General features: G+C 35.5%; 1 protein-coding gene and 1 pseudogene across 1 annotated transcript in view; both read right to left on the bottom strand.

Annotated features, from left to right (window-relative positions):
- Positions 1-1,758, bottom strand: part of LOC145572160 (uncharacterized) — a 6,541-nt gene extending 4,783 nt beyond the window's left edge. Inside the window, exon 1 of the mRNA XM_081631180.1 lies at positions 1,262-1,758. Coding sequence (XP_081487306.1) covers positions 1,264-1,605 — 342 coding nt within the window. The 5' untranslated portion in view covers positions 1,606-1,758 and the 3' untranslated portion in view covers positions 1,262-1,263. The remainder of the gene's footprint in view (positions 1-1,261) is intronic.
- A 53,499-nt stretch (positions 1,759-55,257) lies between these two features.
- LOC145573447 (small nucleolar RNA R71) lies at positions 55,258-55,350 on the bottom strand (annotated as a pseudogene).
- Between the last annotated feature and the right edge of the window lie 16,739 nt (positions 55,351-72,089).

Below are 72,089 nucleotides of genomic sequence, written 5' to 3'. Positions count from 1 at the left end.
TTTTCATAAACTTTGTCATTGATCCTTTTGTGAAATTCTAATCAAAGAGTATAATGAGGGATCTTTGAGGCCTAAGAAGCAGGGTTGGTGCTAAGAGAAAAAAAAAAGTATTTTATGAAGACAGATTTGGTGCGTAGCAAGGAGGTAAGGGTTATAGCAGATTGGTGTCAAAACACATTACTCGTAGTATTATATCAAAATAGTGCTAATGACATTTTCTTCTTCCGCCTGAGGCCCATACAGCATATTGTTACTGAGAGCAAAGATAAATTGTGTTAAACTGGATGTCTGGATGAAGGCAAGGGCTTTCAGGTCAATAGCAGACTCTACTCACACCTCTTTCAACACTATCATATGGCATTCTATCTATTGAGGCTGTATTCTGTGCAAGTTGGAGCAAAAGGTTGGAGGGTCAAACACTGGACCCTTCAATTTTTTGGCTCAAGATCTGCCACTGAGTTGGAGATTTTGGTTGATCACATTGTCAAGAGAATCAAACACATTATCAAGATATCAAGATTTACTTCTGGTGTCAAAATACCCTAAATTTCATGACTATCCATACAGTTAAAGTATCCGAATAAAAGGCTCAATGACACACAGCAAAACTTGGAAACACCTTTGAACATACCTAGAACAATTAATAGCAAAAATGGTGGATTAAGTGACAATATGAGTGAAGACCCAAGCTATTTGTTCATGGTGGAAAATATTTAAACAATAAAATAATCGTGTACAAGTAACCCCGAGAGTTCTCTTCACCCACTGCAATCGCTTCATATACTAGCCAGACTCCCAACATAATCCTTATATCATCAAGATGTGTTGTTTAACTCAAATCTCTCAATTTAAGCCTACTTTTGCTTTAGGTTAATCATAGTTTCCCCGAATAGACGAACAATATAATACTTCATATTAGAATATTCCAATCCTCAAGACACCAACATAAGAATTTCAGTTCAATTTCTCACTCAAATTCATCCTTGAACAAATTTTACACACTATCACAATAATCAATCAAACTAATATCAACCAATAGTCACAAATTTCAATTCAAAACCCAATAATTCAATTTCAAACCCACCATCATTTCAATTCAATTCCAAATCAAATCATTCTTCAAAAAATGTCACAGCAATAAAACAATACAAACACAACTTAATCCAAAACCCTAAAACTCAAACCACGCATTAAAATCAAACAAAACTCAGCAAAATCAAGTAAACCCAAAAAACAAAATAAGGGTTTCAATTCCAATTACCTCTATTTACAATAACGATCAGCCTTCTTCTTAACACGATCTTCAAGAGCTTCTTCAACAGACTTAGATTTAGCAGCTTTAGGATCATACCCAAATTTCTTAGCCTCAACAGGAAAAAGGTCGTCGTATTTCATCTTTTTGGCAGCATCAATGGTGTAAATACCATCTCCAGAAGCAGTAGTATCAATGGAGGATTGCTGTTCATCTAGAATATCAGATGGTTGAATTTCTTTGTTTTTCTTCTTCTTTTTCTTCTTGTCAATGGTTTTTGCGCGAGTTGCTAGTTCTCCACCTTTGAAACTTAAGCGACCTCCTTTAACTCTCTCGTATGGATTGTCTGACATCTGCAATGGCTGTAGAGAGGTACAGTAATGGCGGTGGTAGAGGAAGCTGCACTATGTATGGTTGAGGAAGGAGCGAGAGGGTGGAAGATTGAATTGGGGATTCTATTACCCAATTTTTTTTTTTTTTTTTTTTTTGTTTTTTGAATTTGCCTCACCTGCTTTAGTAGAGCGTAACTCCAATTATATTCGAATCTGATTCGTATAGTGTCATGGAGGATGAGTCTCCCAACAAGAGTTTTCTGTATTTGGTGAAACTCGAACTTGATATCTCTCTTAAAAGGATATCAAGTTGTTTACTATTTTCCTTTTAAAAATTTTTAAAAAAAAGGTATGTCTTACTCCCTTCATTTTTAAATATCTTCTCTGTTTCGGGGTTTTTTGTATTCCTTGGGAGAGTTACATCACCAAGACCGGATTCTTGCGCCTGTACCTGCAAAATAACAGAGACTCCGAGTGGTAGGAGCTCCGCCTCCGACGATCAAGTTAGAACCTGTCGAAAAATAATAAAAAGTGCGAAAAAGATAAATTGAGATTTTCTCGGATTCCTCGACCAGATTTTTTCTCTGATGTGAGAGAATTGATTGTTGTAATAAATGAACGTATCCAAAATTGGGGGAAATCTTCCTATTTATAGAGTCATTAGAAAACATGCCCTCTCTTAGGTCACTCTGACCTAGATTTGGTGGGCTGCGTCGTTTTACGGCTTTTTCGGGAATTGGGCCCTAAAGGCCGCCTTTTTCTTTGCTGATTGGGAATGCCACGTGTCAACTGGTAAGTGGTCCTTGTGGGACATGTCCTGTGGTGACACGTGTCCCATTCTAATTGGGCCACGTAGCATGGGTATTTTTAACCAAATCATGTCCGCTTTTCTTTTTCGGCCGTTTTTAAATAGTATACTTCCTTATTTGGAAAGCTTTTACAATATTTAATTCCTTTCTCTCAATTAGTGGACCTAACATAAATCATATTTTATTAATTTTATATTTTATCTCCTCCAATTCTTTCAACTACTTTTACTTTTTACAATTTCTTATTCTTCCACTTACGCCACTACCTTCATATTTTATTACTTTCTCAAATTTCTCCTAAAACTCCGCCTATTGAGAAATGGAGCAAGTATTTAATAACGGAGGGAGTAGTAATTTAGTACCGCTAAATAATCAATGTTTATGCTATATTAGAGGTGATAAAAATTTGGGTCGGGTCACACTAGGTCGGCACATAGCATCAAATTTCATGTCTAAACTCGTAAAATAAAGACGTCAGGCTTATATGATACTCCCTATGTCCCATTATTTTGCCCCATTATCATTTTTTGGGTCAAATTTTGAAAACTTTGTCCATAAATTACCGTTAATCTATAAAAGATAATATAATCATGAGTGGTTTTGTTAGATTCGTCTCATTATATAATTTATTAATATCACGTTTTTATAATTTTTACGTTTTTGGAAATAAAGATACAGAGATTTTAACTTTTAAGACGCGTCTTGGAGACTAAATAGATCACTTTAAATAAATAATATTTCCTCCGTTTCTTTTTAGTTTCCACATTTCTTTATTCACGTGTGATTGCCAATGAACAAATTTAACCGTTAATATCTTTAATTACCGATAAACAAAAATTATGAAAAGTTGATATTTTGAAAATATATATCGTGACGAATTTGACAAGACCTCACATGACTATATTTTTCATCACATATAAATCACAAAATACGGTCAAAGAGAGGGTGTGAATAGTGCTAAAATCAAAATGTGTCAGCTAAAAAAACGGAGGTAGTACAAAAAAGGGAGAATGTAAAGGTTGATTTATGATATTAGTTTAGTTAGCTCCCGACACTAGTAGAAAAATAGAGATTGGCATCGAGAAATGGCCACCGATTTTTGAAACCGGTGGGGAATAAATGGGGGAAAATGGGAGGGATTTTAAGGGAAGCGTATTACCACCGGTTCAAATTAATCCCAACTGTGGGGAAAAAATGTGGGGAAAATATTAATCCCACTGGTTTTGAACCGGTGGCTTTGTTAAAAAAAAAAAAAAAAAAAACCGCCCCCCTTTATAAACCCCTAACCCTAACTCTCTCCTCTCCTCAGCCTCTCTCCTATCTCCCCTCTCCTCCTTCTCTTTCTCTCTCCTGCTCTCCCCTCTCCTCCTTCTCTTTCTCTCTCCTGCGATCCCTCCTTCTCTCGTCTCACCCCTCTCTCTCCTTCTCTCTCGTCGCCCTCCTCTTCTTTCCCTTCAAAGGCCACTACCACCACCGCCACTAACCACCGTCGCCGCCACCAAGACCGTCGATCTCCTTCGCTTATTTTCGCACTTTCCCTCTCCTCGTGATGAAACCATAGGTTATCAGGTCAAACTCTAGATCTAGAGTTTTCATGGTCGAATTTGGCCTCGTAAACCCAATTTCAAGGTATGGAGTGTCGTCGAATGAAGATTTGTGTATGTGTGTTTTTTTTTTCTTCAGTTTTTCTATTTTTGTTAATTTTTGGGTGGTGGGTGATTGGGTGGTTTTTTGTGGCTGATTGGGTGGTTTTTGGTGGGTGATTGGGTGGTTTTTCGTGCTTCGGTCATGGGTCGTGGGTGGTGGGTCGTGGGTAATGGGTTGTGGGTCGTAGGTTGTGGGTGGGGCGTGGGTTGTGAGTGGTTTTTTTTTTTTAATTTTGCAGATTTAATTTATGTATGTAATTTTGCAGATTTAATTTATGTATGTAATTTTGCAGATTTAATTTATGTATATTACGTAATTTATGTATATTATGATTATATTTAAGTGTATCCTGATTTTTAAGTGAAAAAAATGAAAAAAAAAACAGTATTGCCATCGGTTAACCGGTGGCTAATTGCACTTTTCCCACCGGTGGGAAAAAAACCCGAAATTGCCATTGCTCAAATAGCCACCGGTTCAAAACCGGTGGGATAAGCCGGTTTTGAACCGGTGGCTAATTGCATTATTCTACTAGTGCGAACTATGAGTTTTTTGGAGCATAAAGTGTTGTTTGACCATTATTAAAAAAAAAAAAAAAAAAAAAAACTATTCGGTGGAGCTTAATTTGGGTTTGTTTGGTAAAGAGCATTTTGAAAAGCTTAGGTTATTGAGTCATATTAGAGGTTTGACTATCTTAAAAGCTAATTTGTGTGTTTGATTAATAGCCTATTGAAAGAGCCTTTTGGGCTAAAAAAACCTCTTTTAGAAAGAGCTCATTATAAGAGCTATTTGAAATTAGCTTATTGAACAATTAATTTTTTGGATATTAAATTCATTAAAATAGTTAACAATTAACAGCAATGTACCAAATATTTTTACACCAGTAGCTAGCTATTTACAATAGCTAATTACCTATTTACAACAACCTAGTCAAAACAGCTAATATAACCAGCTAGTCAAACCATACAGTAGTACAATTAGTTATGTCAATCAGCTACCAACTAATTACCAGATAGGACCAGAATAATAAAAAAGAGCATACTGGGTCCAAAAGGCTCATTTTCTCAAATAGTCATATGAGGCAGGGGTGAGCATGGGACGAGTACCCGTACCGTTAGTACTAACGGTTCGGGTACCCGATAACCAAAATCCCTAAAAGTGATATCCATAACCCGAACCGATAAGTTTGGGTACCCGGACTTCGGGTACCCGGATTTTCTGATCAGTTATCGGGTACCCAATAAGATATCCAATAATGATAATTAAACTTAATTATGTAGTTATTATGATATAATTTACCACTAATCAACAACAATATTATATGATTTTGACCAAATTATTAATAATATTACTAATCATTGATATTATAGAGTAATTATGAAGTAAAGTAAGAGTTTAGATTTAAAAAAAAATAGATTTAAGTAGGAAAAAAAGCAAAAAAATGCTTATTGGATCGGATCGGGTAACCGTTAATTTTAAAATGATTACCCAATAACCATAACCGATAACAAATTATCGGAACGGGTACCCGAACTGTTATGATTATCGGATCGGGTACCGTAATTTTCTGAACGGTTACGGTCGGTTTTTTGGGTAGTTTTGCTCAGCCCTAATATGAGGAGCTTTTTTTTTTTAATTACTGTGTTTGGTGTAAAACTAAAAGTTAAAAGCTAATATTAATTATCAGCTTGAATTAACAGATTTGACTATTCGCATAATACTAATCGAGTAACCCTTATAATACTAATCGAGTAACTTCTGGTATTAAAAGCTGGTGTTATAAGGTTTAATTTTTTACAAGTAGCCACATGATATGACTATCCGCACATAAGAAAGACTACTTGTACATTAGCATGGAAACACTGTAATACTACAAATACCCAAGATATTCTTATCAGTAAATGTTTATTGTTTTAGTTAATGGTCATAATCAAAAAAAAAAAAAAAAGGACAAATTTACTTCTCTCCTCCCTCCCGTTCCGATCCACTATTGAAAATCTTATGCGGTTAGGTACGTCCATACAAGTGGCACAAATTAAAGATACCTTAGAAATTGGAATCCAATAGATTATACAACTATATACAAAATACAAGTGGCTTCTTAATTAGTTTTAAGTTTATATTAGCTACGTACTACAATTATTAGAAATATAAACTTGATTATGCATACAGTTGAATTATTCAAAATCTACGGTGGTTGAGGAGTTACTAATCAACCCTCATGCACTTTACTTTCATTTAAATTATTTTACTTCGATCTTCTAGGCTAGCTACTTGTTTTGACTTTGCAATCGACAAATCAGAAAAATACAAAATTATTTTAGTACGTTTTACCAAGAAAAGAATAGACCAAGTCTTTCTTTTTTAGGAAAGGAAAAAGATATGAATATTCCTATCTTTCTTATTTTACATAGCAGTATTAGTTTTCGTAGATTACGGCCTTGTTCACTTCACCCTAATAATAATAATAATAATAATAATAATAATAATAATAATAATAATAATAATAATATTTCAGTTCAGCAAAAAATAATTTCACTTTAGTAAAAATAATTTTAATTCAGCAAAAATAAGGTGAAGTGAAAAAATACAACACGTATTTTTACACTTCCTAGTTTTTTGCTAGGGTTTTCCTTCTAGATTTCTCCCTGAGAGAGTATTTTTTAATTTCCTAGCTTTTGCTAGGGTTTTTTAGGGTTTTCTTTCGATCTTTTCACTTCTCCTTTTTTCCTCCTTCATCCTTCTGTCCTTGATCTCCATTGTGATTATTGCATGATAGGGGTTACCACTGTTTCATTGATCAGTGGTAAGCCCCGAACTCCATTTTTAATTGCTTATAATAATAGATCCCATCCTTATGATGGTCTTGATCGGTGTATATGATTTCTCTTTTGTCATCGGAAGTTCTAATTTTTTTGTGGTGGTTTGTGCGGCGTTGAATCAGTTGTCAGATCAACGACTATAATTAATTGAATCAGGTTTTGTTCAATTCAAAAACTATCAAAAATCGCAAGGCCCTCTTGTAGAATAAGGCTGTAGAGGACAACGATTCAAGAGCTAGACGAGGGAATTCATCAATGTCAATTCTCACTCGCAATTGTAGTTATACAGAATTAGAATTGTTATTTGATTCAATTTTCATTGTATTTATCGTTTCTGATCTCTTTGGTAGATGCCGTATAACTTTTTATTAATGAATTGATCTTCCCTTCAAAAAAGATAAGGTGAAGTGAACAAGGCCTACGACGGAGTACTATTTTATGTGATAAATCTAATATTATCTTTTTATTATGATAAATAAATAAATTAATAATTAAAGGATTGTGATCCAATGAGAAGAATGGGAAGGATTTATTAAATCTAATTTTTATAAATTTACGGATGCTTAATAAAAATATCAACCATTGTAGTTATGCACTTATGCATTAATAAATGTAAAACAATAAATTGAAAGGTTAACAAATAAATCAAGCAATTAATCACATTTATCTCTTAATTTAATTTTAATAAACAATCCCCGTTAATGTTGTTCTTTATACCCAATATCAACCAAACTCCACTGCTCCGTATATTATTTTGTGCGCAATATTCACCTTTCTAATTATATATGCAAAAGTTTAATAAGTAAGGCCCTGTTCTTTTGGCAGAGCAGGAATCAGGAGAGCAGAGAGAGAAGATTAAGTATTATTTTTAAGTAGAGAAGGGCAGATTGAAGTAGAACAGTGCAGAACAGATCAGATTTCAGTAGAGCAGAGCAACTCTAAAAAACGGGGCCTAAAACTTTTATTTAGGAGCGAAGAGTGTAGTATAATTAGCCGACATATCAATTAAGAAATATAAACTCGTTCGTCTTGATGGTCTTGTCATTTTTTGTTTATTCTTTCCCCATAATTAAACTAAGGAAACTACGTACAAAATTTGCATATATGTAAGCCAAGTCAATAGTCTAGTCATATGACCTCATAATAATATTTTTCGATTGTGCATATTAGTGTACGGGAAAGAGGAAGGTGTACAAGTTAACAACTTGTAGTTTTATTATATATTACTGAAAAGTATACTTGTACATGCTAGAGAGATTATCATAAGAAAGTCAATGGAGTCAACGGGTCGCATTGCTTAATACCACATGTTCAATAATAAATTAAATGGTCTTTAACACTTTCACTATATATATATATATATCTTCTTAATTATTCATTAACTCATGTCAAGTTCAATTCTTTTCTGCTCATTGAGGAAAGAAATATTCTACTCTTGTGAGGTCTCATCATAATATTGAAATAATGGCTAAGAAGGTATTGTATACGTACAACTTTGTTCCTCTTTATATTTGTTTAACTTTGTATTGTAAGATAAGAAGTTAAGGTTCGCCTGAAAGGGAGTATTAAAAACCCTCTCAAATTGAGCTTGGTAGAATTCGGCTTGCATGTAGTCTTCGGGTCATATACCTCGAAGATGAGAGAGTTTAATTTGCTAATTATTGTTCAAGTTCCCTTAGTTCTTTTATACTTGTACATACAGTTGTACAATTTTAAAATTTGATTAAATGTATCTAATGTTTAATTCTCTTGATTGCATGCGCATCAATGGATCACTATAATCCAGAGAACTGTTATAAAAGTCTCCATTATAAACAAGAAATGTCAGACCGATATTATGAAGGCTGTAGCGAAAATTGATGGTATGTTTATTGACTCATTTTCTTTTATTTAAATTATCTTTCCCCTAGCTTAGTTTCCTAACTTCCTTGTATTCCAAAATAAACTCCAAAATTTGTCACAAAGTCTAACACTTTCACTCCAAAAGAAATGAGCTTGCTAACCCCAATCTATGAACTTGTATGAGCTAATAAATTATATTTTATTGAATCTAATTTCTTATGGGGGAGAAAGGGGAAATGATTTTGACACACCCTTAATTGATTTTAGCACACCCCCATTAATCAATTAAGAATGTGTCAAAATCAATTTCCGGGAGAAAGGTGTAGGAGTCTTTGTCTACTAGTTTGGTTTGGGATGGTTCCCATATCACAATACATCGGCAACCTATATAGTTTGTAGCAATTTCCAATATACCATGTTTTCTCTTGTGAGGAGAGCTTCCAATCAATGATTAAATGGGCCAAAAAAAAAAATAAATAAATAAAAATAAATTATGTCTATCTATTTGATCATCATGGTTTGTAGTAAAATTTGCATAGTGTACAACAGTTAAAAACAAAATTTTAGCATTTAATTGCTCCACTGTATGAAAAATATTGATTTGATAGGTACAAGTTATACAATCTAAACAATGACGTAATTGTGGTTTAACTGTTTAAGGTTTGCCATAATATAATACCGAATACTTCGTATATACTTGTTAGGAGGATTATGTCCCAATTTTACAATACTTCACCCGTCTGGCAGTATAAAGTCTAAACACACTATTTCTATAAAATTAGTTTTAATAATTAGTATGATATATTTCTCGTTCTTTTCTAAATTATGACATGAGTCTACTTGCTTTTATTTTTTCTACATATCGCTTTGCACAAATTTTTAATTAAGGTGGACTTTCATTAAGTTATTATAAGATGAGTTTTAAAAAAAACCCTTTAAAAAATATAAAATATATTAAATTAATCATATTTATTCATTAGAATTACATACACTTTAAAATAATTTTAAATTACTTTTAAAGGTAATAAATTAAAGTTACCATAAAAATTTTAAAATTCATCTCAAATTTTGACCGTCTTACAATAAAATTAATGTAAGCCCGCCTTATACAAACTATTGATCACTTTGAACCTACTATCTACTACATAGTAATTGCATTAAGAAAAATACCTACTTGGAGTGCCTGCCCACTAGATATAATATATCAATATTAATACTCCTATACTAAAGTAATCACGGGTATTATCCCCTAATACACGTGTCACTTTCTCAGCAAAAAATTTTCAACCCAAAATTTGTTTTTTATTTTTTATTTTTTATTTATTTAGTTATTTTATTTATTTTCTTTTTAAAAAAGTTTGTTACAGTATTCTTGAACATAAAATTGAAGATTGAATATTGCTTTAAATGGGTAATTATTTCTTAAATTATTGGGTCTTTGCCCCTCATGTGCACCAAAAAAAAAAATCTCATAAATTATTATATAAATAAAACACTTTTTATAATTGAAAAAAATAAAATGTTTGTTATTATGAACTTTGAGATGATAATATAATATCTGTAACTTTTTTGTTTTTGAAGGAATATAATATTTATAACTAATGCTGTAGTAATCAGCAAAGATTGGATGATATCTACCATGTTTGTAGAGTCAGTTTCTTGGAGCTTCGTTCGGAGGGAAGACGAACTAGTAGTAGATTTTGGGTTTTCTGATTTTCCTAGTTGCATTGTATCTATTTTGGAACATGATCTTCCTATGAATGAAAGCTAAGGTCTGTAAGACCTCTTTACAAAAAAAAAAAAAAAAGTAATCCGCAGAGTTATCCCTAAAGTACACGTGTCACATTAATAACAATAAATTTCCTGCCAATATTTTAAAATTTTCTTTTTTCCCCCTTAAAAACTAACACGACGATAAAAAGTTATAATGTATTATGTTATATAGTTATATCTAACAAAAGAGTTTTAAGGGTAGATATTAAATGAATTCAATTTTTTTTTTTTTTTAACAATGTTATATAACTTATTCCATTTAAACTAACTTTATTTTAATTGACTTTAGTTTTATAATTTACAAGTCTTATTATTATGTTATTATTATGTAACCGTGCATGACACGAAGAAAACTAGTATAATACCAAAACAGACACTAGGAATGACACATGTCAATTCTCGGTGCTATTCCCTCCAAAATCATCCTCCCTCTTTATTGTGGATTTGGTTCACACTAATTTATTGTAGACCACTAACATTAGAGGCATTATGGTTGTTTTATCAATAAAAAAAAGTCACTATATTAAAATAAAGGTTATTATGTTGAAAAAAAAGTCATTTTGGTATTATTAAGGCTATGACAAGTTATTTTTTTTTCTTATAAAATTTTTTATACACCCAGTCAATATAAATAATAAAGGTCACTATGTTCAACGTAACGTCGTACCAATAATATTAAAGGTCACATAAGTTTCAATAAAGGTTATTATGTTAAAAATAAGGTTAATACGTTAAAATTAGGGGTTACTATATTCAATATAATATTAGTTCCATGCGTATAAGCCTCAGGTCCACAATAATATTATTGTGGACTAGGTCTATGCAATATTTTTTTTAGTTTTCTTATATCTTATATACATACAAAATCAACTAGATATTTATTCTAAATATGTTAGTTATAATTTGTATCTTTTCTTGCCAAAAATCTTTTAAAACATATTTGTATAATATAATTTCCTATTTGGTCTTTGTTTTGGGTAATCATGTTTAATTAATTAATGAGATGCAATTTATATTGTACTGTGTTGGGAAAAATAAATTAATTTCTTTCCCCTAAAAGATCGCTATGACTATCGATCTAAACTCTCTTTCCTCAACTTAATCTCATCTCATCATATCACAACCCTATTATTTTTCGCACTTCCTACGCACCATTAAATTAGGATTGGATATATATATAAAAATTAGGGATAAAAACTATTATTATTATTATTATTGTAGTAAGTTACATATTGATTTTGAAAAAGCTTGGTACGTAACGGGCACTAACCTAATACCTGTATTAGTAATAGAAAATACCACATGACTAAATATTAAAGGTTAAATAAATTTGCTTAGATAATATGTGAATTAAAGTGTGTCAACTATGGCCAACAGATAAAAAACAACATCTAGTTCTATTCACCAAATCACCACCAATTCATGACGGATCTTCTCTATGGCATGCTCAAAGACCAAGATTGTAGTTGTTGTTCTTAATTTGCCTCCCCCCTCTCTAATCTGAGACAAAAGTATAGCTCATAATATATCACTCTTAATTTGGCCCCTAAAGAAAATTTGCTCAAGACCCGCCATTGAAATCACCACCATATATATGATAGAGACCCTAATTATTTTTAACTCGATTAATAATAAAATACTAACTCATTGATCTTATTATATATTTTCATGGTGTTGGGGGTACTTTGAACAGGTATAGAAAAATTGGAGGTGGATGTTAGCAAAGGCACATTGACCATAATTGGAGAAGTTGAGCCAGTTCCAATTTTCAAGAAGCTTAAGAAGATTGGCAAAGCGCCTGAAATTATAAGCGTCGGACCACCTCGCCCTAAATGTCCTCCTTATTGCATCTGTAACTTCTGTCGTCCATATGTTCATTGTACTTCTGAGCCCCTTCCTTACCAGCCTTGCCACTTCGTTCCCTCGTACAACAACAACAAGCCTTGTGAGTTCGTTGCAGTTCAGTCATACCCTTCCTCATCTTATGACAGTCCGGGACAGTGTACCATTATTTAAAAACAGTCGTGTATAAAGTTGTCACATTATCAGTTCCAACAAATGGAACATAAAAAAATTATATATACTATGTACGTATGTTCCTTGGTCAAAAGTGTTGAAAAAAAATGTGTTGTTAAAGATTCTTTGTTAAGCACTGTTGTAATGCATCATGTTATAGTTTGTACGATAGTATGTACGATTAATATAATGTGTTGAAGTCGTTAGTTACAAGAGAATTGATGTAGATATTTTGTTTAATGGGTTACATATTATATGCATAACAGTTGAAGTTTGTTTTAAGACAAAAAATTTTCTTTAATTTATTCTTTATTTTTTTTAACAATTTATGTAAAGCTCACAAGAGCCACAACTAGAAGTGTCAATATAATTCAGGTACTTGGGTTGGGTTTGGTGAGATCAGGTTGAGTCGGGTAAGGTGTGTTTTAAAGTTGAATCATGTTAATTTATTATGTTAATACATCATATGAGTTGAAATCTAAATCGGATATTTTTCATATCAGATTAGATCGATTGGGTCAATTTTTGATATCTATGCTTCGTATTCAAAGTCATGAATTAATTTGCAAGTTAAAAGCGATTATTTAACAAGATTAGTTGAAACTTGAAAGAGTCTCTTTCAGTCTTTCAATGTTAAAACACGATAATAAGGAAAATTTGTTAATTACTACCTCAAAAAGGGGGCCTTTGTGAATTACTACCCCTAAAAAAAAGTTGTTAATTACTACCCCTAAAACAGATTAATTCTAGTAACTACAACCTTTTTTCTTAATCAACCTACTTAAACTCTTAATGACATCATTATTCGTCTAAATTGTAATTAATAGCTTTTAAACCTAAATTAATCAGATAAACCCTTGCACCACCTACCCACCACCTCCAGCAGCCCTCCTTTACCACCTCCGGCAGCTCCTTCACCACGAAATCCACCCCCTCTTGGTCATCCACCACGAAACTCACTCCCACCGCAAAACCCACTGCAATTACCGCCCCTTCCTTTACCCCAACCTTTAAAACCCATCCCCTTACCTCTCCTCAACCCCGATTACCGCCCCTTCCCTTCTTCTAGCCCCCGAAAACAACCTAGCCACGTGATAGGGCTTTGTTTCATTGTGGGGAATGGGAGGAGGATAGGTTTTGTGGTGATGGAAAGTAAGGGGGTGGGAATTGTGTGTTGAGGAAGCGGGATAGAGGTGGAAATCGTGATGGGAGAACAAGAAGAGGGTGGATCTTGTGGTGGGGGAACGGGAGGGTGGGTTTCGTGGTGGGGGGATTGAGCGAGGGAGTGGGTTTCATGGTGGAGGAGCTGTCAGAGGTGTTAAGGGGCCAAAGGGGGGTCGCCGGAGGTGGTGCAATGGTGTTGAGGAGGTGGTGCTAGGGTTTATTTAATTAATTAAGGTTTAAGAGCTACTAATTAGAATTTAGATGAATAATGATATCATTAAAAGCTTAAGTAGGCAGATTAGTAAAAAAGGTAGTAGTTGATAGAATTAATCAGTTTTAGGGGTAGTAATTAACAACTTTTTTTTTTAGGGTAGTAATTCACAAAGACCCCTTTTTTGAGGTAGTAATTAACAAATTTTCTCGATAATAAATCAAAAGATTTTATGAACACATTATAACCTGATTCCCAATATTATTAATAAATAATAAATTAATAAAAAAAACCAATTTTTTTTTTAATGATATAATGAGTTGTTTGAACAAAAATTAAAAATCAACTTAATTTTTAGAATTCTTGTTCAAATGTAAACCTAAGTACCTAACCCATTAATTTTTATTTTTTTAATTATTTATTTATTTATTTTTTGGTATAAAATTCGTAAAGAAATAAAAAATCATATCGGTAGAATAAGAAGTTGCTCGCAGGCGGTTGCTTCGGCGGTGTTTTGGTATTGTCTTCTCTTTCGGGTCCCCTCTTGTTGGTAATTAATATAAAATGCAAAAATTTCTCATATTTGTGCCGGTAGAATTTCAACTAGTAAGATATAGTCTTGATTTTGATGCCAAGAAAATTTTACACGTGTTCCCACAATTAATCCATAATCTTGGACAAACTTTCTCCATTCATTATAAAGTTCTCTAGTCAGATGTGATTATTATTGATTCTACGAACGTGGTATCCGAAGAAATATATTTCTGTCGCCGCACCATTAATAGTGGCGAATATAACATTTTATATAAGTGGGTTCAAATAAAGTCAAAATTAAATAAATAATATTATAATTATAGTTATTTCACTAAATAAATAATAAGCGAAATACTTAGAGGTAATTAGTGAAATAACCGTTATAATTATTTATAAATTAACAAATTACATGAATAATGTATATACTAAATGAAGCTCGTGCGATGCATGTTTTGTTTGTATTTTTTTTACAACTTATTTTTTTTTCGTATGTTTGTGATAAAATTCTGTATTTATATTTTTTCGTAATTTTGTGATAAAATTTTGACGTAGTATATCATATTATCATTTAATATTTATATTTTATTTATTTTAAATTAATTTTTCTCTCATTCATTATGTATTTAGATGAAATTCCTAATATCAAAGGATCTTGTAAAAAAATAATATCAAAAGATAATATTTTATATTTAATTAATTTAAACTTTAAAAGCTCATTCGCCAATTTTACTTATTACATTTGAATTATTAAATTTTAAAAGAAATAACAAATCTATCTCTTATTTAATTGGAATTAATGCCTATTTATAATAATAATAAATCATAAGATGAAATCAATTCATATTAAAGTTTATTAATAGATATGATAAATTTTTGTTAACGCTGAACTTAATCTTTAAGATGAATAAATGATAATTGATGACCAATTTTTTTTAATTTTTTAATTTTTAATTTTTAATTTTTAATTTTTTTATTTTCTAGAAAAAGAGAAAGGATTTATCTTAAATTTCAATGAATTTTTTTTGTTATCTAATTTAAAACTATTTTTTGAGGGATTACTGATATTTTTTTTAATTGAACGCGGTTTCATTATTTTTAGTAGAATATTTTTTAAAAATATTTTATTATAATTACTTGTCATATTTTCCATATTTTTTTTATGTAATCCAATTTTTTTTAAATATAAATTGAATGAGAATTTCATTTTTTTTTTAAAGTTTAATTGTATTTTTTTTTATATATACGAAATAAAAAATTGTTTCTTTTCTCTTAGATAAAATTTCCAATTTAAAAATATAGTATTTTATTTTTATAATAAATTTAATTTTTAACTTTAATCTTACATAGCGCTTTAAAATAACTATCCTACGTGGCATAATCCTATATGTAACGCTCTATAAATACTAATCTTACATGACGCTCTAATAATTTTTTAAAAATCAAATTCTATGTAGCTCTCTAAATTCTTGGGAAAAAACTCCCCTTTACATAATTGGACCTGATTTCATTTTTTATTATTAGTATATTTTTAGGAAATATTTTTTTATAATAACTTTTCATATTTTCATTATTTTTTTATCTAATCCATTTTTTTTTAAATATCAATTGAACGTGAATTTTAATTTTTTTTTTAAAATATTAATAGTATTTTTAAAATAAAAGCGCTTTTAAATAACAATACTACGTGGCATAATCCTATACGTAACGCTCTAAAAATACTAATCTTATATGACGCTCTAATAATTTTTTAAAAATCAAAATCCTTGGTGGCTCTCTAAAATATTGGGAAAAAACTCTCTTTTATATATATATACTACACAAAAGCCCGTGCGATGCACATATTTTGTTTTATTTATTTTTTTTACGAAGTACTTAAATCTCATAAAAAGATAATATTCTTAATTAAACCATATAATATTTTGATTAATTTTCTTGTTAGAAATGGATAGTTTTTTTTTTTTTATTATTCATTAGAGTTAGTTATGTGAAAATTGTATTTATCATAAATAAATCCTAAATATGGTATCTCATCAATCAAATATTAGAATAAATATATCACCCATAAACATTCTTTTTCATTGATCAAACTTATTAATACAATTTATAATCAACAAAAAAATTGTTCCAATATGAAGCTTACATATTTTGATAAGAACATTAAAAAAAATATATATGTAAATATAGGTAAGAAGTATTATAATTTAAAAATAATCCAAACCATATATACCATTTATCTTCTATTTATATAGAATCATCAACTTCACAACCAACTACATCTAATCTAAAAAAGTGGATAAATAGAACTCTAAAATGTTAGAAAAGATAAAATTGATATACAAATAAATTTTTACATTTGTATAAAATAAATCAATATATTTATTAGGAGGTGAAAAATTGTTGTGAAAATGATCTAAATATTGTAATTTTCTGAAAAAAAATATTGTAATTGTAATCGAATCATTATTTTGTTTTTATTGACAACGCGATGTTGCTTCTTATTTAGAACGAACTGAAAGTATCTTACGGAATAAATTGTTCCTTCAATCAATTTTGGACGAAAGTGTTGAATAAAGTTGGCTTTAATTGAGGCATAAATGTAATCACCCTGTGATAAAAAATAAGGAATTAAGTTAATTTAATAACTTGATTAAGCTACCTAAATCACAAATTTGGTTTTTGTTCATAACAAAAATTAATTAAAAAAAAAACTAAAGAGGTATGAAAAAATTTAATTTATGTGTACAATTTATAAAAATACAATTGTTATGTATCTGCATGTGAAAACAAAATCAGTAAACAAAACATAAACATACAATCATTACATATGTTAAATAAACACAATGTAAGTAATAATTATAAATGTAAATTTAAACATGGATTTTAAAAATTAAGCTAAGAATCTAAGTAATAATTATAAATGTCAATTTAAACATGGATTTTAAAACTTAAGCTATAATCTAAAATTGACATAAAATTACAAAGACGTGGATTTGTATTGATATGAAACATTGTTGGTGTCATATGATAAATCAATTTTAATGGTAGGCATCACAAATTTTAATTTTATCATTTTTTTAATTTAATTTAATTTAATTTAATTTTAATTTTAATTTAATCATGATTAAGAAACAATTTGTTTTCTTTTAATAAACGCTATCAAATTTCATCTTATAAATTTGTGCACTTATCTTTAATTTTTTTTTTTACCATTAGTTTATAAGATAAATTTCTTTCTAGAAAGATTATAAGATAATTTTATTTATGGTTTTTAATCTACGTGGCATTTAGATATCAAATATAATTCGTTACTTTTACCTAGGCGGCTATATACTTTTTTATCCATCACTTTTTCTTATGTGGCGAGTGAATTTTTTAATTCTAAAATAAAACACAAATCTAATTTTTCATTGGTCAAAATAATACCTTTGCTTATGTGGCGCATCGAATGCTCTCGAAAAATGCCTACTTTATTTATATATATATTAGACTAGTACGTACCCCCGGGCGATGCCTCGGGTTCCCTCTATAATATATATCCTTATCTTTTAAAAATCCTTATATTTATTAGCTACTTATAAAATAAATATGTATAAGGAATAATTATTTTCTCAAATGCATTATCACTAATGTCTATATCTATCCACGTTTGAAAAATTAGTTGCTTTAAATGTTCATAATCGAATGGGTAGTTTAATTTTACGGTTCCATTGACATATAATAATTTGAGTACTCCTATACTATATTCAAAACCCTCACTTTAAAAGTAAGTCTTCAGCTCCTAGACTTTTAGGATTTTTTTAAAAGACGATTGCCTATTTGGAATTTTAATTCAGGTGGCGATGCCCAATTTGTTACTTGAATTTTAAAATAATTTTTTTTTTTATCTATATGCCAAATTTTAAAACATACCATTGATACAAACATTTTTATGATTTGGTATATATTTTGACGTAGGATATATATTATAACTAATCGAGTAACCTTTGTAATACTAACTGAGTAACATCTAACACTGACTAAATAACCCCTAACTATAGCACAGATTGATTAACCATTATAACATTGACCAAGTAACCCATATAATACTAATGAATTGAAGTAATTCCGCTCTTGTAATAGTTGGTGACATGGTTTGGCCAGCTACGTATAAAAGTTTGTGATTAAATATATTATAAATGAATCTTATTTTAAAGAACTTTTTAAAACGAATTTGATGATGGAAATAGAATTGAGTTATTAGATATTTACTGTAAGCTATGATTAATTTTGTATATATGAAATATTAGAATTTTATCGGTAATAAAACTCTATGCAATAGTTTTATCTTAAAAAATTTATCCAAAAATCGCTTAGCATAATATGTCACAAAAAGTTGGAATGTCAAGTGTCGCTGTCTCGTGGCCTGACTGCGAGAACAACTTTATTTATTAGTGATATGATATATATTATTGATATATATAATTATTGGTATTGATAGATTAATCATAATTTTATATCACTTTTCTCATATTAAATAATTCTATGTTCGTTAAATACTTATTATTTTTTCATCTTTCAAATACGTGTAATAATACTTCTTTTTTTTTAGAAAATTAGTGGGATCGATTGACCCCATTACCTTAACATATATCCGTCCCTGAGAATTAAGATCGGAGCACCACAGCACCATATCATCAATAGGTTTTTTCCGATTTTTCTGTCTCCCATGGCCGCCTCTCTATGAATTTTGTTCGAAAGAGCAAATGGTGCAAAGCAGGTGAGATGCTGCAACAATGTTTAACATCGTTTATCGTTAACACTCTTACAGTGGGATCAAACCGCCATTGTTTTTTATTTTTAAAATTTGAATTTTGATGAAATTGGATGTATTATTGTTTATTGATGTGTGGAAATATATCTCTTGCGTAAAAATGTCTTTTAACAATAGTACGAAGACCCATTACAAACTCCTTTGATGGCTCTAGGTACTTGGGATCGGGTTTTAGGGACTTCGGTTGCCGGTGTTGTTTTAGCTTAGCTATGGATTTTTAATTCATGGCTTTAAAAAATCTTTGTTTTAACCCTGCTCTCCAACTTGGGGCTCCCATAAGAAATTATGGGAGTTTTTAGTATGATAATGGTCTCTTTCTTCGAAATAAGGTCAAAGGTATCCATAGTTAAGGGTACCGAGTCACATGAATTTATGACTCAATTTGTGTTGTTGACCCATGTCAACTTTATTTTCCTACCTATATTACTCAATGTTCTTGAGTTTGTTAAGGTGTTTGCTGTAAGCCATAAGTTTCCCAGCTTTTCATTCATTCCCAAGTTCAACGAAAACTAGAATACAAGAGTAAGAAGTGGTTTTCCAAGATGCATGTAGGAAATCAAATGCTTGAATTTACAAATAGACAAGATCAAGCGAGGAAGATGGAATGTTTTAGTTGTTTTTGTAACAAGGGAGCTAGAGGCTGTTCTGAGTTTCTTTTTTTAGTAAACTCTCTTTTTAGTTTGTAATAATTTGTTGTATGTATAAGCATATGTGAAGAAAACAAAAATAATAGAAACTCCTTTGATGTAATAAGATGTGATTAGAACTAGTTATTGGGCGGGTTGTTGGATCAGGGTCGTTTCGAGTTGTTTGCCGGTCTAATCAAAGTGGGTCACATTTAATAAGACTCGTAGTGGGTCGGATTAATGCGGGTCATGGGTTATAGCGGGTTGATAATGGGTAGGCCAATAAAATTTTAATTAAAATAAATAATAGACAATCATAATTAAGTATATGAATACGAAAATATCTATGCAATTTTTTTTCATTATCTAGTAACAGAAAAATATTTTGGCCCTATATTAACCCTAACAAATGAGGACCATGTCTATTAAAAACTCTACCCATTATGGGCTCTTTAAGTTTTTGATCCCGACCCTAATATCATTTTATAAGGACCTTATCCAATAACTTGGTCTAGATCAGACTAGATGTGATATCTCGAAGACACAAATTGCTTTTATGTGAAAGCTTTGATATAAATTGATCATTTTATAACTTTTAACACATTATTGACTTATTGAAAATTGTTAATTTAAATCCAAATTTTATAAAAATAAAATTTAATTATTATGCTAATTATGAGATTTTCAAATACAAAGCTTTTGTTTTTTTTTTTGAAATAGTTCAAATACAAAGCTCATTATAGAGAAGCTTGTTTATAATTAAGCTTATTTTTTGCTCAACTCGTTTAATAAACGAGTCATTCATGAAATGTTTGCGAATACTAGACCTGGCAAATGGGTCATTCGGGTCGGGTCAAGTTCGGGTCGGGTCGGGTTTCGAGTCAACTGATAATCGGGTCGGGTTGGGTTTCGGGTCAGCATTTCGGTTCGAGTTTGGATCGGGTCAATTTTCGGGTCGGGTCAATCTTCGGGTCCAATTTTCGGGTCAACTTTGGGTCGGGTCATATTCAGGTCGATGCATTGGGTTAAATTCAACTCTATATACATAGTATATATTTATATATATTTTGACGAGAAACTCACTATATTTATTAAGGTTACTTTTTTCATGGAATACAATAATTGTTTGACTTTAGATTATTTTGTAATTTCATTTGGTATTGAACATTATGTTATGTACGCATTATTATTTTACTATTTTTTTTTCTAGACTTGTGAGAATTGTGACTTTTATTTCGAGCTTTAGTTAATTTTTTTAATCTTATGGACAAATTCCGTAGAATAGTCGTTAAATTTCAATCTTTTTACAATTTTTAATAACTTATAGAGATAAAAGGCCAAATAAATCGAGAAAAGTAATGCTCAAAATATGTAAATTACTTACAATATTACACATTACAAATTAATAAAAAAAAAAGTCAGTTTGATTGTGGTTTTTTTCTATTTCGGTTTGCTCAGGTCAAGTCTTTAGCTTAAATAGATTCTGGTCATTTAAGGTATAAGATAATTTTGGTTCGGGTCACTTTGGGTTTCGAGTCTATTTGGGTCAATTAATTCAAGTCAAAGGTCGGGTCACTTTGGGTATCGGGTCAACTTCGGGTCTCGGGTCACTTCGGGTCGGGTCATTTTGGGTCTCGGGTCAACTTCGGGTCGGGTCGTTTTGGGTCGGGTCATTTCGGGTTTCAGGTTAAGGTCGGGTCAATTCCACATCGGGTCGGGTATGGGTCGGGTTGATTCGGGTTTTGGGTCAATTTCGGGTCACTATTTCGGGTCGATTTCGGGTCATGGGTCGGGTCAGTCGGGTCAGGTCATCAGGTCTGGGTTAGAATTGCCAGGTCTAGCGAATACTATGGTGTTCTAAATGAGCCAGCTTGAACAAATGTTTTAACTAACTTGAAAGCTCAGGATCGTAATCTGGCATGCCTAATGAACTAGAACGTAAACTTGAACTTGAACATGAACAAGTAGACCTGTAAATTTTCGACCCGACCTGTTTTTCTGGGTCTTGAACAAAGTTTTTTGACCCGTAACTCGATATAACCGAACCCATTTAACCCGTAAATTTGTGGGTCAAACCCGACCCAACGACCCGATTTTATAGGTTTTTATTTTTTTTTATTTTTTATTTTTATTATCTATCTCATATAACTCTTGTTCAAATCCACACCAATCACCTCCTAGACCAATTATCGACCCACATTAATTGTATGAAAATAGGATAGTACACCCGGGTGCATCATGTTCATGGTGCACTCGGAAGGCGGAAAGAACATACGATTGTTTGATAAAGAACATACCATGTTTGATAAAGAACATAGTTTGACAAAGAACATACCCATATATATATGGTTGATAATATGTTCTTTTATACTTATGTTCTTTAGCATATGTTGATTAAACATGTTTTTTAGGTTTCAATAATATAAAGTATTCTTTGAGTTTGGCTCGTATGTTCTTTGAGGTAATGAGTGACGCACATTTTTTTTTTATTATTATTATCGTATGTTCTTTGAGTTTGATCATGGTGTTTTTCAGATATGAATTATATGTTTTTTTCATTATAACTTATGTTCTTTTACCTTCTTTTAATCTATATTATTTTGAAATTTGAAATTTAATTAGAAAATAAAATCTTGAATTTTTTTAGTTGAAAATATTTTAGAGAGAGAACTAAAATTATTATGAAAAGTTGAATTTTTGGATAGAGAGAAAACTATTTTTGTGGAAATGATATCTTTCTTAAAGATTTTTTCCGTTAATGTGTAATTTTTCATAAAATTTTAATAAAGTTTTTATCACGTTCTTTTTGTAATATCTTTATGTTTTTTAATAATGCATATTCATTGTTAAACACAGACGTGTTCTTTTTTAAAAACCTACATGTTCTTTTTCAAATATCTAAATGTTCTTTCCGCCTTTTTTTTTATTAAACCGGGTGCACAGATCATGCATTACTAATTGTATGAAAATAACCCACATCATCGTCATACCACCGATCGACAAGTCTACTAATATTATGTCAAGAGATATTATACTCCACACATATAATTATGTTGGTCTCTTCCCTAAATTTTGGGATGTAATTAATTTTTTTTTTTAAATTTTTTTTCTTTAAGTTTATTAGTAGTTAGGAATTGGTGAGCTTTAGTGAAATGGTGACGGTTTAAATTATGTACTCCGTAGTATGAAATGGCTAAAAATAATATGGTGAAAATATTTGATTAAAAAATTGAAAAAAAAAAATAGCAAAGGATGTTTGAAAAATCAGAAATTTTTTAAAATAAGGCATAAAAAAATTAAATGAAAAATTATTTTAAACCCGTTGGGTTGACCCGAGCCCAAAATTTTGGGTTAGGGTTGAGCATTTCTCGACATGTGACCCAACCTGAAATAACTTGTGACCCGAAGCGACTCGACCGACCCGATTTGATAGGTCTATGAACAAGGTAATACTCAACTTGGCTCGACTCATTTACACCAAAAATTGTTATTACTAATTTACTTATTTACCTAAGCTAACTTGTAAAAAATTGACTTTTTCTTGAATTGACTTGATATTATCTATGACTTTATATTACCTGCACTATATTTTGAGCTAACTAGTGTCCAAGAATATCTTTCTTGATTTACTCTTAGAACTTTAATTGTTTAAAGTTTCTAGATTATGGCTGTGTTTGGTAAAAAGCTTATTTGAGCAAAATTAGCTTATTGACTATTAAATAAGCTAATTCAAGGTGTTTGGTGGGAAAACTTATTTAAAGAGCTTATTCCACCAAATAAGCTCTTTTTGAAAAAGCTCCTTTTCAATTAGCTTATTCATTAATATATGGTGAAATGACACTTAGACCCCCATTTAATTTAAAATCCTACATAAACTACCCGCCCCACAATTAGTTTATTGATCATTTTACATACTCAAACAACTTTAAGCTATCAACTATTTACTAAACACTTTTATACAATCAGCTAATAAAATAAGTTAGTCAAATCAGTTAATACAATCAGTTAGTCAAAATCAGCTAACATAATCAGTTTCAGCTTTTAACTTTAAGCTATTCACCAAACACGGACATAGGATTAGATTTTTAGCTTTCACGGTTCTAATTTTAAGCATTAGATTTTTTTTTTTCTGATTTATTATTATTATTATTTAACAAATTCTACCTTTTTAAGGATTTCTTATAGAGAAAGAAAAACGGGCCAATTATCCAAATCTATAAATATTATGCAGTACTAAAATAACAACAGCCGACATCATTCCTTACACATGTCAAATTGTGGTAAAAAATTTTCCCGCCTATAATATATAAGATGTAAGCAATTTATTATAGGCGGGAAAATTTATGGTATAATATATAATATTTCAGTATAAACGAAAGGGTCAACAGTCCAGGCTTCTTTGGGTTCTCAAAAGGGTCCTTCACCCTTTTCTTTCTAGGCCTTCCTGGCCCAATTTTGATGGGTGGTGGCTGCAAGTGGTATGTCACCTTGGGCCAGTACCTTTCCCCAACTAAAGGAGGAATTGAGCCTGGTACTGTGCACAAAAGTTAGTAGCTATCTATTAACAAATTGCATAACTATTGTACTTTGTAAAATACTACCTGCATATGCTTTCATGTAGCTTTCTTTTGTGTAACACTGGTGCACAAAGTCTTCAGCTTCTCTATTCGGAAAGAAAATGCAAGCAACTGCTTGCTTGCAGGGAATGCCTAGCATATCCCACTTTCTGCAAGTACATGTCATTGTCTCCAAATTCACAACTACCTGATCTGTGAAACATGTAACATTAAAATGTTGCATTGTTGATGGGAGCACCTCACATGTAGCAGCTTTATCTTTCTCTTGATTGAGCTTGGTCTGAATCCTTGAGCATAGAACAGATGTGTACTTCTCCATCAGTTGCTTTTTTTGAACCATTCTGTGCATCAGGTTTGATATGATATCCTCAAGCATGTGCAGAAGATGCTTGGTTCTTGCATTTATAATATAGCCATTAAAGGTTTCAGCTATATTACTGGTTATTGAATCTGTCTTGATGTCTGTGCTAAGGAATGCTCTACAAAAATGTTGTAGGTTGTAAGCTTTGAAAGCCAGTGCAACTTCAACACTGATCTCATTCAACTCAGCAAGTGCTTCATCATAATCAGCCCTATTGTAACACTTTGCAATCTTTCAGAATTGGAGTTTGAATTCATCTCCCCTATAGGATTTAGACCAGTCGGCATACACATGCCTAGCACAGTGTCTATGTTCTGCTTGAGGCAGAACTGAAGACACTCCACTTAGGATAGCCCGCATAATAATAAACAACACCATAAACAACTAACCATACAAAGTTACTATGCCAACTACCTAACAAACAAACTAACCATACCTGATGCTCATCATTGAGGATTGCTAGGCCTGTACCATCACCAAGCTCCAAAGATGCCTGCAGATGCTTCAAAAACCATTCCCAACTTAAGCTGTTCTCCCCTTCAGTTACAGCCCAAGCCACAGGGAACATCTGATCATTTGAGTCCCTCCCAATAGCACAAAAAAGGTCTTGAGGAAACAACCATCAACAACTAACACTTTTCTGCATCCCTCAATCCATCCCCTAGCCATGCCCTCAAAACAAATAAACAGTCTCTGAAATATTGGCGGGGGCTGTTTTGGCATCACAGTAACTAACTCCGAATGAGTACCAGGGCTGCAACTCTCAAGGGCAGTCAAATATCCCCAACTTTCTAGTAATGCTCATACATTGAGCCATGCAAAAGCTTGTGAGCTGCATATTTCACTCTGTATGCAAACTCCCTAGTAACAATGACCTTGAATGCTCTTCTAATGCAGTCAACAATTTCCTTGGCAGGCCAATGTGGTATGGTTTTGAACACATCAAGGAATTGTTGTGCTAACCATTTGTCCTTCAGTTGCCCATTCTTTTTCATAGTCCTATTGCAAGTGTGCTTACCACAAACCCTTTTCACTATGTAAGAAGCTTTCCTAGAGTGCCAGGAACCATATATGTAAAAAGGACAGTCACCACTACACTTTACTCCTAACCTTTGCTGCCTATTCTTGTTACCAACATTGAAATTTAGATTTTTCCCCTAAACTACAGCATACTTAGTTATAGCTTCTCTGAAGTCCTCTCTCTTTGCAAACCTTAATTCAACTTTCAATTTAAAATGAGAAAAATCAGAATCTGGACTCACCAATAGAGCTGCTGTCCTCCTCCTTCTCACATCGTCACCATCTTCATCACTACCTGCTGGTGACAATGCTTCATCACTCTCTTCATATTCACTCAAACTAGGGGCCCATTGATCTTCAGTTAGACTGCCTGGAACCTCTTCATCTGCAGCCTTCCCCTTAGCAGCCTCTCTTTGCTTTTATTGAGCAAGCTCAACCAAGTGACTGTTGCAAGCCTTCACCCTCTCCTTGGCAGTCACAAACTCCTCATCACTCACATCAGAATCACTTTACAAATCATCTAGCAAAAGAGCTTGATCAAACTCCTCTTCTATTTCTAGATCTATCTTCTCCAAATCCACCTCTGCACTCACAGCAAAAGGAATTGGGCTATCAGGCCTATCATCATAGCAGTCAAAATCTAGATCCTCAGTAGGTTAATGGTGTGATGAGGGTTTTTCTGTAGTTGAGGAAGAAGTGAGGTTCATAGGGGTTTTTTGTGAGAAATCAGGAAGAAAAGATGAGGTTTTGAGGGGTGCATCAGGGATAACATCTTTTATTTGGAGTGAGGTGGAAGATGCTCTTTTTTTAGCTGTGGAATCCACTTTTGAAATTAATTGTTGTTGAGTGGTTTGTATCTTCCTAGGACTTGACCTCACTTTAGTCAAAATAGTTTTAGGTGGTGGTCCCCTCTTTGGTTTCAATTTATGAGGTTTAGAAGATTGAGGTGCACTTTGTGTAGCTTGTGTACTTACTAAGGGTTGAAAATGAGTTAGCTCCTCTTCTGGCTCTTGTGGGTCCAGTTCTGGGTCCTCTTTAGCATGCAAGACATACAACTCAAAAACCCTATACTTCTTCCCTAATGCTGCCACCTCAACTGCATCATTATCATTATTAATTCTCGTCAACCCATTACTCAAACTAAGTCCAGGAATCAAATATAATACTCCCTCAATAGCCTTACCCTTAGAACATTCTTTCCCCAACTCTAATAGCTTAAAATAAGATAATTCATCTGGGTCCACTGCCTTTGTCCTCCCTCTACCTCCCTCATATACCAATTCACCATTAACCATTGTCTTAAACCCCCCTCCACGCCACACTTTCAAAATAATTTTCTAGAAAACCATACTCATATCAACCGAAAAACTCATCACAAAGCAACAAACACAAAAATCCAAACAAAATTACTACACAATCAAACAAATCCAAACAGAAATGAACTCAATTATTCGACTATGGCTGAACCCATTAAATAAAAAACAAAACCCAACCACAATCACATAAATCAAACACATGCTCACCATAAACAATCAAAATCATATCTTTAACTTCAAATTCCAGCAACAAATCCCAATCAAAAGACTAAAAATTAAGATTTTCGCAAGGTTCTAGGGTTACCCGAAGTCTGTGATTCCACTTCGTTCTTTGCTATCTCCTTCCTCTGGTCTTCAATTTCCAAGCTTTCTAAAAATGACAACTCGCATTTAAGGAGAATTTGGGGGTGGTTGTGTTCAATTATGGTGGAGAGTACGAATTTTATCTCTCTTTTTCAGAGGATTAATGGCGAGTTTAATGGTGAAGCAGAGGAGTAGTTGAGTTTGCCAAGTTAGCTCTAATTTTGGGAGGGAAATGAGAGTCTTAAGTAAAAAAAAGGGCTTTATTGACTTCAAAGGGTCATGTTGACTTACGTAGTCGGTTTCCAGTCAAGTGGGATTGAACATAAAGAAAGCCCCCAAAAGTTGGGATTATTCCAGTATAAACGAAAGTTGGGATTATTCCACGCAAAATGATGAAAGTTGGGATTATTTTTTCTAATTTTTCCTTTTTTTTTTATTTTATAAAATTCTGTTCAGCTATTTCACTAAAACTCCAATTTTTTCAAAAATATGCATGTGTAATTTTCATTTTTTTCTTTATAATTTTCATTTTTTTTTTGGTGCAATAGAGGGGCAGAGCCCCTAGACAAACAAAAAACAAACAAAGCCAAAATAAAAGACACGAAACAAAAAACAAGCACACAACAAAAAACTAAAATTATCTTCTCATCGTTGGAATCATCCGAGCCCGAGAGACGTCACTAAGATCCTCCAATAAAATGGAAAGAAGATCCTTCGGGATTGCCTCAATCATAATTATCCGCTGCTCCAAACGGACACCATAGTTAGCAAGTTAAGCCAATCTGCCGCCATATTAGCTTCCCTATAGCAATGACCCAATCTTATACCTCCGAACCTTGACGACTAAAAAGAGCTTTGCACTTGCTAATAAGATGAATTAAGGGTGAGATGGGTGGGGTAGGATTGGTCAGAAGACGAAGAACAACTTCAGAATCTGCTTCGAGTATGAACTTTCTGTGTCCGTCATTCCAAGCAATGGCCAAGCTTCTCATGATGCCTAAAATTTCTACTTTAATTTTGTACTTGTACACACTCCATAGTTCACAGCAAAAATTCATGAATCTCTCCCCCGTGTCCTCGTTTAATACCACCATCCCCGGCTGCACCTAGGTTTCACTTAGCTGCTCCGTTGGTGTTGAGTTTGACCCAATTTTCAGTTAGGCACATCCACTTGATAAAGTGTTCCACCTTCTGCTTCTTGTTCATACCCGCACATAGCAAGTTCCTCTCCCATGCCCTCTTGATATCACAAACCCGTGCTAAAATAAAACTACCCCGATCAAATGAAATCTGGGCAGGGTGTACAAACACACGTTCGCACCTCCATTTCCAAATCCACTAGCAAGCCACAGAGAAGATCAATGGCTAATCTTCACTAATAAATTGCTTCCCATCATCCATGTTATCCAAAATCCAATCCTAGAACTGATCCCCAAAAAGATCAACATCATTCGACCAACCCAAAGCTCGCCACACGAGCACCGCAGTAGGGCATTTGCGAAGAATATGACCAGCAATTTCTTCATTCTCACTACACATTGGACACCGAGGGTCCTCAACGATTTTTCGAATAAAACGAGTTTTATTCGACATAAGTCTATCCTGTATTGCAAGCCAAAGAAAAATTTTAATCTTTTGCGGGTCTCGCAATTTCCGGATTAACTTTCATCCCCTGATTTGCGAAACAGAGGGAGTAGCTACATTTTGCACAACTCTCAAAGAATAGCTTAGAGTAAAGGCTCCGGATTTAGAACCCTTCCAATAAATACCGTCAATTGCATCCTCATCCTCAATTAATTCAAAGGAAGCAATTTCAGCAAGAGTCTCAGCAGGTAAGTACGAGCAAAATTATCAAATTTCCAACCAATATTACTATCCCACATATCCTTCACCACAATACTAGAAAACAAGTCATTTTCGACAGAACGGTTTCGACGGACACTAAAATCCGTCGGAAAGTACGAAATTTCTGATGGATTTGATTTCCATCAAAATTTCTGACGGCATTTTAATCCGTCGGAAATTTCTTTACTTTCGACGGAAAATCCATCAGAAATATTATATTTTACGACGGATATAAAAATCTGTCGGATTTAAAACCCTTTCCGATGGAATTTTAGTTAAAAAAAAAAGAAAAAACAAAACCCCAAAACCTTAATTAAAATGGCTCACCCCACCCCTCTTTCATTTCTCCGCCTCTCTCTCCTTTCTTCCTCTTATCTTCTCTTTCTCTCTCCTTTTCCCTCTTCCCTCTTCTCTTATCACGCCCCTTCTCTTCTCCCCTGATTCTTTCACCCACGCCCTTTTTCTCTGATGGTGATGGTTGTTTATGGTGATGGTTTAAAACAAATTAATGGGTTTTAAGGTCAAATTCGACCATGAAAATGCTAGATCTAGACTTTTCATGGTCGAATTTGGCCTTATTAAACCATGTTCGAGGTGAAATTTGAAGCTAATTCAATATTGAAAATAAGTTAAAATTTTTTATTTTTGTTTTTGATTTTTTATTTAATTTATGGGCTGTGGTGGTTGGTTTAGCCTTTCGTGTTGATGGTTTTAGGTGGGTGGGTTTGGGTGCAAGTTCGGTCAGGGTTTGGGTGTTTTAGGTGGCTGGATTTGGGTTTGGGATAAGGGTTTGGTCAGGATTTTGGTGGATCTGGGTTTGATGAGGTTTTGGATAAGGGTTCGATCAGGGTTTGGGTCGAACCGGGTTTAGTAGGATTTTGGATAAGGGTTTGGTCTTTGGGTGGATCTAGGTTTGGTGGGGTTTAGGATAAGGGTTCGGTCTTTGGGAGGATCTAAGTTTGGTTGGGTGGTGGTGGTGGTGGTGGGCGGTGCTGATTTATGGGTTAGGTGGGGTGGTGGTGGTGTGGTGGGTGGCACTGGGTTTATTGTTGTGTCTCTTGGCTTAGGTGGGTTTAGGGTTGGAGGTTGTGATACGCCGTGTCGGTGGTGGCGCGGCGTATTTTTTTTTAATTTCGTAAAAGAATTTTCCGATGGAAATTTCCAACGGAAATTTACAACGGACTTTTCCGGTACCGGAAAAACCCCTTTCGACAAAAATTTCGTCGGAAAAGTGTTTCCGACGGAATTTCCGATGGAAAAGGTCATTTTCCTACAAATCCTTTTCCTACGACTAGTTCTGACGGAATTCCGTCCGAAACGTGTTTTCCGACGGATTTCAAGGTGTTTCTGACGGAATTTTTCTGTCGAAAATGGCCTGTTTTCTTGTAGTGCCAAGAAATTTTGTAAATCAACGGGGGGTTGCAGATTAGCTAATTCAAAGAGTGTCTCTTTTGTGGCCCATCTATGGTTCCAGACAGGACGTAGCACTAGGGATGGCAATGAGGCGGATTGGATGCGGTTGATGGTACCTCCATACCCATACCCGCCTAAAAATCTTATACCCATCCCCGCCCCCACCACCCGTGGCGGGTACAATATCCACATCCATATCTGCCCCATCGGGTACAAGATAGGATCCATCCCCGCCCCATCGGGTACAAGATAGGATCCATCCCCGCGCCCATCACCCACTTGGATATCCATACTCACCTCATACCCACCCCAAAACCATCCCAAACCCATTGCCATGATGATGTATTCTATCACATTAATGACAATTATATTAAATTTGGTTTTAAAAAACTAGGACTTTTACTATTCAAGCTTATTGGGCCTTAGGGGGTGTCAAGTTTCATAAATTCTAAATTTTTCTAAAGGAAATATGGTGCGGGTAAAAGGTGGGTACGGGACGGGGCGGGTATTAGGCGGGTCTACTCTAAAATCCATACCCGTCCCACCACCCATGGCGGGTACACATTTTATACCCATTCCCACCCCATCACCCGCCAAACCTCCCTCCATCCCCACCCCACTTGGACGGGGATGGGGCGGGTCTCCCATTTAGCCCGACCCACTGCCATCCCTACGTAGCACCTCCATTCCCAACTGCCATATTAATCCCTTTTTTCAGCACATCCACACTACTAACAATGCACCTCCATTCCCAACTGCCATTCCTCTCCCTAAACATTTCCACATCACATCGGTTGTTACAGTACTTGCTTCAAAGTACTCTAGACCATAATGTGCGGGGCTCAGTTAGTAATCTCCACCCCAGCTTCACTATGAACGCAACATTGGATTGTCTCATAGATTTTAACCCAAGTCCACCTTCGTTTTTTGGCTTAGTGATAGTTTCCCACGCTACGAGATGAAATTTGCGTTCTTACTCATTCTCACCTTACAAAAACTTACGCATCTTTTGGTCAACATCATCACACACTGACCTCGGCAATTGAGTAGTTTGTATAGCATAAGAAGGAATCAACATAAGTGAAGCTTGAATCAGAGTGGCTTTGCCGGCTAAAGATAAAGTTTTGGTCTTCCAACCAGTTAAATTTATATTTATTTTGTCAAGTATATATTGGTAGTCCTCCTTCGATCTTCCATTAATAATTTGAACCCCTAAATATTTTCCTAGGTAATTTGTTTTCTCCATGCCAAGGCTGCCACAGATGCCCCCTCGAATATCAAGATGCGCATTATTTGAGAAAAACACTCTCGATTTTTCAATGCTCAATTTGCTTCCAAAGGCTTCTTCGGATTTCTCCAAACATTCTTTCATAATTTTAGCTTGATCAATGGAAGCTTCACAAAATAAAATTAAGTCATCCGCAAATGCAAGATTAGAGATGCAAGGGCCATTCCTACTAGCTCTCACCGCTTTCCAAGGCCCTGCTCGTACCTCAAAATTGATCAATTGGGCCAACCGCTCCATGCAAATCACATATAAATATGGAGACAAAGGGTCTCCTTAACGGATACCACGGCTTGGACTAAAGGCTTCCGTTGGTTCACCATTCCATAGGACCCTTAATTTAGCCAAATTAATGCATTTCTATTTTATCTCCACCATAATCAAAGGAATTCGCAATTCCATGAAAGATTCACGAATAAAGTCCCATTTTAAGCGGTCATATGCCTTCTCAAAGTCAATTTTCACTGTTATATAAGCCTTTCCACTTTGCTTCCTTCTCATTGTGTGGATCATTTCTTGCCTAATCACAATATTATCTGTGATTTGCCTCTTCGGAACAAAGCTGCATTGAGTTGGAGAGAAAAGAGTCAGAAGAATGGGTTTTAGCCCATTCACAATCACCTTAGTCACAATTTGTAGATGATGTTACATAGGCCAATGGTTCTAAACTGATTAGCCTTTTGAGGTACATCAACTTTCGAAATAAGAACCAAATAGGCATCATTCAACCCTTCTGGAAAACCTTTCCATCTAGTATGTCTGTAATCAACTTCGTGACACTCGGCTTAACCACCTCCCTGTACCTTTGATAGAACAAAGGTTGAAAACCATTCGGCCCCGGGGCCTTAAAGGCTTTCATAGACATTATGGATTTTTTAATTTCACATTCAACATATGGTCTGGTAAGGACATTCCAATCATGTGCTCCAATAACAGGAAAATAGTCAAGAAGCCCGTAATCCAATCCCCAACCGCATTTTGAAGAGTATTGATGCGATTGTGATGTTTTCTAATAACTGTAGAAATGTGAAAATACCTCGTGTTCCTATCACCATCACAAACTGCATCCATTCAGGATTTTTGGAACCATAAAGTCTCCTCTTGATCAAAGGTCTCTTCAAGCTTCTTTGGAAGGTTAGAATCCATCTTAATAAGATGCGGATATTTTCCTTTCACAAGCTCTCGTTGCACTCCGGCCAAACGTGCCAAAAGTTCTTCCTTTTACGAAAAATATTATGGAAAGTTTCACGATTCCAAGCACTCAATTTTCCAGCAAACTTGGCTAAAAATTGAACAAAGGCAACAACATTCTTCCAATTCTCGATTACAAACTGCTCAAAGTTTTTATAGTGGAGCCACGCGACTTGAAATCAAAATGGTTTAGTAGCCATCGGGATTGGGGAAAAACCCGTTGTACTAATTAGTATTGGGAAATGATCAGAAGCAGTTCGGGGAAGGTTACGGAGCGCCCCTTCAAAAAACCTTAATCTCCACTCTTCATTAATAAGACCCCTGTCAAGCTTAGACGACTTAAAAGTGTCAAGGGAATTTCCCAAAAACCACGTATGTTCAGGATCCGAATATCCCATATTGATGAAACGATTATTCTCAATCCAATTCGAGAACTCCTTAGACCATCGAAGCATTTCTGAACCACCATTCCCACTCCTTTCTAATAAACTTACAGTATCATTGAAATCTCCTGCCATCATCCATGGACCACTAAAAGAATTTTTTTATTCTCTCTAGTTCACGCCGTAAATCATTATGAAGGGTACTATTGGAGCTAACATAAATTGCCGAGAATAATCAAGGAGTATCTCCATTCTAAGAGATGAGAATAGTCAAATGCTGCATGTGGCTATCATATGGGGTGACTGAAACTTCTTCACTTTTCCAGAACAACCAAATCCCACCACTAAATCCTTGTGCCTCAACTCTCAGTTGTCCTAGGAAATTTATTTTTTCACATATTCGATCAACCTCTACGGTACTCATATGAGTCTCAATATGGGCAATTACTGAAGGTATATTAATACGAACAATTTCACGAATTGCCGAACTTTTATTGCCAACACCTTGAACATTCCAAACAAGAACTTTAATAGAAAAATTAAACATATGAGGAATAGGGTACATATCATACACATTCAGGGGAATGTTAGGCAAACGTTGAACGGACTCCTCTCTTAGAGCTCGCATCGGACCAGCCGTCTCTAGTGGAAGTTGAAACGTAGCCATCAAGTCCGGTGGATTGTGAGCCGGAGGAAGGTACGCTGTCACTTGGAATTCCACTTTGTTCGCCAAAGGATGTATTGTCGCCATCACTGGACCCTCCATCGAGCTGTCCACAAATGTTTCGAACATCGGTAGGATCTTGACCTCTAGGGTGATTAGTACATTGAGTGCCATGGCTATGCTCAACTGGAATGTCAAAGCAATTATTATTCTCCTCACTTTGATTGTGCAATTCCATAGGAGTAGAAGAGGCAATTTCTATTAAACTCTCCTTCCCAATCAGGGGAACTGAAGAAGTTAAGGAAGTAACGGGATTTTGAATATCTTTTTTTTTTATTGAAGATCTTATTTCCCGTAGGATTTAGTTTCCTATTATACGGAGATAAAGGGATACGAGGGATATACTTATCTTTTTTGTTAGACAAAGAAATCCTTTCATTAATAGATGAATCTTTTCCAATCTTCAAATTAAGATTATTGTCCTCCATATTATTCTTCTCGACTTGCAAAGAACTTCCTAAGTAAACTGTTGACTCGACCATGGTAACATCTTCATCGACAACTGATGTGGGTACAAATGCATTAACATTTCTATCCATTCCTCCCTCATCAGCACCAAGGTCCACTAAGCATGAGAAGCTTCCAGTTCCACATCCACCGTCTGATTTCTGCTCAAAATTTCATCCAAACTCTTTTCATCATGCACCTCTTCCCGATCAAGGACTGTAAACCTAGACCCTCCATTCTTGGCTGGTTTACTCGACACCTTGGCTAGAGTAGTTGTCTTAACCACTTGGGATTTGGTAGCAGCTTTGTTCACCTTAGCATCTCAAAATTTCTTATCAGTTTACCCTCCATACTGACTTTGCCCTTGTTTTCTATTAGTTCTCTGAATTAACATTCAAGTACCATACTTATCAGTTTCTTCGAGCCTACTATCCATGCTTTTATTGAGCACCATTCTATTTTCCATTGCACCATTGTTACTACTATTCCCATCGGCTATAAGACGATCTTTATCCGCATTAAAGGACTCATATTCATCTTCTTTATGCCCTAATTTGCCACAATTGAAGCAAATTAAACGAAGCCCCTCATATTGGATTTTCCACACCCTACCATTCATCCTGAACTTAGACAACAAAGGCTTGGACATATCCACTTTGATACTAAAGCGGATAAATTAGCCACGATCCCTCGACACAATAATCTTATCAATCCAAATAACTTTACCTATCTTGGAGCCAATTGTGTGCAGTTATTGTTTATCAAAATACTCAATAGACAACTGCGGAATTCTTACCCACGCTGTCAGCTTCTTGATCGGTTCACCATTCGGAACAAAATTAGGGATCCATTTCCTGATAGTCATGCAGGTAGCTATCCCCACCCTCGCCGCCGATCGACCTCGCAAGCCTTCCCCCTCCCTTGAACGACATCCCTCTACCCATTCCCCCGTCCTTGAACAACCCACCACCGCTTGTGAACAACCCTCTTCCCCTTCCCCTTCCCAAATACGACCCCCTACCCCTTCCTCCACCGCAAATTGGTGCCCCCTCCTTAAACCCACAACTAAACGACATGAAAACCAATCCCGATCCAAAACCCGACCCAAAATTACCTCCCCAAAACCCTAGCCTACAGAAATTAGGGAGAGAAAGCCGAAATTGAAAAGGAAAGGTGGGAGGGGGCTAAAATCGGAAAAGGAAAGAGGGGAAAAGGCCGGAAAGGGGTAGGGAAGGGGAGAGGGTTGTGCAAAGGGGTCAAGAAGGGGAGGAGGGTGCCGAAAGGGGTAGGGAAGGGGAGGGGGTGACGAAAATGGGTCGGTAAAGGGGAGCGGGTACTTGAAAGGGGGTCGGGAAGGGTAGGGGGGCGAAAACTAGGATGGGGGTTGGGGAGAGGGTGGTTTCAGGTGGATGGTATTGGTGGGGGTGGTGGATGCCGGTGAAAGGGGGTGGGCAGAGGGGCTGGGAAAGTGGGAAGGGGGGGTTCTTTTTTTAATTATTTTGTTTTTTTTAAAATCAAAAATAAAAATAAATAAATTGACCAATCAAACTAGAACACGTGTCCCAGGGTTACCTGTAAAATAGGTTATCGATTTTTTGTTTTATTTTTGGCAAATGCATCTAAAAGGTGGTGTTATTCTGGAATAATCAAAAGGTCATGCTATTATTGGAAGACCGAACAAAGGTGATGCTATTCTAGGCAAATTTTCCTAGTTACTATTCAAATTTGGTCCAATAACTTTGCAATTGTAACAGTATAACAAATTTCATTTGTCAAAATCATGCATCGCACGAGACTAATCTAGTTGGTAAATAAAAAAGACCCCTAACAATAATTAGTTAACAATAGGGGTGAAAGTAATTCGGATAAAATCCGAACCGAACCGAAAACCAAACTGAATTAGTAATTAGGTTTGGATTTTTTTTTTGAATTTGGATTGGATCGGTTTGGAAAAATTAAAATATATGGATTACGGATTGGATTCGGTTTGGGGTTTAAAAAAACCGAAATCCGAATTACAAACCGAATGTTGACTCATTAATTTAAGCCTAATTTTCTTTTTCAAGGTATCCAACCACTTTATTCTTTCATATATATGATATGTCTATTTTACATAGTGATTTACCCATGTCCCTTGGTCATAATTAGGAGTATTTTTGGCTCTTTAAAGCCATTTTTATTACTAATATGTGTTTTCTAATATTTTCGTAGTTTTGGTGTTGTTTTATAGGAAAGTGCAGATATTGGGCTTTTTTTCGAAATTATATGGAGCCACTACGAGCATTGGAGAAACACGACCATCTTTCATAGCCCAAGGCTGGTTAGATTCATCAAACCGGTGATTAAGGGCTCGGCATAAAAGAATTCGAGGTATTGGACCAAGTATTGAAGCCCCAAGGAGGAAATAGGGGTTGGGCCAAGATTTGTAGCCCAATCGAGAGGTCCAAGGATTTCCATAAGCTCGCCCGACCGGATGGAGGCTCGCTCGGCCGGGCGAGGCGGAAGAAGGAAGAGGCATTCTTCGCCCTGTCTCGCGCCCGACCGGGTGCGAGAGAAGTATTCCCTCGAGAAGATTTTCCGACGTTTTTTATTTAGTTTCTAATTAGGATTTTTAAGCTTCGTATAAGTACGTTTTGTTTAGTTTTGATACAATGATCTCTTTCATTAGCTAAAAAATTCTCATACTTAGTTTTAAGCTTTGATTTTTCTCTTGTTTCTCTCTCGACAACTCTTGGTTTATGCAATTCATTATTTCCGTTAATTTTGGTAACAATTTCTTCCCTTTTTATTTTCAGTAATTTAATCGCTTTGATTCATCATGTCTTGTTTAATTGCTTTGTTTAGTTTAGATTTTAATATGTGTGAGTAGATTATTTTCTAGGGTTATGGAGATCCATAAATAACATGAAGGGGTAATTTATTATTGTTGATTATCAATGCTTTATTAATTTCCTATTGATTGATTTAATACTATGCAATTAAATTAAGCCTGGTTTAATTGTATGAGTTATGCAATATTGATTCGAGATTCGAGAGATGAGAATTGATGTTTAGGCTTACTTTCAATAGGCAGGTTAATTTATAATTGGTTAAGTCAAGATTCGAGATATACAATTTAATACCGGTAGATTAATTCGCTTTGGGAATGTAATATGTAGCGAAAGCCCTTTATGATTTGGTTAATTATTGCATTGATAATTGATTATTATGTTTTACCCTGGAATATTGTTTACGGTGAACCTATACCCTAGGCTTTTATTTATTGATTTCATCCAACTTTAATTCTCCTTAGTTTAATTCGTCATATCTATATTTAGTTACTTAATAATTTAGATTATTTTAATTAATTAGGAATAGAAAGTCTTGTTTCCCTATGGATTCGACCCTAGCTACTTCCCTATCTTCTTTAGCTAGAGGACTTAGGAATTATTTTTGATTAGGTAATATGGATTTAGCCTGTCAAAATTTGGCGCTGTTGCCGGGGAAACAGTTTTATTTTTATTTCTTATTATTTTTGTAGTCTAAATTATTTTCTCCTGTCTCAGAGAACGCAAGTTCTTTGGGACAGATTTCTTGTATTTGTTTGTTTAGTTCTGTGTTTATGCCAGGGGTTCTAGATCAAGTTACATTCCATTCAATCCTGAAATCGAACGATCTTTACTTAGACCTAAGAATTTTTCCAAACAGATATGAGCCACTTCCGAGGGTAATACGCCTTTGGAACCCCCATCTAATTCAAGTGATTCAAAAGTTTCTTCAGAACCTGAATCAAAGATGGCGAATCCACCACCTCCTCCACCTCGTAAGCTTAGCGATTATTCGCAACCATCCCTACAAGATTTTCCTTATCTCACTAGGTGAAAAACATTTATGCCCACCGGTTCAAAACCCCAATTTGCCACCGGTTTTGAACCTTTTTCTTTCTCATAAAATGTCTATTTTACCTAGTTTTAGGTGTCTAAGGCTTGAAATCACATTAAAAGTGCATTTTATTAAGTTTTAAGACGCATTTTACTCAAAATGACCCAAATATGGCCTATATGACTTCTACTTTGCTCATTTTTATCAAATGACCTATTTCTTTCTCATAACATGTCAATGTTACCTAGTTTTATGTGTAAAAGGCTTGAAATCACATTAAAAGATCATTTGACTAAGTTTTAAGACGCATTTTACTCAAAATGGCCCAAATTTGGCCTATATGACTTCTAATTTGGTCATTTTCTATATTTCTTATCAAATGACCTATTTCTTTCTCATAAAATGTCAATGTTACCTATTTTTAGGTGTATAAGGATTGAAATCACATTAAAACTGCATTTCATTAAGTTTTAAGACGCATTTTACTGAAAATGGCCCATACATGGCCTATATGACTTCTAATTCAGTCATTTTTTTTACATTTCTTATCAAATGACCTTGTTCATTCTCATAACATGTCTATTTAACCTATTTTTAGGTGTCTAAGTCTTGAAATCACATTAAAAGTGCATTTTATTAAGTTTTAAGACGCATGTTACTCAAAATGGCCTAAATATGGCCTATATGACTTCTACTTTACCCATTTTCTACATTTCTTATCAAATGACCTTGTTATTTCTCATAAAATGTCTATTTTACCTAGTTTTAGGTGTCTAAGTCTTGAAATCATATTAAAAGTGCATTTTATTAAGTTTTAAGATGCATTTTACTTAAAATGGCCCAAATATGGCCTACATGACTACTACTTCGGTCATTTTCTACATTTCTTATCAAATGACCTATTTCTTTCTCATAAAATTTCTATGTTACCTAGTTTTAGGTGTCTAAGGCTTGAAATCACATTAAAAGTGCATTTTATTAAGTTTTAGGTTGAAATGGCTCAAATATGGCCTATATGACTTATATGTTGCCCATTTTCTATATTTTTAACCAAATGAACTATTTCTTTCTCATAACATGTCAATGTTACCTAGTTGTAGGTGTCTAGGGCTTGAAATCACATCATAAAACATTTAACAAAATTTAAGGACGTACCTCATCAAGTTGTAGACTGTCCGTACAGTGAGTCACTATGTCAACCATGAATCTCATCACATACAGGCCACAATCAACTCCATTATCTTGTTGTGCGCACTACCATAGGAACAAATCACACGAGTGATACATGCATAGCAAATTAGCAATAATTTACGCAATGTTTATTAAGATAATCACAATATTGCATGGCATTACTATAGGTGATTTCCATGTAGGACCCTTAGGAGCACGACAAATTAGCTTCTTCATAACACTTTACGAAAGTAAATTCAAATTTGATTAGTCGTCTGACGTCTAAATGAGTTGGGTAATGATAATCACACTGGCTATATTTACTTTTGTAGTATAGCCTTTAAGAGCAACTTCTTTGTTGATCGAGCTGAATCAAGGTGATAGGTTGTGTTATTGGAAAAACAAATCACCATGAGGGTCCAATGCAACCTACATAAATTCAAATTGCGTAAACAAATCACTAATTACGAGTCAACATATATTAAGGGGAATCGATTGAATTTGACATGGTTAAACGTACTCATCATAACATGGGCAAATATGAACTTTTCTCCCGCACGCACTGATTCCTTGATACTCTGTTCAACATAATACATAACGTCAAGGTGGTTGCCTAAGATTCTAGGCGTGGATATCTGCTCGGGGCATAACCACCCAACTTTACAAGGAGAACTAGTGTCACTTAAGTGCTCCTGTAGTGCTCTGCGTGCATGAACGTAGAAAAAGTTAATGGAAATATGATAATCACCACTAATCTGAATAACATAATTTAAGTGGCATTAAAGTACCTCATGATTGTTTGAATGAGGGAAATGTTAAGCATTGAACCACGTAGAAATTCCTTCACATCTTCTTTGTTAATCCATGCTACTGCATCCTCATCATAGTGGAACATTGCCTTAGGAAGTGCAACTTCAATGGGATTGACCAAATGGATAACACGATTGTGTAGAAACGTTAAATCCTTAGAGAGCGATTGAAGTACAATGTCTTCAACAAGTGGAGTAGGTTGCATGGCTGAACCTCTCGAAGAGTTCTTCTTTGACGTTTCTACACTCTTGGACCGTTGTTCACTCATCTTCTTTGTAGGTTGATCAATGCTTTTAGGCTTCTCCACCGGCCTTCTCTTTGAAGCTTGGCTTTGATTCGAAATCTGATCAAACAATCACGACTGAGTGATATAAAAAAAATTAAAAAAAAACAACAAGGTGATTTCTGCTAAGGCCACAACTTCCAAGGCAGCAACTGCCAAGGCTGCAGTAGCCCAGGCAGCAGCTGCCCAGGCCGAAGCAGCCCAAGCAGCAGCTGCCCAGGCCGAAGCAGCCCAAGCAGCCGACCAGGCAGTTGGTGCCCTGGCCATAGCTGCCCAAGCTGCAGCAGCCCAGGCAGCTGGTGCCGAGGCCGCAACAGCCTAGGCAACTGCTGTTGAGGCTGCAGCAGCCAGGCCAGTTGTTGCCGAGGCTGCAGCAGCCTTGGCAGCGGAGATGGGGGCCGGGCAGTCGTGAGTGAGTGATGTTTTGCGTTTTTTTTTGTGAGAACAAGTTAGAGAGTGCAGATTGGTTAATTAACATAAAAAAATAAAATATATTACCTGTTTGATTAACCTTACCCCCGCACGTGGCCAATCCACAAAGCTACCTTGAGCTTGCCAAAGCTAAGTTATCCCTTCCTCCTCTATGGGCACCGGTATTGGGATGTCTTCGAACCGTGCAATCACCGAATTGATCCCAACCGAGTAATGTTTTGGCCTGAACGTATCACCATTTGTCGCTTGTGCACTACCATACGCCCCTAAATGCAATTCTCCACTATTTGATAACCTCGGGCCTAGAAGTGCACCGGGTGTCTTCCTACACTTGTAAAAACATAAGTTATCAAAAGAGGTCTTTTCCTACACAATTGATAATATAACCAAATTCATTACGCTAGAATCAAACAAATCACCTGTAAATCTGGAAATTGTTGCGGTGTTGGATTTCAAGCTCCCTCGAGTCCGCATGTGTAGGAGTAGCAACCTGCAATTGTTCATCAATAATATCCCTACTGCTGCCACCTCGAATATCAAGATTATTGTGATTTGAAATTATAATGCTTCTAATGTGTAACAATTCAAAGATGTTGCTAGTGTATATATGTATAGATGTACTCCATTCCAAATGAATGGTTGAAATAATGATATCTTACTTGGAATTTTTTTTCCTTGATCCAATCAAATTCCTCTTTTTAGTGGGCTTGTGTTGTTTTATTTGTTTTCATTATCATGTGTTAAAACTTGTATATTAATATTCGAATATATGATCTTTCTAGTGCCTTCTAATTTTCATGCTCAAAGAAATGGGACTAGGACTAGTTCGATCTCAAGAAAGAACTGCTGCTACAAGGGAAGTGTTATTTGCAACTGGGGAAGTGTTATGCAAATGATATAGTCAAATGCTTGGAATCTCACTAGTCCTAGTATTATAGCAACAATTTAGGACTTCTTCTCTCTTGCTCAAATGCTTGATCAGGTACATAAACTGCACTTACGTTAGTCACATTCCTAAAGTATTTAAAGGTAGTCAGTGACATTATGATGCATTTTATCCTAGGTAATGGAATTTCTGTGGTCATTGCTACAGTATGATTAGCCCTTCACTGTTTGATTTAGTACCTTTAGAAAGATAAGAATAATTTCTCTATTATTTCTCATTATTGTAAGGTTCCTATGCTCATGCTGTTCTATTGCCTGCTTGCTACTTGCAGTTATGCTTCTTGTGCTATTGGATCTTTGTACTGATATTTGGAAATATGTGATCTGGTTTTGGATCTTCAATTTATAACACCTTGATATCTTGTACAAATCCTCTTTCTTTTGAGGTTGATAGTATCATCTAATCTTTGAACTTTTTTTCATTTGTTTATAAATTGAATGTGCACTTACAAGTGGGCTATATCTGTAAGATATCTTGGGACATCAAGTTAGAGTATTGATAATCTGGAGAAGTATTCAGAAGCTAAAGAACATTGAGATGAAGGCATAAATCTTGCGCCATTTGCACCTAACACTCTAGGTAATAGTTCTGTTTTTTTGTTCTATTTTTTATTTATTGAAAGTTGTTTGTGCTAGATGAATAGGAACTTAGTAGCTAGACAAAAAACAGCAACTACTAGAATTGGACGAGATTGAGAACAATGGAATAAGTTTGGAAAGACTTGCAGCATAACGATGTAGAATTGGACGAGGTTCAAGAACAATGTGCTAAATTTTTTAGACTTAATTTTTTGTGTTGAAAGACTAATTATCTTATTGATTGATGTTATGATCAATCGCATATTTAGCTTAATAAAACAATATAACACATTTCTATGTATTTACTTTTATTTAGCCTACTGGTTATTGTTATTACAACCCTAAATTATAAATTAAATCAATAATTTTTTTATTCAAGTTTTAATTGTTTTGTGGAAAGTATAGTTTATTTTGTTGTATTGTTGTGGATGAATTCAAGTTGTGTGAAATTATTTGGAGTGTTTGACTGTATTGTATTTTGTGGGTGAATTCAAGTTATGTGAAATCATTTGGAGTACGTGTTTTGTTGGTTGAATTGTACATTCGAATCAAATATTTGTATAAAAAAATTATTTATTTATTAGTAACTGGCGTAATCTAATGCTAGTTACTAATAGTATTTTAAAAAATTATAAAAAAAATATTCGTAACCGGTGTTAAGATTTGCCAGTTACTAATAATACCCTAATTGTAACCGGCGTAACTTAATGTCAGTTACGAATAGTATGCTTTCTAACTTGGAAAATAGACTTTTTGTAACTGTCGTTAGGTTAAGCCAGTTACGAATAGTACATTATTTGTAACTAACATTAGCCAGTTATGAATAATTTTCACTAGTTGTAACGGTGGCATTCGCAATCAACAATGTCAGTTACAAAAAGTCAATATCGCCAGTTACAAATAGCATTGTTTCTACTAGTGAATGCCACCTTAGATCTCACGTAACTCAATATTTCAAAACTAATAGATTTGAAACTACCTCATGTATCACATCTTCTCCATGTATCTCATCTTCTCCATGTATCTCATGTTCCCCTTGTCCTTGTGGGTGACTACATGAGTTGACTGGTGTAGTCGAGGGGAACGGCAAGCTCGGTAAGTTCATCTGCTTCGCCCAAGCATTGAATTCACCTACTATCTCGTTGCGTACTTGTTCCTTAATTGATGCCACCTTGGCATCCAAGTCATCCGGTGAGTTAACACTTGCTCGAGATCTTCCCGATTTTGTGTATTCCGGACCCATCACCTTTTGCCATCCTAGCAATGTCCCTCCTGAACCTACTACCCGTCCTGGATGGTAGGGCTTTCCCAAAGCCAAGGTGAAAGGGTCTTTGTCTACAGTTGGGATCAGTTTGCCTTCAATAAGTTCTGCAGTGTGCTCAAGCTGTAGCAAAAAGAAAAAGGTAATATGAATACAGTTAATGTTTTTGTTTAGTGATAATGCAAATGCTTCATAAAGTTCAGAAGTTCATAGTTAACTTACAAGTTTATCTGCCATTTTTTTGGTTTCCGAACCCTTGATCACCCATTTTCCGGTTTCCTTATCTAATACATGGAGAGAACAAATGAAATCGCCAGCACGACTCACCAACGTAGTGATCGTGGAGTCAGAGGCTTCTTTGGATGACTCTAGAAGCGATTTGGGGTATACTCTCTCCTAAACCCAAGTTCCCCTCCAAATGTCTTGGACCCCATACGATAGGTGTACTCCTTCTGCAATACATTTTTTGTATTTTGTTCTTGAAGTTCCTACATAAATAGAAATGTTAGTATCATTTCTTCAAAAAGAGTCAATATATTATACAATTGTCAATACATTTACCCAAACTTACAATGGCTTATGGCTGACTTGTTTGAAAAACGAAAGCTTTCCACTGATCCTCCGTTACGCTTGGCCATTTTTGCCACGGGAGTTGGTCTTCCTCAACAGCTTCGTTATTTCCACTTTCATTATCCTTTCCCTTGCAAGCTTTCTTCTTTGTTGGTTTCTTCTTCTTATGGATCCATCTATTAGCTAATACGGTCTTAAAGCCTGTAAATCTTTCCGCTACTAATGATTCAAACACCCTTCTCTTAGCGTCATCATTAGGAATGTTAAATAGCTTCTGCAAGCACAAATAAAAGCGATTATTAGTTTTCACTTACAAATTACACAAACCCTAAGAGGAAGGTATTTACAATCAGATAAATGTGCCAATAAAACACTTACCCTCGTATCATCCCAAAATGTTTGAATCAAGCCTGGAGGTACTTGGACCCATTTAAGTGTAATGGGGATTTTGCGCGCACACATGCCAACTTGGTTTCCATATTGCCAACGCCATTTGCCCGCAGGTTGGCCTATGTTTTCATACTCCAGGACCATGGGACCGGTAGGTTTCTTAAAACTTGTCGTCGCACCCCTACCCTTTCTCTTAGTTGGTGCCTTTACCCCTCTCCACCACCACCTGTGTTCATTTGATCCTGTCCTTGGCTTTGAGTTTGAGGAGTAGGATTCTCACCAAAAATCTCACAAATTGAATTTTCAATAGGAGGCGCACGTTTAGCAGAAATTTCAAATTCTTTAAGCCTACGCTCAAACTCATCTTGAGCCTGATCTTCTGGCTCACCCAAATCATTCTCCTTGTTGACATTATAAAGCTCGTCCTTGTCCTCATCCTCATCCTCATCATCATCCACCTCCAAATCCTCTACATAATGAAGGTTATAATCGTCCTCCATGAGATATAAACACCTGCCATTACAAACAAAACACGTTATTAGTTGTATTAGAAATAAATTAGTTAGGTAAATTATAAATCAAATATAAATTTATGAATTATAATACAACTAAACATAGAAAATGGGCAAGTAAGTTAATATAGGTCATTTTTATTCCATTTTCACCAAATTGACTCCATAAATTACCTAACTTATGATTTTCTAATACTGTTAACACTGAAAATATTATATGCTATCATATTTAACATGTTATGAGGTTTACTTCATTCATTAAATAGAAATTGTGATTAATTGGCAACTAAGTGAACACTTTCATTCATTTTCACCAAAATTAATCATAAAATCACCTAACTTGTGATAATATAATACTTTTAATGCTTACAATCTCAAATTCACAATAATAGTACCTCACTCTAATATTCCTTTGTTGTGGTCTGATCGCATATAATTTGCTTGGTCGTCTATGTCATTTTCTACAGCAGGTCTAGGAATAGTGAAAGGTGCTGAATCGTCAAAAGCATCATATTCGTCCTCATCCTTAACATCTCCAATGCCTAGGATTCTTATTTTGCCGACTAGCACAATAGACCATTTTGAATCGATTGGGTCAGTTACATAGAACACTTGCTTAGCTTGAGACGCTAGGATGAATGGTTCCGCACTATCATTCAAGTGGCCAAGATCTACAAGAGTAAAGTTATCATATTTGACGTTACGCCTGATATTATCAACCCATTTACACTTGAAAAGAGCAACCGTGAAGTTACAATAATCAAGCTCCTATATTTCTTGAATTCGACCGTAGTATGACAACTTTGCATCGACAGGTGATTTATCCTTAACACTTGTAAACTCCCTTGATGATGCCACAAGTGTTACACCACTGTTTTGGGTCGAGGAAGATTTCAAATCCCGACCCTTTGTCCAAAAAGTGTACCCATTGATATCATATCCCTCAAATGAGCGAACATCATCCCTAGGACCATTAGCAAGCCACCTTACTGTATCGGTGACACTATCATCCAATCGACCCATCACTCGATCACGAAACTAACTGACAAACCTCTTATTATGTAACGACATCAGTGCCCTTTCACCTTTCGACGGAAACTCATCACGCAAACTAGTCATGTGCTCGTCTAAATATGGGTGAACATCTACAACATGGTGCAACAAATATAGATGAGCTTGTAAGAACTGATCTCGGTCGGGTGACATTTGTTTTGACCCAATTGTGCCATTACCATCAAGTCTCCCTTCATGTCGAGAAGTAGGAAGACCAATAGGTTCAGCAACGGCTATATAGTCGGCCACAAAATTACCAATCTCCTTACTCACGGTCCCTTGAATCATACTTCCTTCTGGGTGAGCCGGATTCATTACCTTATCTTGCAACCTGCCCATGTGTCTTTCAAAAGGATAGCACCACCTCATGAACACTGGACCGCACAACTTAATCTCACGCACCAAATGAAGAATCAGATGCACTATTATGTCAAAAAATGAGGGCGGGAAATACATCTCAAATTTGCACAGAGTCACAACCACATCCATTTGCAACGCATCAAGTGAACAAGGATCAAGCAATTTGCTGCATATTGTATTGAAAAACGAACAAAGGCTTGTAATAGCTTCCCTTACGTGCTTCGGTAAAATACCACGTATCGCAATCGGTAGGAATACTTGCATCATAATGTGACAATCATGGGATTTCATACTTGTCAGCTTCAATTCTCCATTTAATGATACAAATATTTTCATGTTAGATGCGTACCCTAATGGAACCTTAATGCCGTACAGACATGCACAAAACATCCATTTTTCTACCCTTAACAATGTGTAGCAAGCCGGTGGTAAATAAGTCTTTTCATCCTTGCCTTTACCCTTATCTTTCTTCTTTGACACATGCGTGGCCTTTCCTTTTCCCTTGCTCTTCGCTTTTCTTGTTTTCGAAACATTTACATTTTCCTTTTCTGGTTCCTTTTCCTTTCTAACCTTTCTCTTTCTAACCTTATCCCGAGGCCACAATTCTGGACGAACCCTGTAGACACCTAAATGTGTCTCCCCAAAACCAAACCTAGTGATGAATACCTTTCACGTCATTTGATTATCGAATGAAGTGAAAGTGAAGTCTAGTGATGCGGTTGTTTTTTTTAAAATATCTCTCTTTTTGTTTTTGAGAATATTTCTTTTTATACTCTATTTATGAAAATCGCCAGTCCAGTTTAGCTTGGTCCATGATAAGGGTCCAATAATAGTGTAGTTGGATTGGGCTCGAAAAGAGCTTTCCAACGATATATTATAAGCCAAATTCCGATGAATAATGAGAAAGTTATGGCCTAAATACTAAATTGAGCTCAAAATGAATTTTATATACGACCCGATGATCTAGAGGAGGGCCTATTAATCATTATTCCTAAAGTTATTAGGATTGATTTTAATGTTCTAGAATATCTAGAAGGTTATTTTAAATTCTAATAGAATTAGGATTGATAATTATTATTTTAAAGAGTGTTATTTGGAATAAAATAAGGTTTTATGTTAAATATGATCTTAAAACTGTTTAACGCGGATTCTAATTACTTAATTATATTAGAAAAAGGATTCCGTACAAAGCGCGTTTTATCTTTTAATTGTCGCCAGACGACAGAACCAATTTTATTCCGATTCGAATTCTTACTCTTTCTATCGGTTTTCGGACTGTTTTCGTATAAATAGGGTCCTAGACCTCCGTTTTCAAAGGACCCAAAATTCTCTAATTTTCTCTCTTCTCTCTCTTAAGCAATAGCTTATTCTTTCTCTCTCTAGCTTTCTAAACTAGCTTTTTCACAAACACCATACCGCATACATTAGTTCTAGACACACCTAGCCAAGTTCGAAGTTGCCTTCGCCCTCGACGTGAAAGGTTGATAATTTATGAGGGTTTGGTCCCAAATCTCTATTTCAATTATTTAATTTGATTGTTTGATTTATTATTTTCCTTGAAGTTACTAACGCGTGTATTTTGTTATTAGAAAGAGATACGAGGCATCCAAGTAAGTAATTTAATTGTTATTATTTTGATATAGAAGTCATGCTTTGATTGTTGTGATTCCTATTATCATGTTAGGATGTTTTATTGCTTCCTAGTATCATGTTCAGGGTAATAATAATATTTCTAATATCATGCATGTTTCTATGATGCTTCATATTCTTTCCTTCTATCATGTTAGTATCATGTTAGGGATAAAGCTTTGATCTTTATTGTTTAGTGACATGCTAGGATTTGTTATTAATCTTGTTAGTATCATGCCTAGGATCTTGCTCATATTATTATGCTTTATTGAGAATATTATTATGATGATGATTATTTTATGTTACTTGATATATATTATTGTTATTGCTTGATCACGCCTTTTATGCATGATTAAAGGGAATTTGTACTTGTAATCACACTCAATAAGATAATTAATAATCTTGTTTAGGCTAATATGATTATAATTCAAGTGATCGCCGATAATAGATTTGTTTGTGCATTAATATTCAACCAACATAGATTAAACAGGTTTAGGGTTAATCTATTGATTGTATGTTAGTCAGAAAGCGCACATGAATATGAGAAGAATAAAGTAGAGGCCTATTTTTAGGGCAGGTTCAATCTCTTTTAGGTTGGATTTGTACCTTCATCCCCGAATATCCAGTCATGGTTCCAGACCACTATGGAGTTAACGATCTCATGGATAGTGAAGGGGTGTAACCTTCACCCTGTGAACGGTTTACAAGTTCCTAAAACTTGTTGGCGACTCTTTTACTCTAGCTTCCTTCCCTTTGGACGCCACCATGCTTAAGTGTATGATCACAGTGGGGCTCAAGTGTGGGATGCTTGAAATATTCCCTACAAACCCCCATCTCTTGCAAATCTAACCGTGCACCCTTTCCATCCTTTGTTTTTCCTTGAATATTCATCAGCGTTCCCACAAGTGCATCACACACATTCTTCTCTATATATATCACATCAAGACAATGCCTAATGTCATGTTCTTTCCAGTACCGAAGCTTCCAAAAGATTGATTCTTTTTTAAAGAGAGCAGTTGAGACCGCATCTTTTTTTGATTTTCTAAACACCGTTCGTATACCCTTAACTCGAGCATAAACCTCCTCACCGGTCAATGGCCTAGGCGCAGTCCCCTCTTCCACTGTCCTATCAAAAGCCTTTTTCTGCCTACGGTACGGGTGATCACGCCTAAGGAACCTTTGAGTCCGCACGTAGACATCTTTGCGAGAATTCTTAAGGTATATGCTTGATGTGTCATCAATACATATGGGGCATGCTTTTTTTCCTTTGACCTTGTACCCACACAAGTTGCCATACACAGGGAAGTTATTCATGGTCCACATAAGGGCTGCACGCAATGTGAACATCTCGTTCTTATGAGCATAAAAAATGGAAACCCCTTCGTCCCACATCTTTCTCAAATCATCAATAAGTGGCGCAATGTAAACATCTGTGTCTTTTCTAGGTTGCATAGGCCCCTGACGCAGGAAAAATGTAGGTCGTTATCTAATCTTCCCTAGAGCCAAACAATATTATAAACACTTAGCAAACCCAAATACGAGTATAGAGGTAAGTCAAGGTCGAATCCAAAGGAACGGTAATGTTCAAGTGCTTTCAATTTGGGCGCCTAAGCTAGGTCGAAACCAAAGGTAAGAGGTAACACTAACAACTAACAAAACAAACAACCAAAAAAATAAAACACTAGGAATGGGGATCAACAAGTAATCATGACAATTGTAGCAACTCGGGAACAACATGCAAATCAAAGGTTGCAAAGACTAATGGTAATAGCAATCAAAAGAGCTTAACAAGCTATCTCCTAGAGGTCTAGCTAGCACCAACTACGAGAGACTCTAACTAGGAATGTCATTAACCGAACTCAATTGATAATTGTAAGCTACAAATCAATGGTCCGTATCAATGTAGACTCACAATGCAATCTAGCATAATTCTCAAGGCCTAATCGAATTACACACATGCACAATTTCCATTAATCACTTTAATCTCAACAATTAATCAACACAATTCCCAAATTAAGCACAATCAATCAATCATCCAAGTTTCACCTAATCCCTAGCCAAACAACTACTCAAGAATCATCATCCAATCAACAAACAACTAAGGAAATCAAGAATCAACAATATATCAAGAGCAACTACACTAATCAAGCATCAAACATCAAAATCAATCTAAACAAACATGAATATTAAACAAAGCAATAATATGAGATAGAGTTAGAAATGCTCATTGATAATAGAGAAGATCTTCAACATAATTGTCACCATTGAATCTTCAATCTCTCAATCACCATTGAAATTCCTCACTTTCTCTCTCTAAATCTACTCCTAAACTAACCCTAAAACTAGAGAGAGAAGCTCTCAACTAAGCTAAAATTATGATAAAAGATTATCTCTAATTGCTTCTCCTTCCTCCCAAAAATTGGGTTACAAGTAGATATATATAAGAGGCGCAAAGAGAAACCGAGCAAAAACAGGGACCCGGAGCGGCGCGCCTGCGCGGGTTGGTGGCGCGCCCGCGCAGCAAGACTACGCGCCTGCGCCCGTGGATTGCGCGCCCGCGTTCCTTTGGGTTCATTCGATTCTTCTCGAGGCTTCGTGCGTTTGCTAAGGGACTTTGAGTGAGCGCGCAATATGATTATGATGAACACTAGAGTGGCAGATCCATAGGAGCTTGACGGTGGGTACAACACCACTCCTTTATTAGAGCGTGGCTTGAGAGCACAAGAGCTAGAACTTGGAGAATCCACTTCCTTGCATCTTGAGCCTTCCTATTGCCATGAGCTTGCTCCAAAAGCATCTTCTGCCTTAGAAAACAATCAACATCAAGACCCAAACCTCGTACAATACCTACAACCACAAAAAGAGAGCAAATAAAGGAGAAAAGACTAGAAAAACCATAGAAATGCACAAAACCACAAAATAAGAGAGAAAAGGTAAAACAAAGAGGAAAAGCATGAAACTAAGCATTTATTAAGAAGAAAAGATATGAAAAGAAGGTAAAAAAAACCTAAATACTCATCAAATGGGTGCCATTTATGACACCCATCAGCCACATTATTAGCAGTGAAAGCATTATATACTTACGTTTCATGCACAACCAAGGAGGCAAATTATAGATCACTAATAGTACCGGCCATGTGCTATGTTGGGTACTAAGAGTGCCAAATGGATTCATCCCATCCGTGCACAACCCAAGCCTTAAATCTCTGACTTCGTCACCAAATTTCCCAAACTTCAAATCAATGTTCTTCCATTGCGGGGAGTCAGCTAGATGCTTCAGCATTCTGTTTTTATTTCTTCCCTCTGCATGCCACCTCAAGTATTTAGCGTCTTTTGGTGTTGAGAATAGACGCTTAAACCTTGGAATAATAGGAAGATACTACAACACCTTAGCAGAAGGTCCCTCTATATTAGGATTGCAACTCATGCGCTTATAGCGCGACCGCTTGCATCGTGGACACTCCTTCAATTCTTCATACTCATTTCGACAAAGAATACAATCATTAGGACATGCATGTATCTTCTTATACTCCAAACCAAATGGACACATGAGCTTTTTAGCATAATAGTAAGACTTAGGAATTTCATTCCCATCAGGCAAGATCTCACTTAATGTGGTCAACAAAGAAGTAAAACTAATGTCCATCCACCCATGCTTCAACTTAATGTTAAAAAGTGTTAGCAAGGCTGATAGTTTGGAGTATTTTTTATACCCAGGATACAAAGGCTTTTTGGAAGCCTCCGATAATAACTCAAACACGCCACCTTCAACACTATGCAACATCTCATCCACGTCTTCATCCTCGACCTCATCCACCTAATCATCCTCAGCTCCATCCTCACCATTATCAAGAATATATTCATCATTTTCGTATTCCTCGTCCACATGAATCTCATTGCTTATATCGTGCACATCATTCCCATCAAGATCCCCACTGTACTCTCCATCTTCACCGTGCCAAATCCACACATGGTATTTAAGCCTAAACCCACGACAAAATACATGATCTCTAATGATTTCAACACTGTTGACCACCTTCACATTATTACAATCAACACAAAGACAATAAAGGCCTTCGTCACCCATTTTGCGTTGATAAGATAAAGCCCTCTCGCAAAACTCTTGAATCCCATTCCAAAATTCCAATGTATCACGTCTACCATACATCCAACCACGATTCTTCTCCATTTAGTAAATTGTATCTAAAAATATATAGCAACCATATTATGAATAATGTATAATTGCTACATATTTTATGTAAATCAATTTCAAGTACATACACACCTTGAATTTACCATTCGTACAGTGAAAAAATGCATGTTTCCAAACTGTCCTTATCACTCCAACCTAACCCATCCTTGAATGTCTACTCTCACTTGTGAATGTATGTCAACTTTCTAATTTTAAGGAAAATCCGGCAACATTTCCCCCTATTTCTCCAAGTACACGATGTAGATAATTACTTACCTACATATGTACCTAGAGAACATGGTCAGGAAATGGTAAGCCAAGATGTTCCTTAAAATCGAAAAGAAGACATACATTCACCACCTAAGTGAGAGTAAATATTCAAGAACAGTCCCAACCGGGGACTATTCAAGACTTTCTCCTAATGAGAAAGCCTTGAACGGGCATCTAGGCATATATGATGATGCAAGCATTCTATATATTGTTGTATTTATTTGTAATTAACCAATAATACACAAGTTGTAATATCATGAAAAAACTTTTCTTAAATGGATATATAGAATTAATTCAAACCAAGAAATTGCCAAAAAATTTAATGAACATTAAACTAGTAAAGACAGAAAAAGAGAAACATATATAAATAAGAGGGAGAAGAAGAACAAACCAGAGAAATGGCAACAAATTTCAAGGATAAGGGCAAAGGACTAGCAGAGGCAGGCGCGGAGTTCTCCGGTGGGGCAGCTATGGCGCTCGATCTGAGGGAACAACTTTGGGCACCACCCTACTTGGCTAAGGTTCTTGCTGTTTTCACTTCTCAATTGTGAAATAAGTCATTCAGAAACTATCAACTTTAATCATTATTATACTTAAAAAAATTTGGTTTTACCAATTAAATCAATATAAATCAGTTCATTTTAATAATCAATTTAATCAACAAATATCATTTCATTTCAATCAATTCAATAAGAAGTAACAAACTCAACATCATATTCCAAATAAAAATCGCAAACCCAACAACAAAATAAGTACACCTTCGATTTCATCAATTAAATCAATATAAATCAGTTCATTTTAATAATCAATTTAATCAACAAATATCATTTCATTTCAATCAATTTAATAAGAAGTAACAAACTCAACCTCATATTCCCAATAAAAATAGCAAACCCAACAACAAAATGTCAAATCTAGGGCAAATGGGAGTTGGAATTAGAGAAGAAGCCAGAAAAACTAATTAAGAAATAATAGAGTCAATTTATCATTACATACTAGGGATATTGTATATGGAATATATCTTTATACAAGACTAATAAGAGTAACCAAAAATGCTACTTGTAATTAATTTTCAATCTATACTTCCAAAGTAATAATCACTAACATTCCCCAATTTAATTCTTGAATTAAAATGGAGTATAACTTCATATTTAAATTATTATATCACTAATCTATATCTTTATCAAACAATTCATAGTGTAATAATAAAATTAATTTGAGTAATAAAAAAATAAAATAAAAATAAAAAACTTACCTCATTCTTTCTACAATAATCCTCATTAGTCCAACATTCTTCTGATTTAGGAACATCAGCTAGGCATAATTAGGGCTAGGCACAATTAGGCTGCCGTTAGAACATTCTGTATAAGTAAAAAAAAATAGGGGAAAGATAAGGAAAACGGGTTGTGGCTAACCTCGACGATAGAGTGGCGGCGCCGCAGCTATGGTGGCGTCACTGGTGCAGGGGTACCAGTCAGAGGAGGCGTCGCATCAGTTGTGGAGGGGGTTTGAGAGTGAAGAATGCAGTGAGAGTTGGCGTCAGTGGTGGAGGGAGTTGCAGGTGACGGCAGTAGTGGAGGAGGCGGCAGCTATGGTGGCCGGCGTTGCAGGGGACGGCAGTGGTGGAGGACGGAATTGCAGTGAGAGTGAGAAGGGTTTTGCGTGTTGCTATTCGTCGAGTGAAAATGAAAAAGGAAAGGGGAAACAGAAGGAGAAAAGGAAAGGGGAAAAGAAAAGGGCGGGTTTTTTTTTATTATTGCCACCGGTTTTGCTTGAACCGGTGGCCTTTACAACATATGCCACTGGTTTGGTTTGAAACCGGTGGTAATTAAAAAAGGCATTAACCCACCCATTTTTTTCCCACCGGTTTTTAAAAACCGGTGGACATGGGTCGGTGCCTTTCGTTATTTTTCTACTAGTGACTTGCTCCTACAACTAATCTTGAGGGAGTGGAGTTTGAGATTAAACCCCAATTTATTACTATGATTGAAAGGAAGCAATTCAGCGGAGCTAAGGGTGAAGATCCAATTCAGCGGAGTTTGCAGTACTATTAGGCAAACTGGGGTCACTCAAGACCAAATCAGGGAGATTCTTTTTCCCTTTTCTTTGTGTGGTAAAGCTAAATTGTGGTATAATGGATTGAATAGAATTGCACTTGGTATTACTGACTGGGATACTCTGGCTTTGAATTTCTATAATAAATTTTACCCTACAGAGAGGATAACTTTATTAAGGAGTTCAATCCAAAATTTTGCTCAAGAAGTTGATGAAAGTCTATATGATGCTTGGGAAAGATTTAATGATTTGCAAAGGGAATGTCCCCATCATGGATTAGCATAGTGTCAGATAATCTAGGCCTTTTACAACGGGATTGGAAATTCATCTAGATCAATTCTTGACTCAACAGCTAATGGGAGATTCATGAATCTTCAAGTAGATGTAGCAGGAACAATTATTGAAGAGATGACAATTCACAACACCCAATACGGGAATCCTAGAGGCTTTACAAACAAAGGGAAACATAGTGTCAATTCTGTATTCTTTGTGCAAGCTTAATTAACTTCTATTTGTCAAAAATTAGATAATCTAAGTACTATTTATCTTACTACTTTAGCTAATGTTTCTGCTTTTACTAATAACACTAATGAAGCTTTTTGTGAAAATTTTAGAATTGTAGGTCATTGGGAACAAGATTGTAGGAGTTCTGTGGAGTAAGTTAATGCATTCCAAGCCTATCGACAAAATAACCCATACTCCAACACCTATAATCTTGGCCTCCGGAATCATCCATGCCTATCTTACCGGAGCACCAATGTGAAAAACCCCCCAACTCCACAACCATCACAACCACAAGCACCACAACAACCACAGCAAAAATACTACCAAACTCCTCACCAAAGGACTCAATCACCTACCCTTCCTCCTTCCACTGACCATGCCTTATCAGAAATTAGAGCGATGTTAGCCAATATACAAAAGCACTAGCAGAGTAGGGATGCACAAATTGATTCAATCTTAGCACATAATAAAATCATGGATAATCAGATTGCGCAACTTTCCTCTACTCTACAAACTCGCTAGCAGGGAGCTCTACCATCACAGCCAGTACACTCCACGGATCATGCTAATGCAATTACTCTGAGGAGTGGTTCACACTATGATGAGCCTTATATGCCCAAAGATGATAAACCTGTTATAACAACAATTATTAATCCTGATTCCCTTGTACCAAGTGCTAATGTTACTAACCCTGCAGGGCCCCAAGAGAAAACTAACTTTTCTAATGTTTCTTTGTAGGGTAAACCTCAGGACAAGGTTGGATATGCGCACGGTCTAGTTATCAAACTTCCATTCCCTAATAGACATCTGAAGAGTAAGTTCAATAAACAATTTGGTAAATTTTTGGAGGTTGTGAAAAATCTGCAGGTAACAGTTCCTTTCACTGATTTAATCACTCAGGTTCCTACATATGCTAAATTTATGAAAGATATCTTGACTAGGAAAAGGGCATTTAATGAGGTAGAAACTGTAGCTTTTACATAGGAATATAATGCCTTATTGCAAAATAAATCCCCTCCTAAATTAAAGTATCCTGGTAGTTTTTCTATCCCTTGTCATATTTGTAATGTCTTCATTGATAAAGCATTGCGTGATTTGGGTGCTAGTGTTAGTGTTATGCCATCATCTGTGTGCTCAAAGCTTAATATGGGTGATTTAAAAGTTACTAATATTACCTTGCAAATGGCAAACCATTCTGTTAAATACCCCTTAGGTATTTTAGAGGATGTTCCTGTTAGGGTAGGTAAATTTTATATTCCTGTTGATTTCGTTGTTTTAGACATGTCAGAGGATACTCAAATTCCCATAATATTAGGCAGGCCTTTCCTCCATACTGCAGGAGCCATTATTGATGTTAAAAATGGAAAACTAACCCTTTTTGTTGGAGATGAGAATATCACTTTTAATTTAGGGAAGGTTTTGAAAGGTCCTATGTTAGAGGAAAATTGTTGGTTAATTGATGTTATTAATGTCATGGATGTTGTTTGTGAAGATAGCTTACCACAGGTTCTTACAAGGGATCCTTTGGAGGAAGTTCTTTGTTGTAAATTAACTACAAGTGATGCAAGCATTTGAAGCAGAGAGGTGGATGCCATAGAAAAATATCTTGCTATAGATGAACTGGATCCTAAAGGGAGCAAGAAGGTAGTAAAATTAGTTCAGGAATCAAAACTTGTAGAGGTTAAGAAACCTGAACTAAAACCTCTCCCTTCTCATTTAAAATATGTTTTTTTCCTTGATGAGCAGGAATTACACCCTATGATAATTAATACTGCTTTTGATGACCCACAAACTTCCCAACTACTTCTAGAGGTTCTTCGACCCACAAAAGAGCAATAGGGTACAGTATTGATGATCTCAAGGGTATTAGTCTTGATTTTTGTATGCACAGGATACACTTAGAGGACAATTACAAACCATGTATTCAACCCCAGAGGAGGTTGAATCCTAACATGAAGGAAGTAGTCAAGAAGGAGGTTATGAAATAATTTGATGCAGGTATTATCTATCCTATTTCTGACTCAAAATGGGTAAGTCCTGTATAGGTGGTTCCTAAAAAGGGTAGGATGACTAGTAAAAAATGATAAGAATGAATTAATTCCCACTAGAACTGTTACAAGGTGGCGTATGTGCATTGACTATCGTAGATTAAATATTGCCACTAAAAAAGATCATTTTCCTCTCCCTTTTATTGATCAAATGCTTGAAAGGTTAGCTAATCATAAGTTCTTTAGTTATTTGGATGGGTATTCGGGATTTTTCCAAATTCCAATTCACCCTAAAGACCAGGAAAAGACTACATTTACATGCCCTTATGGTAATTTTGCATATCGTAGAATGCCCTTTGGTTTGTGTAATGCCCCTGCTACCTTTCAACGTTGCATGATGAGTATCTTTTCTGATTTCATAGAGTCTGTCATGGAAGTATTTATGGATGATTTTAGTGTTTACGGGTCTTTATTTGATTCATGTCTTGGTAATATAGCTAAAATTTTGAGAAGATGTGAATAATGCAATTTGGCTTTAAATTGGGAAAAGTGTCACTTTATGGTGACAGAGGGAGTAGTTCTTGGTCATATTATATTTGATAAGGGTATACAAGTAGATAAAGCTAAAGTTTATGTGATTGAGCAATTACCTCCACCAGTTAATGTTAAGGGGGTTAGAAGTTTCTTAGGTCATGCGGGGTTTTATATATCGTCGCTTTATCAAGGACTTTTCTAAAATTGCTAAACCACTAACTCAGATTTTACTCAAGGATTCCCCATTTGATTTTAGTGATGAGTGTCTTGAGGATTTTAACAGGATTAAGCAGGCTTCGATATCGGCACCTGTCATATGTGCTCTCGATTAGAATCTTCCTTTTGAGATCATGTGTGATACCAGTGATTTTGCATTAGGAGTCGTGCTAGGACAGAGAAAGAACAAAGTTTCATTCGCATGCTATTTATTATGCAAGTAAAACTTTGGATGAATCCCTAGTCAATTATGCCACCACGGAAAAGGAGTTTCTTGCTGTGATTTATGCTTTAGAAAAATTTAGATCATATCTAGTTGGTTCTAAAGTTATTGTTTTTACTGACCATGCAGCTTTAAAATATTTAATAGCTAATGTGGAATTAAAGCCTAGGCTCCTCCCTTGGGTTCTCTTGCTCCAAGAATTTGATGTGGAAATTTAAGACAAAAAAGGTGCAGAGAACGTTGTTGCAGATCACTTGTCACGAATTAGGTATGATGAGGGTAAGTGTAGGGAATATTTCAAGCATCCCACACTTGAGCCCTGATATGTTTATTTTATATAGTATTTTATCCCCGTCCCTTGGTCATAATTGGTAGTGTTTTTGGCTCTTTAGAGCCACTTTTATTACTAATTGGTGTTTTCTAGTGTTTTCGTAGTTTTGGTTGATTTTTGTAGGGAATTGCACTGTTGAAGCATTTTCCCAGAATTTATTAGAGCGACTACGAGCATTGGAGGAGCACGACCATTTTTCGTAGCCCAGGGCTGGTTAAAGTCATCAAATCGGTGATTAAGGGCTCAACATATGAGATACCGAGACATTTGGATCGAGTATTCAAGACCCAAAAAGGAAATTCAGATTGTGCCGAAGAATCGGAGCCCAATCAAAGTCTAAGATAGCCCAAGTGGCCTTGCCCGGCCAAGTATGGTCCCGCCCGAAGGCGCACCCGGCAGGGCGGGGCGAAAGAAGAATGAAGCATTGCTTTGCCCGAGCTTGCGCCCGATTGGGCGCGAGAGAAGACCTCTAATGGAAAAAGGCGGGCTCGATCGGGCGGTGTGGCGCCCGACCGGGTGCGTGTCCCTGGTAGATATTTAGAGCGACGTTAGTTGTTTTAGTTTAAGATTAATTTGTTGAATATAAATACGATTTCGTTAAGCAAGTTTAGGATCTCTCTTATTCTCTTTTTACCTCTTCTCTTAGATTTCCTCTCTCTACTTAGTATTATTTTCTCTCTCTACAACTCTATACTTTGTTTTTGATTCAACTCATTATTTACATTAATTTCGGTAATGATTTCTTCTTTATTAATTTCAGTAATTTTATTTCTTTTATTCATCATGACTCCTTTAATTGCTTTGTTATGTGTGAGTAGTTTTCTTTCTAGAGTTTATGGGGATCCATAAATAATATGAAGGGGTAATTTATTGTTGTTGATTGTCAATGCTTGATTAATTTCCTATTGATTGATTTAATGCTATGCAACTAGATTTGTGCAGATCTTTTATGTATGAGTTTAGCAATATTAATTTGAGATTCGAGAGATGAGAATTGATATTTAGGCTTAGTTTCAATAGGCAGGTTAATTTATAAATGGTTAAGTCGAGATTCGAGAGATGAGATTTAACACCGGTAGATTATTTCTGTGATTGTAATACGTAGCGAAAGCCCTTTATGATCTGATTAATTGATGCATTGATGATTGATTATTATATTTTACCCTGGAATGTTATTTATTGGTGAACCTATGCCCTAGGCCTTTATTCCTTGATTTTCTCTACCCTTAATCTTAGTAGTTTAGTTTCCCTTTGATTATATTAATTTGTTACTTAATAATTTACATTGCATTAATTAATTAGAAATAGAAAGACCAGTTTCCCTATGGATTCGACCCTACTTCCCTATCTATATTTAGTTAGTGGTTTTAGGTAATAATTTTGATTGGGTGATACGAGTTTAGCCTATCAAGCCCCACTGTGATCATACACTTAAGCATGGTGGCGTCCAAAGGGAAGGAATCTAGAGCAAAAGAGTCGCCAACAAGTTTTAGGAACTTGTAAACCGTTCACAGGGTGAAGGTTACACCTCTTCACGGTCCATGAGATTGCTAACTCCATAGTGGACCTGAACCATGACTGGATATTCGGGGATGAAGGTACAAATCCAACTTAAAAGAGATTGAACCTGTCCTAAATAGGCCTCTACTTTATTCTTCTCATATTCATGTGCGCTTTCTGACTAACATACAATCACTATATTAATCCTAAACCTGTTTAATCTATGTTGGTTGATATTAATGCACAAATAAATCTATTATTGGTGATCACTTGAATTAAAATCATATTAGCCTAAAATCAAATTATTAATTATCTTATTAAGCATGATTTCAAGTACAAATTTCCTTTGAACCTACAAGAGAGGGCACGATCAAGCAATAACAATAATATCAAGCAATATAAAATTGATACAACAAATCATAATCATCAAAATAATCTCAATCTCATCAAAGCATAATATCGTTAGCAAGATCCTAGGCATGATACTAACATGATTAATAACAAATCCTAGCATGTCACTAAACATTAAAGATCAAAGCTTTAGCCCTAACATGATACTATCATGATAGAACAAAATAGGAAGCAACCTAATCATGATACTAGAAAGCAACAAAAGATATCCTAACATGATACTGGGAATCAAAATAATATAAACATGCTTTCTAAAGAAATATAACAATGAAATTACTCACTTTGTTGCCTCGTATCTCTTTCTGTTAAAACAATATACACGTTAGTAACTTCAAGGAAAATATTAAATCAAACGATAAATTTAAATAATTAAAATAGGGATTTGGGACAAAACCCTCAGAAATTATCAACCTTTCACGTCTAGGGCGAAGGAAACTTCGAGCTTGGCATGGTGTTTTTTGAAAAGGAAAGGTTTTGGAAGAGGGAGAAAGAATAAGCTTCTAGCTTTTAGAGAGAGAGATAGAGAGAGAGAATAGAAAGATAATTGTTAATTAAAAACGGGGAAATACGACCCTATTTATAGAAAAAAACATCCAGAAACGATCATAGAAGAGCGAATTCCAATCGAAGTAAAACTACTCCCATCGCGGCACGACAGGGCTATCGCGACGCGATGGCGCTGTCGCGGCGCGACAAGCCTATCGCGGCGTGATGGACCTGTCGCAGCGCGATGGTGCTGTGGGATAATATTTTGTTGTATGGAGTCCTTTTTCCAATATAATTGAATAATCAGAGTCCGTACTTTATCATAAAAAATCAGATTAAATCTTTTTCAAACACTTGTTTTATTTCAACTAATTTATCTTTTCTAAAAATATAATTATTAATCCTAATCTATTTAAAACTTAAAATAATCTTCTAGATTATTCTAGAAAATTAAAGTAATTCCTAATGAATTTAGGAATGAAAATTAATGGACCCTCCACTTGATCATTGGGTCACCCATAAAACTCATTTAAGATCCAACTTAGTATTCAGACCATAATTTCCTCATTATTCATTAGAATGGACTTATAATATATCGTTGGAAAGCTCTTTTAGAGCCCCATCCAACTACACAATTATTGGACCCATATCATGGACCAAATTAAATTGGATTGGACATTTTTCATAAATAGGATACGAAAAGAAATATTTTTGAAAACAGAAAGAAGTATTTTTATTATAAACAAGGGAATCACGAGACTCTTTCACATTCCACCTCGTTCGATAATCAAATGATGTGAAAGTACTCATCACTGGGTTTGGTTTTTAGGGAGACACAATTTGGTGTCTTAGTAAGGATTCTCTTTCTATTCTTTCCCTGATGATCACTTGTATGCAGTTGTAGCGCAACACCCTTGGTATGCCGAATATGCTAATTATTTGGTGGACGGTACTCTACCTCCCGATGTGTCCTACCTACCAACAGAAAAAGAAGTAGCTTTATGATGTTAAACATTTGTTTTGGGATGATCCTTTTTTGTTCCGTGAGTGTGCATATGGATTATTTCGTAGGTGTGTTTCCGAATGGGAAGTTCACGGTATTCTCACTAGATGCCACAACTCAACTTATGGAGGACATCATGGTCCCACCAAGATGGTTGCAAAGATCAATGAGTCGGGTTTCTATTGACCTATCATGTTCAAGGACGGTCACTCTTTTGTTTAAGCTTGTGACTCTTGCCAGAGGACTGGCAACATCTCGCGGTGGCATGAGATGCCTCAAACTGGTATTTTAGAAGTTTAAATTTTTGATGTTTTGGGTGTTGATTACATGGGACCCTTTCCCTCTTCTAGAGGGAATCGTTATATCCTTGTCGCCATTGATTATGTATCCAAGTTGGTAGAAGCCATTGCCTTACCTACTAATGATGCTAAGGTGGTCCATAAGCTATTCAAGAAAACATTTTTTTCTAGATTTGGAGTCCCTAGAGCGATTATAAGTGATGGAGGATCTCACTTTCATGAGCGGAAGTTAGATACCCTTCTCAAGAAGTATGGTGTATACCATAGGACGGGTTTAGCTTACCATCTATCCCCAAACTAGTGGCCATGTTGAAGTTTTTAACCGTGAGATTAAGGCTATTCTAGAGAAGGTGGTAGCAAAATCTAGGAAAGATTGGAATGATAAGTTGGATGACACCCTTTGGGCATATAGAACCGCATTTAAGACCCCAATTGGTACTTTTCCCTATAGACTTGTGTATGGGAAAGCATGTCACCTCCCGGTGGAATTAGAATACAAATCATATTGGGTTATCAAAGAGCTCAATTTGGATGCTAAGCTAGCGGGAGAGAAGAGGCTTCTACAACTTAACCAATTAGATGAGTTTAGGTTGATGGCCTATGATAGTGAACGCATCTACAAGGAGAAGGCCAAGAAATGGCTCAACAAGATTATCCTTCCAAGAGAATTCAAAGAGGGTGACAAAGTTTTTTTGTTCAATTCTAGACTAAAACTTTTCCCAGGAAAGTTGAAATTAAGGTGGTCGGGTCCTTTTATAGTTAAGTGGGCAAACAAATTCGGTTATGTGGAATTATTTGATGAACATGGTGGTGAGTTTAAGGTAAATGGTCAAAGACTAAAGTTGTACCATGAAGGGGCTACGATTAGTGCAGCTGAATTACTCCACCTAATCAATTCCATTCCATCTTGATCGATATATGGTAAGAAGGTCGTGCGGGACCTAAATAAACAAGCGCTTTGCGGGAGACAACCTGTATTTTCCAGTTTTTAGAGTAGATTTTTTCTTACCTTTTATTTTATGAGAGGAGGGAGGAGGGAATTTAATGTGTTTTAGAGTTTTTGGTACATGTTGTTTCAATGAATACTACAAGAAGGGGGGGTTGAATTGTAGTATGAGAGTTTAGCCAAACTTTTTGCAGAATAAAAACTAAATAAGCTAAAGGAATAGAAAGATAAAATGAAGGAACTAAAAGATGCAAGAGAGATTTTTACGTGGAAAACTCCTTGGCCATAACAAGGAGAAAAACCACGACCACTTGGGAATTTGGGAAAAGAATCTTCACTAGAATAGGGCAAATGGTCCTATTACAAACTAAAGACTCAAACTTCAAGTTCCTCAACGAACTTGAAACCCCGAGGAACAAGTCACCCAACTTGTTACTCTTCTCTTTTCTTTCTCTTTTCTCTTTCTCACATACAGAAGTTCACTCAAACTTCCCCATTCCCAAAATACAACTCGAATGAAATAACTCTAGTATAAGAACATAAGAACACTCTTTTTCACAAGTGTGGAATTGACTCTTGACTCGATTAAAGACAACAAAGGTTGAAATCTTAGTTGAGCAAGGGTAAGTTTTTCCATCTGAAATCAACAGCTATTTATAGATTAAAATTCGTTTAGGAAAAACTTCTTTGTTCAGCAAATCCATTACGCCACTACTCTAACCCACTAAGATGAACATGTTCCTAATTTCAAGGAAGCATGAACTCCTTAATGTGCTTTGACCATGATATGAAAGAGATCATGGGGAGTAGGCCGCAAGTTTTTGGAAAACATGTAAGATTTTATTTCCAAAAGATATTTTCAAAAATCAAAAATAAAATAAAATCTTTTCAGTTGAGAAAAAGATAATCGTTAGAAAATAACAGTTTTCCTAAAAATTAGCATGCACAATTTTATCAACTTAGACCAATTCCACACAGCTTTTTCGAGTGTAACTAATTTCTTATACTTACATAAATCCTAAAATATAAAAACATATTTAGTCTTCATGTTTCTCTGATGAAGCTTCTACTCCGAGGCTTCTGTTCCTCAAAGGGAACTTCTCTTCTCTGGTGAAGCTTCTGTTCTGAAGCTTCTGTTCCCTGAGGGGAACCTTCTTTTCTCAAGTCTCCATTTTTGAAGCACCAGTTCCTCCAAAGGAACTCTTCTTTTTGGATAGCTTTGCTTCTGGCCTTCTTGTTCCTCATGGTATCTTTGCACGATACTTAATTCTCCTAGTCATTGCATCTGATCACACACTTAAACAATCAAGCTCTTATTAGTCTGTAAGTAAGTGAGGTTGTGTCATCATCAAAATCATTAAATCCAACAATATTCCCCCTTTTTAATGATGATAAACAAACCAAACTTACTTACAAGGAAACAAAGATAATTCAACCTATTCTAAAAGAAAGAAAATGCAAAAACAAAGTACAATGCAGAAAGGGAACTAATACTAAGAAATAAAAGCAATGCTGAAATGAAAAACTAAGGAAAAAATTAAGGAAAAACTTGTATATACATTATACCTGCTTAGAGAGTAGGCATCTTGTGAAGATTTCGAATAGAGACCATAGAATGATTAAGTTTCCTTGATAGGTTGCATCTCTTCCCCCTTTTGGCATTATCAAAAACCAACACACAAGCAACAGTATACCATAACACAGCACCATCTAAGTGGTTTGGTGTTAAGACAAGAAGCATGCATAGAGAGAAAACATTCACAAAGCATATAGGCAGAATAAACATAGGTATTAATCATCCAAAACCGATTTAAAACATCGGCCAAATGTACCAAATTTTCAAGTTCACCAAAATAAAATTAAAAGTGCCCAAAATATTACAGACCAAAATAAAATTGTTCCCAAAAGCAAATAAAATAAGAGTTTCATCAACATAAAAAGGCTGCAAGGTAAGGTAAGATCATGAAGCAGCACTCTGGTAATCATCAACAACAAGATCCTCCAGCTTCTTGCTAATTTGAGACACAATGTCCTTGACAATGGACTGTCTCCCTTTATTAGTGCTTGTGACCAGCTTCTTCACATCAACATTAAGAGTGATCACACTCTTCTTCAAATCCTTCATCTCTGCTTGGAACTTCTCCTGTTCCTTGAGCATTTTCTGGAGCAGTTCATTCACCTCTTTCAATCTCTCTTCGGCTGCAAAACCTACATGCATGCTTAATAGAAGTAGGAGTACTGGGGAGCTTCTGCAATTCCTCCTGGGCACCAGAAAGATCAATGCACACTGGAGATGGATTCCCCTTCTTTTTCAACAACCTCAAACTTTTTCTCTTTTTCCTTCCCCCTATTTCCAGCACCTCCCCTACATCTTTCTTTTCCTCTTCCTCCTTCTCTCCCTCATCCTGAATATCTTGAACAACTTGCTCAATGACCCCTACTGCTTTTGTTTCTTCCCCCTCAGCTACATCACTCACTTCCTTTGGCCTCTTATCTTTCTCTTCTAACACTACTTCAAAACATCCATTCACAACTTTCAATTTATGGTTTTCAAGAAATATGGGTTGTATGAATTCGGTGTTTTTAAGAGGTAAGGGCTCTTTCTTGGCAAAAGAAATGCCAAAGCTTTCGAAGACAAAGGTGAGTAAGTTTCCATATCCAACCTTCCATCCTTTTGGAATACAGTGGGTAAGGTGTTGGATCATGATTGAGGGAAAATTGATAGGTATTTTTCGGGCTAGGCAGTAGATTAGGACAGAGTCAAGCTTGTTGGAACTGTCTCTCTTTTGAGAGCGAGGGATTATGTCATTGAACACAAATTTTAGCAGAATTTTGTCAAGAGGGGTTAGGTCATTATGGTTTATGTAGGGTTCCTCAAGGTCACCTCCCAAATGCTCAACAATTTCATCAATGTTAGCTTCAGGAAGGGGGTTTCTAATGACATTAATTTTGAAATACAAATCATACCTAGCATTTGGCACATCAAACAACTCAGCCAAATACACAGCATCAAATTCAATTTCCTTCCCATACACCATGCTACGAATAATACCCTTAGAGTACTTAAAATTTTTTCAAAAATCTTTCATAGCATCAACATACATACTCCGATTAAAACATTCACTCAGCAAGTTTACCCAATTTTGAAACTCAAGCAGATCAAGCAATTCATACAATTACAGACCTACACCAAGGTAAATTGAGTGCCAAACCTGTCACAAAATGTTTGCCCATCTTCTCTTGCCTTTTCATAGCAGTAGGTTTGTCTCAATCATTCACACCCAGTTCCGGAACACTTTCCTCTTCCTCTTGCATGTCATTGGCTTTCCTTTTGCGAGAGGACTGAGATTCGGTGGTTGATTCATTCTTTGGAGGTTCAAAGATCTCTTTAGTTGAGTTTTCCAGAAGGATTTCCATGTGATGTTTGGGATAGGGTTTGCTTCGGTTTCAACTTGGGTTTTTGGAGAGGTAGACAATGGAGAGTAATTTTGATCGGAGTGATGAGAGAGAAGGTAATTTTTGCGTGGTTTAAATTTTTATGAGGCTGACATCTCTTTTATGGTGGAGGTAAATTGGTGAAGTGAGGTGTCGCTTGGACTGTGAAGTGAATTAAGTTGATTTGACACTCATATTTATTGCTTAGGGAAACGCAAACCGTGTTTTAAGAGAGTAATGTGAGTGGGCTACTTTTGAACAAAGGATAATGATGAATATTATATGTATTCATCCGAATTTTGTGTTTAGATAAAAAGAATTTGGAATTTTGAAAGATAGATAAACACAACAATTTTATCTCTTGAATTTAATCAGTAAAGACCACTTGCAAATGCAACTTGATATACGGAACAATTCAACAAGGCTCATGCAACCAATTTTGGACTTTCATATTATATGCCTTTCAAATTTACATGCCTTTGACAAATGTTACTCCTGCTCACAACCTGTCTTAACTATGTAATTAAACATATAATACTTGTGCACAGTATACAATGATTAAGCACGTCAGTTTGAGTTTCATACTTGAGGGAACTTGATGCATTTTTCTTAGTACAACTTAATCATCCCAAGTTCCATTCTCATCTTCTCATGCCTTTCTCTATTCAAGGGGTTTGTTAAAATATCTGCAATTTGATTGTCAGTTTGGCAGAAATATAATTTAATCAAACCCTTTTCAACATTATCCTTAAGGAAATGATGCCTTATATAAATATGCTTGACTCTTGAATGATGGACTGGATCTTTAGATATGCAAATTGCACTAGTGTTATCACAATAGATAGTAATGCAATTAAATTTAATACCAAAGTCATGCAACTGTTGTTCGATTCAAAGGACTTGAGAGTAACAAGCAGCTGCTGCTACATACTCAGCCTCTGCAGTCGACAATGCAACAGTATTTTGTTTCTTGGAACCCCAAGAAACTAGACAAGAGCCAAGGAACTGAACCATACCTGAGGTGCTTTTCTTGTTGACTAAGTCACCAGCATAGTCAGCATTTGTAAATCCTCTAAGCATAAAGTCATCACTTCTAGGATAGAACAGACACAGGTCATCTGTTCCTTTGAGGTATCTTAAAATTCTCTTAACAGCCGTTAGATGTGATTCTTTAGGATTAGATTGAAATCTAGCACACAATCCAACACTGAAAGAAATGTCAGGCCTACTGGCTGTTAGATATAGCAATGAACCAATCATACCTCTGTAAGTGGTTTGATCCACACTCGTTCCTTGTGGATCCTCGTCAAGTCCTGTTGCTGTTCCCATAGGTGTGTGATTTATCTTGGCATTCTCCATGTTCTACTTCTTTAGAAGTTCCTTGACATACTTCTATTGGTGAATCATAATTCCTTCTGCTGTTTGCTTTATTTGAAGTCCAAGGAAGAAATTTAATTCACCCATCATGGTCATTTCAAACTCACCACCCATTAGCTCAGCAAAGTACTTGCACAAACCATTGTTCGTAGCACCAAATATAATATCGTCTACATAGATCTGTACAACTAACAAATCAGTTCCTCGAGATTTAAGAAAAAGAGTTTTATCTACTTTTCTTCTTTTGAAATCATTTTTCAGTAGGAACTTTGAAAGCCTTTCATACCAGGCTCTTGGAGCTTGTTTAAGCCCATAGAGAGCTTTATCAAGCTTATAAACATGATTTGGAAATTTAGGATTTTCGAAACCTGGAGGTTGTTCAACAAATACCTCCTCATTTAAGAAACCATTAAGAAAAACACATTTCACATCCATTTGATAGAGTTTGAAACCCATAAAAGAGGCAAAAGCTACTAGGATTCTAATAGCTTCTAATCAAGCTACAGGAGCAAAGGTTTCATCGAAATCAATACCTTCCGGTTGGTTATAGCCCTTCACAACCAATTTGGTCTTGTTCCTTACTATAGTGCCATGTTCATCAAGCTTGTTTCTGAACACCCATTTGAGCCCAATGACTTTCTTACCCTTAGGCTTTGGCTCAAGGTGCCAAACTTTGTTCCTCTCGAACTCATTTAGTTCCTCTTGCATGGCCATTATCCAGTCAGCATCTCCCAAGGCTTCTTGATGATTTCGAGGCTCTTGGATGGACAGAAATGCATGGAACACACAAAAATTCCTCATCTGCGATCTTGTTTGAGTTCCTTTTCTTATGTCACTGATTATGAGAGCAGTTGGATGGGAACTTTTATACTTGAATGTCCTAGGTTAAAATTCCCTCCCAGGAACTCCAATTTGAGGAGCTTCTGGTTCTGTTCCTTCTGCTTCTTCTTCTTCTGCTAGTTCCTCATTCATTTGTTCATCTGGTTGAGGAGCTTCCTCATTCTCTTGATGATCCTCTTCTGGAGCAGGCTGCTTTTCTTTGGTTTGCTTCTGAGTCTCTTCTTCATCCCTGTCTCTTATCAATCCAATTTCAAAATCATTATCATCTTCTTGTTCCTGCACACTCACAAACTAGTTAACTTCATCAAAGATTATGTGAATGCTTTCCTCAACACACATTGAACTTTTATTGTAAACTCTATAAGCTTTGCTATTAGAGGCATATCCAAGAAATATGGCCTCTTCACTTCTTTCATCAAATTTCCCTATGTTTTTCTTACCATTGTTATGTACAAAGCACTTACAACCAAAGGCTCTAAGATGAGATATGTTTGGCTTCCTTCCTCTGAATAGTTCATAGGGAGTCTTGTTGATGATACTTTTTATTGTTACTCTATTGAGGATGTAACATGCTGTATTCACGGCTTCAGCCCAGAAGTTCCTTGGCAATCCACTTGCAATCAGCATCGTTCTAGCCATTTCCTCAAGGGTTCGATTCTTCCTTTCTACAACTCCATTATGTCGGGGAGTCCTTGGAGCTGAGAAGTTATGATTCATGCCATTTTCCCTGCAAAACTCATCGAATCTTGAGTTCTCAAATTCAGTTCCGTGATCTGATATGAGATAGACTATGGAGTGACCACTGATTTTCTGTATTTTCTTGGCAAAAACAACAAACTCGTTAAAAGTTTCATCTTTACTGGCAAGAAAAATAACCCAAGTGCATCTGGAATAATCATCAATAATAACCAAAACATATTTCTTGCCACTCCTGCTTTGAATCCTCATGGGACCACACAAATCCATATGAATTAATTCGAAAGGCTTTGTAGTGCTTACCATTTTCTTCAATTTAAAAGATGAACGAACATGCTTGCCTTTCACACATGCATCACAAACTTTGTTCCATAGGAACTTGATCATAGGAAGTCCCACAACCAAGTTCCTTGACCTTAGCTTGTCTAGTAATGAAAAGCTAGCATGTCCAAAATGTTTATGCCATAGTAGGGGATCATCTTCAACAACACTCAGACATGTAAGGTTGTTCCTTGGGATTAAGTTGAGGTCAACTGTATAAGTATTCCCTCTTCTTATTCCTTCTAGAACAACCTTTCCTGACTTATTATTGATGATGTTGCAAGAGTATGAAATAAAACTTACAGAGTTTCCTTTATCACAAAACTGTGATATGCTGAGCAAATTGTGAATTAAGCCCTCGACCAGGAACACATTATCAATGGAATGAGATTTTGATCTTCCAATTTTGCCTTTTCTAATGATCTCGCCCTTCTTGTTATCCCCAAAGGTTACTGTTCCTCCAGGGTAGTCTTCTAGTGAGAGGAATTTTGATTTCTCACCTGTCATATGCTTTGAACACTCGCTGTCGAGATACCACGAGTTGTTCCCCTTCACTAGGACCTGCAAGAAAACTAAGCATTAGGATCAGGAACCCAGGTTTCCTTGGGTTCCTTAGACATGGATGCAATATCAGTTTTCTTGACCCACACTTGTTTTACATTTCTTTTATCAGATTCTTCTCTTATTCTACATCGACCATAGAGATGTCCAGACTTACCACAAAAAGTGCATACCTTCATGTTAGAAAGCTCAACATATTTCTTTTGCTTACCTTTTCTCTTGGTCATGTAACCAAGACCTTCAGTTCGCTTTCCTTGAGCTTCAGCTATCCACTTAGGTAAGACTTTTGGGTCAATACTTTTATCCTTTCTAGCATTCAGTTCCGTTCAAGTTGATCCTTTTGAGTTTTTAAAGTAGAGAGCTCATTTTTCAAATTTTCAAAATCAACATTGAATTTAAGCAACTGATCACTTGAGGAACTGCTAGAACTGATATCAGAATTCATGAGCTTATACTGAGTTAATTCAACATTCAGAAGAATACTTTCATTCTTGATTCTATCAGCTATCTATGTTATGTGTTTATATTTAAAATCAGGCTCTCTTAATTTGCTTTGAGACTTTGCATAGGTTGTTTCCAGCCAAGTACTATGTTCTTTGCAAACCTTAAGAGCTTTTTCACATTTATTCAGTTTCACACAAGTATCTCTAAAGAATTCTTCTTCTTCTAGACATATATCTATTAGGACATCTTTAAAGAGAGTTTTAAGCTGTTTAGGATCAAGAAATACCTCTTTCTGGAGTTCCTCAAGGTAGGCCTTTTCATCATCTGATTTAGCCATCAGACAAAGATTAGCCGTCTCCTCTTCTGGTTGGTCATCCTCTTCTTCTTCACTGTCTGAGTCTCCCCAGGCTGCTATCATGGCCTTCCTCATGTCTAACTTTTGGTAGTTTGCTTTGCTGAATTTTTCTCTTCCTTGTTCCTTACCCTTTCCTTTTCCTTTATCATTTTCCCAGAGGGGACAGTCTCTGATAAAGTGTTATGAGGATCCACACTTGTGGCAGCTGTAGTCAGGTTTTGGATTTGAGATCTTTTTCTCGAAGTTCCTTGAGGTGCGGCATTTCTTGAACATCTTCTTGAATCTTCGCACAATTAGGGCAGCCTCATCCTCGTCCACTTCTGAGTCTTCCTCCTCATCAGCCTTAAGAGCCAATCCCTTGTTCCTCATGAATTCGTTGTTAACTCCAAGGTGCAGCTCATGAGTCATGAGAGAACATGCTAGTTGTTCAATGTTGAACTTGGTAAAGTCCTTAGTTTCCTAAAGGGTTGTCACCTTAGCTCTCCATCTCTCATCTTGCGGAAGACTTCTAAGAACCTTCCTAACCTGCTCATCTGTAGGAATCTGT

The sequence above is a fragment of the Chenopodium album genome, chromosome 12 (assembly GCF_948465745.1).
Source record: "Chenopodium album chromosome 12, dcCheAlbu1.1, whole genome shotgun sequence".
Taxonomy (NCBI): domain Eukaryota; kingdom Viridiplantae; phylum Streptophyta; class Magnoliopsida; order Caryophyllales; family Amaranthaceae; genus Chenopodium; species Chenopodium album.
The sequence above is the reverse complement of the archived record's forward strand: the minus strand, read 5'-3'. Positions and strand labels throughout refer to the sequence as shown.